Raw genomic sequence first — 61,140 nt, 5'->3', positions numbered from 1 at the left:
AATAACTGAGATCCACGGGGATATCTGGCGCACTCAACTCTTTTGAGGGTGAGTTCCTTGTAGACTTATTTGGAAAAAAATGGAGGTTGCAATCCTTTAGTGTGCTTCAGATGGGAAGTAAGCCCCATCAGGAATATAAAAACCATGAAAGTGGCTTGCTGAAGGAGTGTCTCCATCTCCATTGTTCTGCCCGGACACTGAGGTCCAGCACAGAGGGACTTCTGGCGGTTCCCTCAATGTGAGAAGCCAAGCTACAGGGAACCAGGCAGAGGGCCTTCTCGGTAGTGGCGCCCGCCCTGAGAATCACCAGATGTCAAAGAGAACAACAACTACCAGACTTTTAGAAGACATCTGAAGGCAGCCCTCTTTAGGGAAGCTTTTAATGTTTGATGTATTACAGTATTTTAATATTTTGTTGGAAGCCGCCTAAAGTGGCTGGGGAAACCCAGCCAGATGGGCGGGGTATAAATAATAATAATAATAATAATAATAATTATTCTGGCAAGGGAGCCCCTCCGCTGCGATCCTCTTCAGCTAGAGCCGCCAAGGGACTAAAACCATGAGTCTCCTGCTTGCAGAATGTGTGCTCTGCTTCCGCAGCCCCTCCTTAAAGCAGTGGAGGAAATACCGTATTTTTCGCTCTATAAGATGCACCAGACCACAAGACGCACCTAGTTTTTGGAGGAGGAAAACAAGAAAAAAAAAATTCTGAATCTCAGAAGCCAGAACAGCAAGAGGGATCGCTGCGCAGTGAAAGCAGCAATCCCTCTTGCTGTTCTGGCTTCTGGGATAGCTGCGCAGCCTGCATTCGCTCCATAAGACGCACACACATTTCCCCTTACTTTTTAGGAGGGAAAAAGTGAGCAAAAAATACGGTAATTAGGATTGTGCCCCGCGTTACTCATACACGAAGTGGATTCATCAAAACGAACAGGCACGACTAGCTTAGCTGCACGGGTTTCGTTTGGTCTACTGTAAGCATGACTAACGTTGGATAAATCCCTTCGTGCTTCCGAGTTTCTCGATGTGGCAGCCACAAGCCTGGGCTGTACTGTGCGAGTGTCATTATCCCCATTTTGCAGATCTGGGAGAGGAAGAGACCTGCCTGAAGGGAATTCCAGGCTTTCCAAATCACGGCAGGCTCCTAGCCCCTACACCACACCAGCCTCCTGAATAACTCTGCCAGTTTTTATGGAAAAGGAGAGGGGAGGAGAAGGAGAAGGAGGAAGAAAAAGCCAAGAAGCGAGAGAGTAAAAGAGGTCACCATTAGGGTGAAATAAAAAATGTAAGGTCTTATATATATAATAAATGTTCATAAATGTACCAAGCAAACACGTACATAAATATATAAACCACATGTCTGAAGCAGCACAGGAAAACAGCCCTGAAACCATTTTGACTCCCAAACTGACCAAATGATTTCTCTGCAAGGTCAAGGAAAATGGAAAAGCCTCCCCATTGTCTTTTCATTCACAAATCCTGTCTTAAGGGTATGTCTGTGTATGAACAGGGGGAGCCTGTGACCTGGCTCAGGAACTAAGTATTTATCATTACAAAAAACTGGCCAGGCTCCCCAGGTTATCCAATCAAGTAAGCATTAACAGGTAACCTGCCAGACAGGAGGTAAACAACGCACTCTGTTGTAGACCGCCTTTTCTTTTATGTAGGTATGATGTGTCCGGGGGGTGGTCTTGGACTACACCCCTTCTGTAATGCATGCTTGATGTATCTGGGTGTGGTCTTGGACTTCAGGGCGGGCAATTTAAAATGTCTATATAAGGGCGGACACACCTTGGTTCGGGGTTCTCTTCCTTCTCCTGCGTGTGAAGGGGGCACCCTGTTGCAACAGTTCAATAAAGATCAGGCTTACGAGCTGCTTTGCTTCTCAATATTCTCTGGCTGGCCTCTGTTCTTTTCTCCTACTGATGGAGAACCTGCAAAGGACTCTATAAGGGCTCTTGTGTTCCCCATAAGGGCAGATTTTCGTTTATTACTGGGAAACCCTTTCTCCTGCAGCATCTCCACTGCCAGGAAGTGGAGCGCCAAGACTTCCTCAAACCCTAGGAGAACTCTCCGCTGTGTCTCGCCGCAAAAGGAAGAGTGTGTTGGAAAACAGGAAGCCTTTCTTGGCATAAATGGGCATTGCTACCTGTAAATGACCCGCTGCCAGATCAAGAGGTGGGCATTGCTGCTAGGTATTTGGGACACAGCCCCCCCCCAAATTTGCACATGCCAATTATAAACTTGGGTGGACTTTCAGAGTGGGTGGGGGGAACAAACTCTTAGCCACGAGCAGTGGCGTAGCGTGGGGGGTGCAGGGGGGGCCGGCCGCACCGGGCGCAACATCTGGGGCTTAGGGTTAGGGGGCGCAAATCCATGGGTTAGGGGGCGCAAATTACTTGCCTTGCCCCGGGTGCTGACAACCCACGCTACGCCACTGGCCATGAGTAGGCAAAATAAGGTCCAGGGGCCGAATCCAGCCCAATCACCTTCTAAATCCGGCCTGCAGACAGTCCAGGAATCAGCATGTTTTTACATGAGTAGAATGTGTCCTTTTATTTAAAATGCATCTCTGGGTTATTTGTGGGGCATAGGAATTCGTTCACCACCCAAAAAAATATAGTCCGGCCCCCCACAAGGTCTGAGGGACAGTGGACCGGTCCCCTGCTGAAAAAGTTTGCTGACCCCTGCTCTTAACTATCAAGGCTTGCTTCTGAGCTCTAAGGGGCCAGCAGGATTTCCTGGGCCCAGGACACTGGATATCAACATACGTAATTCAAGTCCTGCTGGGTCACACCAATGGCCCATCAGGATCCTGTTCTCACAGTGGCCAACAGATGCCTGTGAGAACCCTCTCCTTTCCTATGTTGTTGTTGTTTAGTCGCGTCCGACTCTTCGTGACCCCCTGGACCAGAGCACGCCAGGCACTCCTGTCTTCCACTGCCTCCCGCAGTTTGGTCAGACTCATGCTGGTAGCTTCGAGAAAACTGTCCAACCATCTCGTCCTCTGTCGTTCCCTTCTCCTTGTGCTCTCCATCTTTCCCAGCATCAGGGTCTTTTCCAGGGAGTCTTCTCTTCTCATGAGGTGGCCAAAGTCTTGGAGCCTCAGCTTCAGGATCTGTCCTTCCAGTGAGCACTCAGGACTTCCTATAGCTTGCAGCAACTGAGATTCAGAAGTATTGCTGCATCCATCCAGCCATGGAGGCAGCGTTAGCAGCATGTGAGAGCTTTACTGCTCTCCGTGAATTTGACTAATCCTCTTTTGAAGCTACCCAGGTTGGGGGAGCCGTCCGTGCCTCCTGTGGCCGTGAGTTCCATAGTTTAACTACACATTGCATGAATAAGAACTTCCTATCATCTGTCCTGAATCTTCCAAGATTCAATTTTATTGGATGCCTAGAGGTTTATAAAGTGGAGAGAGAAAAGAGGAATACAGTATGCAGCTGCCTCATACGGGGATCGAACCTGCAACCCTGGTGTGATCAGCACTGCACGCTCTAACCACCTGAGCTCCCTTTGCCATTACATCGCCAAGCACTTAGGAACACAGGAATACAGAAAGTTGCCTTAATGAAGGACCAGGTGTGCAGCCTGGGAATCATTCTGGACTCACAGCTGTCCATGGAGGCGCAGGTCAATTCTGTTTCCAGGGCAGCTGTTTACCAGCTCCATCTGGTACGCAGGCTGAGACCCTACCTGCCCGCAGACTGTCCTGCTAGAGTGGTGCATGCTCTAGTTATCTCCCGCTTGGACTACTGCAATGCGCTCCTCGTGGGGCTACCTTTGAAGGTGACCCAGAAACTGCAATTAATCCACAATGCGGCAGCTATACTGGTGACTGGGAGCGGACGCCGAGACCACATAACACCGGTCCTAAAAGACCTTCATTGGCTCCCAGTACATTTCTGAGCACAATTCAAAGTGTTGGTGCTGACCTTTAAAACCCCAAACAGCCTCGGTCTAGTATACCTGAAGGAGCATCTCCACCTCCATCGTTCTGCCCGGACACTGAGGTCCAGCGCCGAGGGCCTTCTCGGTAGTGGCACCCGCCCTGTGGAACACCCTCCCACCAGATGTCAAAGAGAAAAACAACTACCAGACTTTTAGAAGACATCTGAAGGCAGCCCTGTTTAGGGAAGCTTTTAATGTTTAATAGGTTATTGTATTTTAGTGTTTTGTTGGAAGCCGCCCAGAGTGGCTGGGGAAACCCAGCCAGATGGGCGGGGTATAAATAATAAATTATTATTATTATTATTACTATTGGACCATCTTTCTCAGTATTGTCTACATGATTGGCAGCAGCTCTCGAGGGTTTTGGGTGAGGGTTTTGGGCAGGGGGTCTCTCTTAATACCTGCAGATGGCAGGGATTAAACCTGAGCACCATATGATCACAGGCTCTCCATCCCGGTGCAGAATGAGTGCATCAAAGAGAGAGAGTGAGAGTGAGAGAGAGAGAGAGAGAGAGAGAGAGAGAGAGAATATGAATCTTGGCTGCAAAAGTACTGCGGTAGTCATGTAATCTGGGGAACCGGGTTCGCATCTCCGCTCCTCCACATGCAGCTGCTGGGTGACCTTGGGCCAGTCACACTTCTCTGAAGTCTCTCAGCCTCACTCACCTCACAGAGTGTTTGTTGTGGGGGAGGAAGGGAAAGGAGATTGTTAGCCTCTTTGAGACTCCTGAAGGGGAGTGAAAAGCGGGATATCAAATCCAAACTCTTCTTCTCTTCTTCTTCTTCTCCCTCTGATTAACTTGGTGGCAGCACTGTACATTATAATAATAATAATAATAATAATACAACAATCTTTATTATGGTCCACAGACTCAACAAATCATTACAAAGCAATACACAATTCAGACAGCCTACCTCCAGGTTAAACAAGCATTTTGTTCAGAGTATAGGGATCATTGGTTCTTGCTGATAAAAACTTTGCCACTGCTAATGTTCTAGCGTTTGTCCGGTCTTCCAATAGGAACCTGACACAGTGAGCCTCTGATTTTCCCGGGAAAGGTACCATCAGGGGTAGTATCAGTTCAGGCCTGGCTTGCTCGTATTTTGCACAATGCAACAAAATATGCTTTATGGAATCGATGTCTTGAGCGCACGCGCAAAGTCTGTCCTGGTAGGGAACTCCTCTCAACCTGCCATCCAGCACTGCAGAAGGAAAGACGTTTAGTCTGGCTTTGGTGAAAAGCCTTTGATAGTTTGGTACTGTCAGGTAATAATAATAATAATAATACTTTCCCCCCTGCAAACTGCAAGCTTCTAGACCTCTGCGACTTCTTTCTCTAAGGCAGCCTCTACCTTCTTCTGAGACTCTGTCATTATGCAGATTGGCGTAGTGAAAATCTACCTGGAAATTCCTCGCTGGGTGGGGACCAGGTGAGGTTAACTCAGGTGAAATGTGAGCACTTTGTCCAGGCTCAGAGGTTCCCTTGGTTTTTTTTTTTTAATCCCCGCCTTCCCACGCGGGTTGGGTTTTGGCATAAAGAACCGAAACAGGAGAGGCTGGAGGCCGGGGATTGCCAGCAGGGAGCGCTCTTGCACGACGTGCTGATCGAATGAGTGTAGCCGGCGGAGAAAACAGGGAGTCGTCTCCAGCAGCGAGGGAATTTTGGGATTTTCCTCACCCCCGCTGTCGTCGTCTCCCAATTAGGTTTGACACCTGCTGGCACGGTGTCGAAAGACAGGAAGAGGCTTCCACGCCCTTAGCCACAGCTGGAGAGGTTTGTAATGGCTACGGGGCAGAGACTCCGCTCAGCCTTTCCCGAATCCTGGAGAGAGGAGTCCGGATCTTCCTGGAAACCAACTATGAGCAAAGAGGGTCTGCCTCCAGCCCCGATTTCCCACCAGCGCACTGCAATGCAAACTGGAAGGATCTGCAACACCTGCGGGGCAGAGACCGTCATCTTTTCTCTCCAACTTCTTAAACGGCGGACAAAATAAAGGCAGCAGCTAGTCGCCTTTTAAAGAGAGGCGAGCCAGGGGTTCAAACTAACCTGCAAACCAAATCTCCCCCCCCCCCGGAATGAGTTGACTAAGAGACGGCCGACATGCACTCTGCACGCGCTCAGGGGCACTCTTTCTCCCATGCGCCCAAGGCTGGTTTTTCCGGACACCCCCCCTCCCTGCCCCGCAGTGCGCGCTGAGCCCCCGTTTCGCTTGCCAGCGCCGCATCTCGTCTCCTTCCTCTCGGCGCGCTCTCCGGTGCCTCTCCAGCCGTTCCGGATCCACTCCGGAGCGGCGGGGCGGGGTGTCGTGACTTCATCGCCGCCGCCCGCCATTGGCGCCCTGCCTTGTCACTCAAGGCACTTCCTTCTCGGGGTGGAGGGGGGGGGGAAGGCGAGGGGAAAGAAAAGCGAGAGAGGCAGAGAAAAGTTTGTTGGCGCATCAGGAGCGCACGGTTTCGCCGGTGGCCTTTGGAGACGCGCGCGCAAAGCGCACGAAGGCGCACCGTCGGGCAGGCAAGCGGGCGCTCCAGCCTCCATCCATGTGAGACCCTCCCCGTTTTGCGGGGTGGGAGGTGGCGGGGAGACTCCGGCGACCGCCGCCCCGACGCCACCGCCACCACGATGGCCTCTCCTCCCGGCCGCTCCTCGTCCTGCTCTCCAGCCCCAATGTCCCCGGCAGCGGGAGCAGCAACAGCCCCCGAGCCGGCGCCGGCTCCGTCGTGCGCCCTGGCCGGCGCCTCGCCTTGCCACGGCGTCTCCTTCCAGATCCAGATCGGGCTGACCCGCGAGTTCGTCCTGCTACCCGCATCTTCCGATCTCGCCCACGTCAAGCAACTGGCGTGCTCCATCGTGGATCAGAAGGTGCGCAAGGCGGCGGGGGGTTGGCGGCAGGGGGTTCGCCATGGTCGGGGGAGAGCAAGAGACCTCCGCCGGGGGAAGTCTCTAAAGCCTGGCGGGCTGGGATCGTGAATGCGTAACTCGTGTCTTTGTTGTTGTTTTATCTTTACTCCGGGTTAATAACTCCGGATTAACTGGAAAGGCGAGCCTATCGCGGCTGCGTGGATGCTTTGGGTTGCTTTACGTTTTGTATTTGGTCAAAGGCTGTGCGCAGCTCAGTCGGTAGAGCAGGCTTGAGTTCAGGGTTGTGGGTTCTAGCCCCATGTTGGGCGAGAGATTCCTGCAATTCAGGGGCTTAGACTAGATGACCCTGTGGACCCTTCCAACTCAGCAATTCTATGATTCTATTGCAATGGTCTAAGGCAATATTTTGGATAACGCGTTATCCACGTGCTCCCTTGTTGGGTCATGTATGTAAGATAATGGGCTGCTTTGCTTATTATAGTGTAACAAATATTGAAAAAACCTGAAAGAACGCCAGGTTAGCTACTGCAGTTTTCGGCTGCGAATGCCTTCCATTCCTGAAGTTTTGTGCTGGCCATGAGCAGGATGTGGGGACCTTTTATTCCTCTCCGGTCGGTGAGCACTGAAGCGTGGTAAGAATTACGTGGTACTTTGGCATCAAAAGGGAAGCGTGGTACATGCCATGGCATCTGTTTGCAGTCCCTCCCTCGCTGCAGATTCTCCTGGCGCTAGTCGAAGCCAGTTTGCTGGGTGGGAGCTGTCTCCACTTTGAAAAAAAATAAATACAGGGGTACCTCGGGTTACAGACGCTTCGGGTTACAGGCTCCGCTAACCCAGAAATGGTACCTCGGCTTAAGAACTTTGCTTCAGGATGAGAAAAGAAATCGCAGCGGGAGGCCCCATTAGCTAAAGTGGTACCTCAGGTTAAGAACAGTTTCAGGTTAAGAACGGACCTCCAGAACGAATTAAGTTCTTAACCCGAGGTACCACTGTAAATCCATCCCTGCTTTGTTACAGGTGTCACAGAACATCACCACCACCAAACCAGTGGCAAAGTCTCGTGAGACTGGATGAAATCTCACGAGATTTCTTTTTGCGCCTTCTGAAGACTAGGGGGGAGCCTTGCCACTTATGGGGCAGCCCTCCTCTCTCGGTCTGTGAGCGGTTCCTGCCTGGCTTTGGGCTCTGGCCAGCTCAGCCGAGTGCCAGTGGCCAGGGAGTGGCCGGTTGACCGGTAGCCACTGCTCCCTTTCATTTCCATTCAGAGCACAGCCTTAGAAGCCATTGGTGTGCCTTGGTCCAGCTGGCAAAGTGCCAGCCTGGCTGCAGGGCGCCGGGGCGGGCAGAAGCTATAAAGTGCCAAGGTGGAGCTTGTATGGGGGGGGGCACCATTTCTGCTGCCCTTCCCAACCCACCACCAGAGACACACTGAAACTGCATGGCCTCCGCAAGAATCCTGGGAACCGTAGCTCTGCAATTCCAGCAAACTACAGTTTCCAGGGTTCCCTGGGGTAAGCCATGCGCTTTATGCGTTGCGGCTGTGACCCTTCCGGTCATGCTTCGTGTCTTCCCTCTCTTTCGTATTCTTTAGCGGCAAAATAAATTGCAGGCTCCTTGGGGCAGCGACCTTGGGGAGGTGTTTCTTTTTTAAAAAGTGCATTTACTCTGCAAAGGCAGATGTGCTGCGTAAGATGAATAAAAAGGGAGCCTCGCATCTGAAGTGTGGCTTCAGTGTGGGTGCTGTGATTTCATTACTCACACGGCAACTGCGGTGTGGTGATTTGTGTGTGCGTTTTATTGTGTGTGTCGTGGGCCTGCCCAGCCCTTTTGTATATTGGAGGCTGTTTGTGTACGGTTCATATCCAGCTGTGTGTTTATCTGTAGGTAAACACTGCTGTTTGTATGTGTACGACGTTGGAGGCCTTGTGCCACAGACACACTTTATCTGTCCCCGCAAAGGTCTTTTGGGAACAACTGTTGGCATTAGAATCATAGAACCGTAGAGTTGCAAGGGACCCTGAGGGGTCCTGCGATGCAGGAATATGGGCTAAAGCAGCCATGACAGATGGCCGTCCAACATCTGCTTAGAAACTTCCAAGGAAATCCACAACCTTCCCGAGGGAGACTTTTCCACTGTCAAACAGCTCTTACTGTCAGAAAGTTCTTCCTGATGTTGAGTCGGAATCTCCTTTCTTGTAACGTGAAGCCATGGGTTCAAGTCCTACCCTCCAGAGCAGGAGAAAACAAGCCTGTGGCCTCGCAGGTGGCATTGGGCTCCCATCATGACCGGCCATGACTGGGGGGGGGGGTCACCGGTTTCCCCCTGCCTCGTGTACTAATGTCTGTCGATCAGCTGTTTGGCAAGGGCAGGCCGAGTAAAATAATAATAATAATAATAATATAATAAAATTTTATTTATATCCCGCCCTCCCCAGCCGAAGCCGGGCTCAGAGCGGCTAACAACAATAAAGTAACACTTCATTCTAAAATCAATTCAGAATCAAATTAATGGCAACCATTGGGCTACAGTTCTATGAGGATTACCGAAGGAGGCGGGTCAGACTGCGCCTTGGCCAAAGGCCTGGTGGAACAGCTCTGTCTTGCAGGCCCTGCGGAAAGATGTCAAGTCCCGCAGGGCCCTGGTCTCTTGTGACAGAGTGTTCCACCAGATCGGGGCCACGGCCGAAAAAGCCCTGGCTCTGGTTGAGGCCAGCCTAACCTCCCTGTGGTCCAGGACCTCCAAGATGTTTTTGTTTGAAGACCGTAAGGTCCTCCGTGGGACATACCAGGAGAGGCGGTCCATACATTTAAAGCACCCTGATATACCAATTTAAACAGCCCTGGCTTCTCCCAAAGAATCCTGGGAGTTGTAGTTTAAGGGTGCTGAGAGTTGTTAGATCACCCATATTCACAGAGCTGCAGTCTTCAGAATTACCTGAGCAGAGGGAATTATCAATAGACCGCTCTGCGAATTGTAGCTCTGCGAACTCCTGACCCATTTCAGCTCCTTTAACAAACTACACCTCCCAGGATCCTTTGGGGCAAACTGTTTAAACTGGCATCGCAGTGCTTTAAATGCATGTGGCCAGAATCTAGCCCAGTTTTTAAAATGAGAGGTGCTGGGGCTTAAGGCCACGCCTGACAGACCCTCTTTCAAAATTCAGACAGGCAGAGATTGGTGATAGGTCTCTCTGAGGTAGGTGAGAGGGACCTTAATGCATGCTCAGAGACACTCTTGTTTTGCATGCTCTCAAGGCTGGATGAGGCGGAAGTTAGTTCTGAGCTGTGTGGGGAATCCTGGCAAACCCATTACATAAATAAATGTAAAATACAAATTTCTAATCTTCAGGGGGGAGGAACCACTAGTTTCCTAGGCCGAAAGAGCACCACTGTTCCATTCGTACGAGGCTGACACCTGCAAATTTGGGGGAACCCCTGGGGTTTGAGCAATCTTTATCTTGCGGGGGGAACCACCCAAAAGAGAGACAACACCTCAAACTGAGAGGAAGGGAGCAAGCAATGGAGTCACTGGAATCCTGCAGTAACTCAGCACTGTAACATTCTGTCGCAGTTCCTTTTCGTCGCAGCCCTAATATTTACATAGCTCTTTTTGAGTCGCGCTTTGCATAAACGATCTCGATAATCTTTGCAACGGTCTTGCAAGATAGGGTCAGGCGTGCTATCGTTCCCAAAGCGAAGGGGGCGTGAGACTCATACCGAGAATAGCGGTTTCTCCAAAGGCCACGTGCCGCATCTGTGGCTGAGAGATGGGTGATCGCGCCACCGCCGGCCACTGCATTGCCTGGACTTTTCCCCCTCCTCTCCCAGCCGGTCCAGGGCCCCTCGTGCTATATATACAAGTATTTTATGTTTCAGCAAAGGAGCGGAAACAGCAGCCAAGACGCTGGCTGCCTCTCTCCCCTCTGAGCAGGAAAGGGAAGTGTCCCTGGTTCCGAGAGGCCGAGCGATAATCTTTGGGATGTCTCCAGGATGGGAGCGTCCCTCGTCCACATCCTTTAGGAAACTTGGAAACATCCTTGCCAGGGAGAGTTAAGTCAAGCCGGGTATTAAGAAACAGGCAAGCCTCCTTCTCCGAGTCACACGGACCCCTCTGCCATCCCAAACTGCAGATTTGCAGCTGATAAACTGTGGAACTCCCCGCACCAGTTTCTAGAAACTAGAGGGAGTGGAGATTTGCTTGGGCCCTGCAAGCTCTTCTACGTTCTTAATGTCCATTCTGGTCTTTTTGCTCCAAACTATTCCGTAAACTTCATTCCCTAACACTGGGCTTAAAAAAAAATCCATCTCGAATCAATAATATCAAAGTTCCGCCCTTAGGCAATCTGAACTCTGGGTTATGCAGATTGAAAGTCAATTTGCATAATCTTTTCTATTTTGCATGTTAACTTCCCTTTTTCTCGCTCATTCATTCTGATTGTAGTTGTCATGGGGAGAGCAGAAGGCACCTTCTGCTACTACTAAAACTTGCTCAACCGCCTTCCCGGCTTTTGCAATGTCTATCAGCTTTCCGTGAGGACTAGAAACCTGCTTCTTGTTGGCTTGAATTGAGGCTGAGGTTCTTGGGAAGCTGGATCCTGTCTCCGCTGCCACATTCTGGGCTCGTCTAAAGTCCTGCAGACAACTAAACTTTTTCCTTAGTTCATTCTCTGCGTGGTCCATCTCTGCAATTTCTATTTCAGGGAGGCAAGGCATTCTGTAAATGTGAGCCACCCCCAAAAAGGCCCTGTCACCAGACCTGTCAGTCATATCTCCAGCGGAGACGGGGCAGGAAGGAGGGCTTTAGAAGCTCATCTTAACGCCAGGGCAGGTTCACCCGGGCAAAAGCCAGTCCTCTGTTTTTCATTGCTGATCCTTGCTTTGAAGCAAGCAAAGCGGCAACACAGAAGATGGTGCTTTTGAGCATGTGCAGAATTTTGGAGGGCTAGGCTTTGCGGAAATAGCGAGGGGCTTTGGGAAGTGTTTAAAATCAAAGGGAGATGGCGTCTGCCCACAGCGGTCTCGCTGCTTTTAACGCTGACAGCTTGGCTACGCGTTGAACCTCCATGTTGGGAGGCAGTCTATCTCTGAATTCCAGGTGTTGTCTTGGGAGCAAGAATTCCTGGCGCTGTGGACCTGCAGAGCACACCCACACCCCATGTTTCAAAGCATGTAGTCTCCCCTTAGTCCTGGGAACTGTAGCTCACCCATCCCAGAACTACAATCTCCAGTGCCCTTAAGAAACTACAATTCCCAGGATTGGGGTTTTTTTTTGGGGGGGGGAGCTTTAAATGTGTGCTGTAGCTGTGACCCTTTTGCGCCTTTCTTCTCCTCCACTGTCTTCTCTGCTGGCCAACAACAGTTCTCTCGCAGAACTATAATTCCCAGGATTCCTGAGATTGCTGCCTTGCAGCAGGTTGGACCAGATGACCCGTGGGGTCCCATCCAACTCAACAATTCTATGATTTTTTGGGGGGAGAAGCCGGGTGCTTTATAACTGTATGCTGTGGGTGCCGCCTTAGTTTCACCCACCGAGGCAATGTTCCTGTTCCCTTGCCCTTCATTTATTTTGGGATACGGCACCCCTATGACAACAGGACGTCTCCATCCCTTTGTTGTTGTTGTTGTTGTTTAGTCGTTTAGTCGTGTCCGACTCTTCGTGACCCATGGACCAGAGCACTCCAGGCACTCCTGTCTTCCACTGCCTCCCGCAGTTTGGTCACACTCATGCTGGTAGCTTCAAGAACACTGTCCCACCATCTCGTTCTCTGTCGTCCCCTTCTCCTTGTGCCCTCCATCTTTCCCAGCATCAGGGTCTTTTCCAGGGAGTCTTCTCTTCTCATGAGGTGGCCAAAGTATTGGATACTCAGCTTCAGGATCTGTCCTTCCAGTGAGCACTCAGGGCTGATTTCCTTAAGAATGGACAGGTTTGATCTTCTTGCAGTCCATGGGACTCTCAAGAGTCTCCTCCAGCACCAGAATTCAAAAGCATCAATTCTTCGGCGATCAGCCTTCTTTATGGTCCAGCTCTCACTTCCATACATCACTCCTGGAGAAACCATAGCTTTAACTATACGGACCTTTGTTGGCAAGGTGATGTCTCTGCTTTTTAAGATGCTGTCTAGGTTTGTCATTGCTTTTCTCCCAAGAAGCAGGCGTCTTTTAATTTCGTGACTGCTGTCACCGTCTGCAATGATCATGGAGCCCAAGAAAGTAAAATCTTCCACTGCCTCCATTTCTTCCCCTTCTATTTGCCAGGAGGTGATGGGACCAGTGGCCATGATGTTCGCTTTTTTTATGTTGAGCTTCAGACCATATTTTGCGCTCTCCTCTTTCACCCTCATTAAAAGGTTCTTTAATTCCTCCTCACTTTCTGCCATCAAGGCTGAAATAATATGCGTTTTTCACAGCCAGTCTGTTTCCTAATGTTTCTCGTCTTTCTAGAATTTCAGCTTGGACTGAGGACGGGAATGACCAGAATTGACTTATTAGAGTGTTTTCTTCTGTAGAGAAATAGTTGCTGAAATAATAGTGCGTGTGAACTCCTTGGGGCAGAGACCTACCTCTGTCTCTCCCTCTGTTTCCGTTCCTTTGCATTGCTCTGTCAACAATAATGCAGGGTATTTTTAATTTTGGGGGTGGGCGGTGCAGGAATAATATTGTCCCCTGGCTCTGGGTACCTGTTGCTTCGATGCGGGGAAGGCCTTGGCGTTTTTTCTTCCTCCTCCTCCTCCTCCTCCTCCTCGCCCTCCTCGCACCTGGGGCCGCCTTGTCCCACTCCATCTTGGCTCTCGCTCTGAATAGAGGGCTGTTCCCTCTTGCGTGACTCACAAACAGGCAGCTCTTTCTCTTGGGCTCACCCTGGCCTGGCTTGGCTGCCTTTATTGCCTGCTATTATTGAGGCTGTTTCCTGCCCGCCAGGAACACTTTGGGCTGCCGGGAGAGGAGGTTCAGGAGGGAAGTGCGTGACTCAGGCCCTTAACTGCTGCCTCGCTGGGCCCAGGTGCTCCAGGGTGGCGGATTCGAGAGCCGCTTCCTCCCAGTCCGTCCCCCTCACCTGGGAAAGCCCGGGGTGGAGTTTCCCTGCCCCTGCTATACCTGAGCATACTGGGTAGACGAGCTCATGCAGAGTTTCATAAAGGCATAGAATCTTAGAGTTGTTGAGCTGGAAGGGGTACCCAAAGGCCATGTAATCTGACCCCTTGCAGGACCTGAATAATAATAATATAATATAATAATAATAATAATCTATTATTTATACCCTGCCCATCTGGCTGGGTTTCTCCAGCCACTCTCGACGGCTTCCAATGGAATATTAAAATAAAAGAACCTATTAAACATTAAAAGCTTCCCTAAATAGGGCTGCCTTCAGATGTCTTCTAAAAATCTGGTAGTTTTTTCTCTCTTTGACATCTGGTGGGAAGGCATTCCACAGGGAGGGCGCCACTACCGAGAAGGCCCTCTGCCTGGTTCCCTGTAACTTGGCTTCTCGCAGGGAGGGAACCGCCAGAAGGCCCTCGGAGCTGGACCTCATTGTCTGGGCTGAACGATGGAGGTGGAGACGCTCCTTCAGGTATACTGGACCGAGGCTGTATAGGGCTTTAAAGGTCAGCACCAACACTTTGAATTGTGCTCGGAAATGTACTGGGAGCCAATGCACATCTCTCAGGACTGGTGTTATATGGTCCCGGCGGCCACTCCCAGTCCCCAGTCTAGCTGCCGCATTCTGGATTAGTTGTAGTTTCCGGGTCACCTTCAAAGGTAGCCCCACGTAGAGCGCATTGCAGTAGTCCAAGCGGGAGATAACTAGACCATGCACCACTCTGGTGAGACAGTCTGTGGGCAGGGAGGGTCTCAGCCTGCGTACCAGATGGAGTTGGCAGACAGCCGCCCTGGACACAGAATTGACCTGTGCCTCCATGGACAGCTGTGATTCCCAGGTTGCACACCTGGTCCTTCAGGGGCACAGTTACCCCATTCAGGACCAGGGAGTCCCCCACACCCTCCCGCCCCCAGTCTAACCCTTTGCAGCCATGAAAGAGAATTGCAAAATAAGAAGACCCAGCTGCTGGTTCAAGCCAGTCTCCTGTTCTCACAGTGGCCAACCAGGTGCCCGTAATGGGAAGCCACCCAGATTGGTGGTCATCGCTGCCTCAAGTGTGAGTGAGTTCCATAGGTTAACCATGCGCCTTGTGAAAAAGGACTTCTGACCTGAATCTTTCAGCATTCAGTTTCATTGCATGCCCACAGCTTCTAGCGTTAGCAGAGAGGGAGGAAAAACTCTCCTCTGCCCAGTTTCGTCATGCCAGGCATAATTTTATAAACTTCTATCCTGTTGCTTTTTCCTCACCATCTCTCCAAACCACTGGTTCTCAGCTTCGCCACCCCACCTTTGGGCCACACTTTCAGAATATTGTATTTTTCCGTGTACAGTGGTACCTCAGGTTAAGTACTTAATTTTTTCCGGAGGTCAGTTCTTAACCTGAAACTGTTCTTAACCTGAAGCACCACTTTAGTTAATGGGGCCTCCTGCTGCTGCCGCGCCGCCGGAACACAATTTCTGTTCTTATCCTGAAGCAAACTTCTTAACCTGAAGCACTATTTCTGGGTTAGCGGAGTCTGTAACCCGAAGCATATGTAACCCGAGATACCACTGTATAAGACTAGGCTTTCCCCTTAAAAAATAATGTCCAAAATTTGGGGGTGTCTTATACACGGGGGCCATCTCCCCCCATTTTCTTAAATCAGAGTCCCCCAAAATAGGGGACTTCTTATACATGGGGGCATCTTTTTTTTTAATCTAGCCACACCCATTTTCAATAAAAAAATTCCTTCCAGTAGCACCGTAGAGACCAACTAAGTTTGTTATTGGTATGAGCTTTCGTGTGCATGCACACTTCTTCAGATACACTTCTTTTTCAATAGCTGTGCTTGATTTGAACCTAGAGCACAACTGCTTTATAAGAAAACGATACGTGAGCCTATTACATACGTACCTTAAATATCTGTACAACTCAACGTGTGAGCTTGCGGTATCATCCCTTGATGTTCTTGCCCTCATTTTGGAAAGATATTGATCCATTTTTTGCAAATTAAAAACAAAAAAACATTTTGATACTAGACTATACTGAAATGATTAAATGCCACTTTTGCCCGTCGCTGAATCTTCCTGTCACAACTTTTGAGAACTAAAAATAAATAAATCCCAAACTTTGCAACCTTTGTTCATAGGGGAATCGCTCTGCCCCCTCGATCAATCATTTCCTGGAAGCTGCATGCAGCTTTGATCAGAATCAGAACCGGAGGCACTCTAAACACCACCCCAAAGCTTTGTACAGATGTTGTGCCCAACTCGCGGCTGGGCATCCTTTGCCCTGCAACCTGGGCACACGACCCACAGCTGGAGAGCTGGGTGGGAAAGCCCGTCTCAGCGCTCTCCTTGCAGCAGCTACGCCCTCCTGCCTGTCCCTCTTGCCCGGTGTTTGGTGGTAAAGGGACCCCTGACCATTAGGTCCAGTCGTGGCCGACTCTGGGGTTGCGGCGCTCATCTCGCTTTAAAGGCCGAAGGAGCCGGCGTACAGCATCTGGGTCATGTGGCCAGCATGACTAAGCCGCTTCTGGAGAACCAGAGCAGCACACGGAAATGCCGTTTACCCAGTGGCGTAGCGTGGGGGGTGCAGGGGGGGCCGGCCGCACCGGGCGCAACATCTGGGGGTTAGGGTTAGGGGGCGCAAATCCACAGGTTAGGGGGCGCAAATTACTTGCCTTGCCCCGGGTGCTGACAACCCACGCTATGCCACTGCGTTTACCTTCTCGCCGGGGCGGTACCTATTTATCTACTTGCACTCTGACGTGCTTTCAAACTGCTAGGTGGGCAGGAGCAGGGACCGAACAAAGGGAGCTCACCCCGTCGCGGGGATTTGAACCGCCGACCCTCTGATCGGCCAGCCCTATGCTCTGTGGTTTAACCCACAGCGCCACCCGCGTCCCTGTTTGGTGGTAGGGTGCCCCTGTACGGGGCTAGACATCAGCCAGGTGAATTTTGGGGCTAGCACAGGTCCCATTGCGACCACACCAAGATCTCTGGTTGCCGGACTGGCGACTGGGGAAAGCCAAGTGCAGGGGTCAGCAACCTTTTTCAGCAGGGGGCCGGTCCACTGTCCCTCAGACCTTGTGGGGGGGGGCGGACTATATTTTTTAGGGGGAAAGAACGAATTCCTATGCCCCACAAAAAACCCAGAGATGCATTTTAAATAAAAAGCACACATTCTACTCATGTAAAAACATGCTGATTCCCGGACTGTCCGTGGGTCAGATTTAGAAGGAGATTGGGCCGGATCCTGCCTACCCATGGCCTACCCATGGCCAGGTGTGTCACTTAGAGAAGAATCTGAAATATTTCCCTCGAAGCTTGGATTCGTTTTGTTCCGGATGGTTTGAATGTGTTGAGAATCGCTTTGAGATTTGTTCTTTAAAATACACAGCGGTGTAGAAATATTCATAATAAATTCCATTGCAAAAATGCAACAACCCAACAGCGCCTAGGCCAGGCATCCCCAACCTTCGGCCCTCCAGATGTTTTGGACTACAATTCCCATCATTCCTGACCACTGGTCCTGTTAGCTAGGAATCATGGGAGCTGTAGGCCAAAACATCTGGAGGGCCGCAGGTTGAGGACGCTTGGCCCTAGACACTCTGTTGTGGTGACCGCGAAATAGGCCGATTAGATTATGTATCTTGAGGAACTTCCATTCCTAGTGGCATAATGAGACCAGTATCTGAATTTTAGTATATTTGTTTTGCTTCATCCCTTCTCAGTCTGATGAGGATTATGCCGCTGTGGTAGGTTGAGGATTAGATTTTCAATATATATAACTCTGTGGGAAGCCTTGTGTTTTTTTGGAGACAGCATCCAGGGGCCCCATTTCCCGCACCCAGGGCACATTAAATTGTGATTAATTTGAAAGGCTAAAAATAATTAGCTTAATTTAAATGCCTGCTCATCACTAAATTCATTCATATGCATGTAGTTTTCTTTCAGAATCACATTCCTTAAAATTGGAAGTTATCTTTTATAAGGGTTTTTTCCCGGTAACTATTTTTTAAATTGCAGTTTTAGAAAGGATTAGACAAAAGAGAGAGAGAGAAAAATATATATAGGGGGCATTTTAAGCAACAAGAGGCAATGAGTGTTTTGTATTGCTGTCTTGTTCTGCATTATTTTAGAAATCATTCCAGGCTTGCATATTTAGAAGTATTTGAGCTCGATTTGATGCTAAGGCTCAGTTATTTGAATTCTAAATCATTATGTCCCTTCTAGCTGATCAGTCGTGGAACAGCTTTGAATTCATTTGCATAATGGAATATATTAGTGTTTCCTTCATGTCAGTGAAATCATGGCGCCGCCTCACGCATCCCCTTATGTTTTGTTGTGAACCTCCCTGTGATCGTTGGATGAGGGTGGTGTACAAATTTAATAAACCACGGGGGTCATCTAGTCCAGCCCGCTTCAGTGCAGGGACATTTTTGCCCAATGTGGGTCTCAGACCCACGATCCTGAGATTAAGAATCTCATGCTCTACCAACTGAGCTATCCCAGCAGGCTGATGTTAATAATAATGATAATAATAATAATAATGTTTTAATACAACTAGATTTTTAAACTATTATCTTTCATGTGTTTTTAGCTTTTTTTTGCATTTTATCTGTGTTTTAATTTGCGTAAGCCGCCTTGAGTGACTGGGAAAAGGGCAAGATGTTAATAGTAATAGTAGTAAATCAAATTATCATTATCATTATCATTATTATTATATTCATTTTTTAATATATCATTTTCAACAGTCATTCAACATAGGTCACATCTTACACAGTTTTTTTTGGACTTCCATCAACCACATCTGAAAATTTTCCAATTTTTTCACTTCAATTACATTTCTTAGTTTCACTATTGCTTTTAATTATCTTATCTATTGACTCTCTCATCACAGCCTTCCTTACAATATTTCCTATATTCCTCCTTACAAAACTTCTTGCAGTCCTGCTAGCGTCGTCTGTTGATTACAGTTGCTTTTCAAATAGTTCGCATATTTTGTATTCCAGTCCTCTGAGAATCTCTGGTCCCGCAGGTTTCGAATCCTTCCTGTCATCTTACCTAATTCTGCATAGTCCATTAATTTCATCTGTACATTCTCCTTTCGTCGGTAATTCTTCTTGTTTCCATTTCTGTGCCAACAATACTCTTAGTAAATTAAATTATCTTGTGCCTGCTTTGTCAGGGAGAGGTGGGATTTGCTTTCTGGGCAAAGAGTGTTTTTTCTGAGATGCCCCTACCAACCCCTATTTCCTGTAACAAACAGTGCAAGCTGTACTGGGGGATTATTGTGTTCCCTTACTCCACCCTCCGACTGCCTATATGCATTGATTATTATTATTATTATTATTATTATTATTATTATTATTATTATTGGGGATGGAGGATCAATGCTGCTCAACACTCCAACAGATCAAATAATGGCGGGTGTGTGCCAACCCGGGAGCCTTTGAGGAGCACGTACATCCTCTTGGCTTATGGCTTGGAAACTGACTTCTGGGAGAGTTTCTCCCCCCCCCCCCATGCAATTTTTACAATGCGGTCTTAAGTGTGTTTATCTGTGTCGCTTGGGCTTGCCGGTTGAAAGGTTGGCGGTTCGAATCCCCACGACGGGGTGAGCTCCCATTGCTCGGTCCCTGCTCCTGCCAACCTAGCAGTTTGAAAGCACACCTGTGTAAGTAGATAAATAGGTACTGCTCCGGCAGGAAGGTAAACGGCGTTTCCGTGCGCCGCTCTTGTTCTCCAGAAGCGGCTTAGTCATGCTGGCCACATGACCTGGAAAAACTGTCTGTGGACAGAACATTGGCTGCCTCGGCCTTTAAAGCGAGATGAGCGCTGCAACCCCAGAGTCGTCTGTGACTGGACTTAATTGTCAGAGGTCCTTTACCTATACCTAAGTATTTGCTGCTCTTTTAATGACCCCCACGCCAAAGCGGCCGCCTGAGGCAATTGCCTCGCTCTGTCTAATGGCGGGGCTGGCTTAGTGTGGAAGCAAGACATACTGAATTCTGTAGTCAGTCTGTCTAAGGCAGCATGGGACCCTCCAGGCGCCTTGGACTACAACTCCCCATCAGCCTCAGCCAGCGCAATTGGGAGTTTTAGTCTGTGGTGGGTGATGGGAGTTGTAGTTCACAACAGACCGGCAAAAGCCGGAGATCACACAACTGAGAGTGGACCCCGTGGTTCTTTCTGCATTCACAACTGCAATTTCTGGTGGTGGGTTTTTAAGTTTTAACCCTTTTGTTGGTGCGCCTCTAATGAGTGCCATACCAGTGCAATTTCCCTGTGGCTTTCCCCAAAATGCTCTGGGCTCTAAGGACTCCCTGTTTTAGAGGAACTGGATTTTTGAAAAGTAAAGATCTTGCAGCAGTGGATTCCACAGTTTCCCCGGCACAAGACATGGCTTGTTTGCTTACTTGTTTATTGCATTTCTATCCTGCCTTTTCTTCAAGTAGCTCAAAATGGTTCTGCCACTCCTCATTTAACCCTCACAACGACTCTGAGAAGTAGGCTGAGAGGGATGTTGGTCACCCATCGATCTTCATGGCCAAGTGGGGATTTGAACCCTCTAACCACTGAACCACCCTGAGTCTCACTTGCACTGTTTCAGAGGATCCGAAGTGAAAATCTTGTGGCAGTGAATTCCATAGGCTCCCCAGGATAAGGGTCGTTCTTATGCACATGAATTTAAAAAAAAAAAATGGTGGGGGGGGGGAGGGAGCATGGAGAGGAGCCAGTTCCTCTCGCTTGCGATGAAATCATAAAGATCTCTCGGCTTTAAGGAGGAAGGAAGGAGGAGTTCAGAGGTCAACTGAAACGAACAAAGCGTTTCAGATGGGGTACCTTTGAGAGTTGAAAATAGCTGCCAGGATTTGCATAGCGTCTCACTACAACCAGAAAGCTTGAAAGGCTGAACGTTGCTCCTTCCCTGAGCTTGCGCAAAACGTCTCTTCTCCTCGGCTGCCTTCCCTTAAAAAAAAACCACACACACGCCATCCATCTTTGCAAGACAGGTGTTTGTCTGCTGCTGTCTGACAGCCTGGACTCCTCCGTTTGAGATGAGCCACATCTGAAACGTTTTCTTGGTGCCTGAATATATGCATGCGTGCATGTGTATATATTCCTCACCTCTGACAACGAATTACTCCAGGAGAGCAGCAATCTTTTTAGGAAATATGGCTATATTTGGATTTTTGAAGCGAGTGCCAGGAGCATCACCCCCTACCCCAGAAAGAGAGAGGGTTAATTATTAATTGTTCAGCATTACAGTGGCACCTTGGGTTAAGAACTTAATTCGTTCTGGAGGTCTGTTCTTAACCTGAAGCACCACTTTAGCTAATGGGGCCTCCTGTTGCTGCTGCCGCGCCGCTGCTGCGCAATTTCGGTTCTCATCCTGAAGCAAAGTTCTTAATCTGAGGGACTATTTCTGGGTTAGCGGAATCTGTAATCTGAAGTGTATATAACCTGAAGCATCTGTAACCTGAGGTACCACTGTACAATAAACATTGGGAGATCTTAGAAGTTTTCTTATGCCTGCACGGGAGAAGGAAATTAGAACTGCGTCATCCGCATATAAGAGAACTGGGAGGGGTGTACCAGCCAATTTAGGGGGGTGGGCATTTTCTTTCTCCATGTTTCCTAAAGGTAAAGGTAAAGGTAAAGGTAAAGGGACCCCTGACCATTAGGTCTAGTCGTGACCGACTCTAGGGGTGTGGCACTAATCTCGCTTTATTGGCCGAGGGAGCCGGTGTACAGCTTCCAGGTCATGTGGCCAGCATGACAAAGCCGCTTCTAGCGAACCAGAGCAGTGCACGGAAACGCCGTTTACCTTCCCGCCGGAGCGGTACCTACTTATCTACTTGCACTTTGACGTGCTTTTAAACTGCTAGGTTGGCAGTAGCGGGGACAGAGGAACGGGAGCTCACCCCGTCACGGGGATTCGAACCGCCGACCTTCTGATTGGCAAGTCCTAGGCTCTGTGGTTTAACCCACAGCGCCGGGTTATAAAGACTAGGACTAGCCGCCTGAGAAACAGTTTCTATCCAAATGCGATTTTGGTTTTAAACGCAGTGTAAGGTAGTCTCTGTGGGAGTATATTGTATTCAGTTATGGGGTATCAGAGTTTTTAGGGGTCAACCAGGCTGGGATAGCAGGCTTGTTGCTTTTTGAATGTCTCATGTAGATTTTTTCAATTTTGTTGTTCAGTATGGGACAATGACAATAAAGATTATTGTATCGTATCTGCCATGGATGCTTTAGCTGAGATTCCTGCTTTGCAAGGGGTTGGACTAGTTGACCTTTGGAGTTCCCTTCCGACTATATGATTCCATGAGCTGAAAAGCTCTGTTTTAGCAACAGTTTTTCCATGGAAACTGCTTGGTGCCACAGGAGCAGCCCAGCGCCTTGCGCTGCGGTTCCCAGGCGCCCGACAAACCAGCTGGCTGCTGTGCGCTTGGGACGTGCTGCTGGCAGACTTCCACTGCGGGCGGAACGACCCACCAATCAATCAATCAATCAATCACGTGGCCTCATAGTGACTGGTTGCCCCACTCACCTGTCAAAACCAGCCTGCGGGGCGGCAACAGATGAGGATCCGGCCCACTGGCACAAAATAAAGTTTCTCCACCTAACCAAACTGTCATGCTTTCAACCCGTTGCTTCAGCCGAGCCACTGCCCAATTAATGTAGCTGAAATCTCGTCGGCCCGCATTTTTAAGACCTGCCTCGATTCCTGACGCATCAGTGACCCGCCCCAAAGAAAGGACCATCTGTCTTTCGGTTTCTGAAAGTTTCCCCGCCTGGCTGCCCAGAGCACATTGTTACTCACTGGGAAGCAACCCTGTTTGTAGCCAGAATCAGCACAGAGTATTGCTTTGGATTTTAAAAGTTTGCCGCTGCTGCGATTGACCTCCGGGTACACAAAGGGCTCAAACCTGAAACCACCGCCAACTTGCAGAGACTTGTCTCTCTTTCCGTCTCCCTGCAGTGTCCCAGGGATGAACCTGCTACTTTCACCGCAACCCTGTTCAAACAGCATTCTGACTGCGCTGGAGTTAACTGAGCAACGCCCAAGTGCATTGAAGTGCATAGAAAGGGGAGGGGTGTCTTATTACACCAGTGATATTAGCTAAAATAAATGTTGGAAATGTAAAGAAAAAAAGGATCAAGTAATAAATGTTGGAAATGTGAAGAAAAAGAAGGATCTTTTTATCACATGTGGTGGGAATGTAAGAAAGTGAAAAGCTTTTGGGAAATGATATATAATGAGATGAAAAAAATGTTGAAATCCACATTTATTAAAAAAAAAAACAGAAGCATTTTTACTTGGCATTGTAGGGGAGGATGTTAACAGACAGGATAGTAAACTGTTTTTATATGCAATAACAGCAGCAAGAGTGTTATTGGCACAGAAATGGAAACAAGAAGAATTACCGACGAAAGATGAATGGCAGATGAAATTAACGGACTATGCAGAATTGGATAAACTAACAGGAAGGATTCAAAACCTGTGGGACCAGAGATTCTCAGAGGACTGGAGCAATAATCCAGTATGGAGATTTTCATCAAAATCTGAGATGTAGTAGCTTTATTTTTTTAAAAAAAACACAATTGTGATGATCTGGAACAAACCCATTGGAGAAGGTAGCAGTGGTTGCCCAGACCGTGATGCTGGTTGCAAATGGAACCCCAAATCAGTCCAAGCTTTGGGGACCCCAAAATGTAGGTCCGTCACCGCTCCCACCCCTCCTCCCTGAAACCTTTGAAGTCTCTTTTTGCTCACCTGGCGCCCTCCAGATGTTTGGGACTACAACTCCCAGCAGGCTTGGGCTGATGGGAGTTATAGTCCAAATCTTTTGGAAGGTGCACCAGGCCAGCAAAGCATGCTTTGAAAAATCTCCTTCTTTTGATATATATAGATACACAGACACACACGCCCTTAGGGCAGTTCACAAGATGAAAATAGAGGATAAAAACACAAAATAAATAATGAGTGCAAAAACAAAGAGTGCCTTATAATAATAATAATAATAATAATAATAATAATAATAATTTATTATTTGTACCCCGCCCACTCTGGGCGGCTTCCACAGAGACCAAAAATACATTAAAATGTCACACATTAAAAACTTCTCTGAACAGGGCTGCCTTCAGATGTCTTCTAAATGCCAGGTAGTTGTTTATCTCCTTGACAGCTGATGGGAGGGCGTTCCACAGGGACTGCCACTACCAAGAAGGCCCTCTGCCTGGTTCCCTGTAATTTGGCTTCTTGCAATGAGGGAACTGCCAGAAGGCTCTTGTCGCTGGACCTCAGCGTCCGGGCAGAACGATGGGGGTGGAGACGCTCCTTCAGGTATACTGGGCCTTTGAGGCCGATTAGGACTTTAAAGGTCAACACCAACACTTTGAATTGTGCTCGGAAACGTACTGGGAGCCAATGTAGGTCTCGGCAGCCGCCCCCCAGTTACCAGTCTAGCTGCTGCATTCTGGATTCTTAGAGTTGTTTTCCCTGGCTCTCCCTATCCACCTCTGTCTCTTCCTTTTCAGTTCCCCGAGTGCGGATTCTACTGCCTCTACGACAAGATTCTGCTCTTCAAGCACGACCCGTCCTCGGCCAACATCCTGCAGCTGGTCCGGGCCGCCAGCGACATCCAGGAAGGCGACCTGGTGGAGGTGGTGCTCTCAGGTGAGCTGGCTTAGTGGAATCATGAACTGGCTCGGCTGTGGGTTCCGCACGATGGCGGGTTGGGCTAGATGAGCTTTGGGGGTATCCCTTCCCGACTCGAAAATTCTACGATTCTAAGGGAACGTGCATTTACTTCTCCTCTTTCACTCCCCACAACAACCCTGGGAGGTAGGCTAGGCTGAGAGGCAGCGGCTGCCCCCCAAGGCCACCCAGTTTTCATGCCCAAAAAGTTTTTGATTTGAGTTTCTACTGAAATGAGGCTGCATGTTGTATTTTAATCTTGTTTTTAAGTTGTATTTGAATCCATTGTTTTTATACCTGGTTTTTGCCGCCCTGAGCCCTTCTTGGCTGGGGAGGGCGAGGTATAAATAATTTATTATTATTATTATTATTATTATTATTATTATTATTATTATTTAGCTTCATGGCAGGATTTGAACCCTGGTCTCTGCCAAGTCCTTTCCCCCCCCCCCTATTGCTTCCATTGGTTCATGGGACTTTCTTTTTTTTAAAAAAAATAAGTTTTTATTGTTAAAATAATTCAGCATTAATACACACATATTGCGAATATACAAGCATACAAACATACATTTCATACAATCCTTAAATATATACAAACATACCTACATTCAGTCCCACAGATAATTCCTTTTCCCACCACCATCCACCACCCCTCACCCCACCTTTGTGTTAGACTTCCAATCTACTCAATTGCAATTTCTTTCCACTTCTATTGCTTTCTTTCACACACCTTTAACCTAATTTCATGCTTCTTTTTCTATTACACATTGTTATCCATCTTATTTAGTATTTCAGTATTTAAAACGGAACTTGTTTATTCTAATAGGAGTTCTGATTTTTCAGTATGGTTTTGCAAGTATCCTTTAAACACCTTCCAATCCCTGTCTATCTTCTCTTTTGAGATCCTTCCAATTTCTCCCATTGTTTTGGATATATTGTAGTACTCCAATCATTTGGCAAGCCACTCTATTTTTGTCGGTATAATACCGCTTTTCCAATTTTTCGCAATCAATAGCCTTGCGGCTATTGATTAGTATTATTATTATTATTATTAGTTAGCTTCATGGCAGGATTTGAACCCTGGTCTCTGCCAAGTCCTGGTGCAGTGCTCCAACCGTTTCGCTACGCTGGTTCCTTAACAAAGGCTGGCACATTCCTCCATCTCTCTGTCTCTCTGTATTTTTCTCTCTCCTGCCTAGATCTTTCGCTCGCTGAAGGCGGCAGGTGATGTTTTTTGAATCCTACGCCCAGGCAACGGAGCAGGATGTGGGTTTTGGGTACAGACAACCCCTTTCCTCCGCTTGGGGGAAGGGCGGTGGAAGGTGCTTCCTTCCGGATCTCCTCTTGCACCCGAGGGACCCGGGGCACTTCCTGCCTACCTGGGAGGGGCTAGGGAAGCCCCCTAGAAACAGCTGCTTCTGCCTGGGGCGATCAAAATCAGAGGAGCCCAGGGTCATAGCTGTCAATTTACAGATTTGAAAATAAGGGACCAGCAGCCAAAATAAGGGATTTTAGTCAACCAGTTAAAAGGGACCAGATAATTTTGGAGAGCAGCGCCGGTTTTTAGCCCTTCCTTTCCAGAGGTTGCTGCTCAAGACACCAGCTGATGAAACACTGCAATTAAATAACTACAAGCAGCAACCGCTTTTTGCGCAAAACGAAGTCCAAGCTACGAAGATGCTGCTGCAGTTCTGTATCTTTTCTCTCGTGCTCCATCTGCAGCTCTCAGTTCCATCAGGTGTGGTGGGAGGAAGGGGGGGGGGAATAGCGCCCGAAGTAAACCCGCAGATCAGACCATCTATGCTAGTCTACCACTACAAATCTATGGGAGAAGTGCTTGCGGTCCTTCCCTTGTAGTCCTTGGAACACCTGTCCGCGCCTCCGCCTCCTCCTCTCCCTCCTCTCTCTGAACTGCTTTCTCCATGGTTGCCCTCGCTCTCCTCTCAAGGCTCCTCAGCAATTCATAGACCATGCCAGGCTGCCCATCTCATTCGGGTCCTTCGGCGGCACAGCCGCAGTACGGCCTAGCGGGAGCGGGCACGGTGGTGACGGGCAGAGGGGAGGCCCGAGGCAGAGACACACAGGCGGCCACGAGGAGGATGGCGGCGGAAGGGCCTGAGGCTCCCAGGGAGGGGCTCCCGGGGGCCAAGGCTGGTGAGAGGAGGCCGGAGGGGGGCGGGCCAGGCAGCCAAGCAACACAGTTGGAGCCTCCCTGGCCGGCAGAGAGGGAGGGAGAGGAGCTGCTTCCTTTGAAACCAGGGAAATTTAAGGGACATCCATCAATAAGGGACAGCAGCGGGACATGGCGCTGGGATAAGGGACTGTCCCTCCAAATAAGGGACGCTTGACAGCTATGCCTAGGGTGGGTTAGCCTCCAGCTGCTCCCTCATTTCCACTTCACAACAACTCTGCGAGGCAAGCCAGGCTTGAAACATGGCGACTAGGACAAGGTCTCCCAGAGGCCACTCATTTCTAAACTATTTCAGCTGGGGCATGTGGATGGGCTCCTAAACAGGGACAGGCAAGAGTGTCTCTGAGAGAGTACAGAGTGCCTTGTTTCCCTGTCCGCTTTTAAATGTCTGGCCTGGCAGCCCTTGATAAAATTATTTAGAACAGCCACGTGAGATACCAGGTTAGACTGGGAGTGGAGTTCAGTCAGTGGCACCCAGCTAGCATTGTGCCTGGAGGCAGGATTTGAATCCGGGTCTCCCACGACGGATGATTTAATGCAGTGCCGTCAGATAACCTGCACTATTTCAGCCTCTAAATCTAGAATCTCCCCTGTGCCTGTTTTCATGCAATGGTAAGTTCCTAAAGAAGCCTTCGCCGGATGTGTTGGACTACAATTCCCATCAGCCTTAGCCGGTGCAACCGATGGTCAGGGATGATGGGAGTTGTAGTCCAAAAAATCTGGAGGGCATCAGTCTGCTGACCTAAACAAACCACATTCAGCTGAGAACAAAACCTTGGCACTTTTGTAGACTTTTATCTTTTTTTATGTGGCAGATTATCAGAAGACTGATAACTCTGAGGGGAAGAGTCATAGCTCAGCGTTACAGCATCTGCCTTGCGTGCAAAAGCTTTTTCTACCCCGAGGGCCAGATCCCCTCCTGGGGTAGCTCCCAGGGGCCATATGTCAGGTGGGCGGGGCCTGGGACAAAAGTGGGCAGAGCAATTGATGTGACTCCTCCCTTTGCCTCATTCCAAAGCCCTTGCAAAGGGCCGGGGAGAGGTGGCCTGGAGAATGTTCTGGGGGCCAGGCAGTGATCATGGGAGGACTTTTTTCCCCCCCCTCCCTGCTTTGAAATCCCCTAGCTCCACTGTGCTCCGTTAATCCTTGAAATTGAATTGCTGCTTCCCTTTTTTTAAAAAACCCCTCTCACTTTCTGAACATGGCAAGAATCAAAGCAGATAAAAGAAGGGGCTTATTCACATATGAACTACGGAACTCTATCCTGCAGGAGGCTCTGATGGACACCAGCTAAGAAGGCTTTAGAAGATAAATTCATAGCTATCAACTTTCAGATTTGAAAATAAGGGATCAACAGCCTCACCTGCCCCGGGGACAGTCTACGGGATATCTAACAATCCGGGATAGCAGCAGGAAGCAGCGGGAAACGGCGCAGGAATAAGGGAATTTCCCGCAAAAAAGGGGAAGGTTGACAGCTATGGATAAATTCATGGAGAAGAATTTGTGACTACCATGGATCATGGGACGCGGGTGGCGCTGTGGGTTAAACCACAGAGCCTAGGACTTGCCAAGCAGAAGTTTGGCGGTTCGAATCCCCGCGACGGGGTGAGCTCCCGTTGCTCGGTCCCTGCTCCTGCCAACCTAGCAGTTCAAAAGCACATCAAAGCGCAAGTAGATAAATAGGTACCACTCCGGCGGGAAGGTAAACGGCGTTTCCGTGCGCTGCTCTGGTTCGCCAGAAGCGGCTTAGTCATGCTGGCCACATGACCCGGGAGCTGTACGCCGGCTCCCTCAGCCAATAAAGCGAGATGAGCGCCACAACCCCAGAGTCGGCCACAACTGGACCTAATGGTCAGGGGACCCTTGACCTTTACCTATACTGCGTTTAAAACCAGAATCACATTTGGATAGAAACTGTTTCTCAGGCAGCTAGTCCTAGTCTTTATAACCCTGTACCTTCTTCTAGAAGGCAGAAGCTGAAAGAGATCATTTCTGGGGTGCGCACTATCCTGCGCTATCTCTGCTGCTTTCTTATGACACCTGGAAGCATAGATTTGATCCAAGGTGGGAAGAGTGCACCCAATTATTCTATCCGCAGTCTTTACAACCCTGGACAGCATTGTTTTCCCCCTGGCCGTTCAGCTCCCAAACCACACACACAGACCATAAGTTAATACACTTTCCACAGTACAATGGTAAAATGCCATCAACAGGTCCTTTGAGAGATTGTTTTTCCAGAGGATTCTCAGAAAATATAACCTCTGCTGTGCTCTCTTCACCAGGTCTTTGCTGTTTTCTCCCCAGGTTAGGTCGTCTCTCAACTCCGTTCCCAGAAATCGTAACACTGAGACCTGCTCCACACACTTCCTCTCAATAATAAGTGGCTGAATTATTCAATTTACATTTCCTAAAGTCCACAATAATCTCTTTTGTTTTCTTTAAGTGAAGGAGTAAGTTCTTTTTCCTGCACCACTCCCCCAACTGCTCAACTTCCTTCCTCTAGGCTGCCTCCCCCTCTCCAGCCGTGATTAAACCAACCACCGTTGTATAATCCGCAAACTTAATGGTCTTATTACTGGGGTATTTGGGGGCACAGTCAGCTGTATAGAGCATATATATAAAAGCGGGCTCAACACGCACCCCTGCGGGGTCCCCGTATTCATGATGAGATCCGCAGAGACGTGGGAACCCAACCTGACCCTTTGGGAACGGCTTGATAGAAAATCTAATATCCACCTGCACAAACGCAGTGGAAGTCCCAGATCTAATAATTTGGGCACCAATCTATGCGGAAGAATAGTACAGTGGTGCCCTGCAAGATGAACGCCTCGCAAGACGGAAAACCCGCTAGACGAAAGGGTTTTCCGTTTTGGAGGCGGTTCAGAAAACGAATTTCCCTATGGGCTTGCTTCACAAGACGAAATGTCTTGCGAGTTTTTCTGACTTTTTTTTCCTCCCCCCCTCCTTTTTCTAAGCCGCTAAGCCGCTTATCAGCTGATCCGCTAAGCCGCTAAAAGCCGCTAAAAGCTGCTAAGCCAATAATAGCGCTAATCCGCTAAGCCGTCAATGGGCTTGCTTCGCAAGACGAAAAAACCGCTAGACGAAGAGAATCGCGGAACGGATTCTTTTCGTCTTGCGAGGCACCACTGTATTAAATGCAGTACTCTAGTACAGTGGTACCTCAGGTTACATATGCTTCAGGTTACAGACTCCACCAACCCAGAAACAGTGCTTCAGGTTAATAACTTTGCTTCAGGATGAGAACAGAAATTGTGCTCCGGCGGTGCGGCGGCAGCGGGAGGCCCCATTAGCTAAAGTGGAGCTTCAGGTTAAGAACAGTTTCAGGTTAAGAACGGACCTCCGGAATGAATTAAGTACTTAACCTGAGGTACCACTGTACTCTGATCCTGCTCTGCGTATGCCAGTTTACCGGACTGGATGGGCCAGGGGCCTGATCCTGCAAGCCTCTTCCAATGTTATTCTAAGCGCCTTCCTTCTCCTCCTCTCCTAGCTTCCGCCACTTTTGAGGACTTCCGGATCCGACCGCACGCTCTCAACGTGCACTCCTATCGCGCGCCGGCTTTCTGCGACCACTGCGGTGAGATGCTCTTCGGATTGGTACGCCAAGGGCTCAAGTGTGATGGTAAGGCTTCCTCTTTGATTTGATTTTTCTGCGGGAAGGCGGAGGGTTTTTTGTCTGCCAAGACCTGGCTTGGCATTTCCTCCCAAGGCATAAAGACTTATTTGGATCATTTGCCCATTTTGTCCCTGAAGACCTTTCCCCTGGGGGGCTGAGGAACATCTGTGCCCTCCCTAGATGTTGCTGGACTCCAGTTCCCATCAGGCCCAGCCAGTTTGGCTGTTGCCCAGGGGTGATGTCATGGGTGCTGCCAAGGGAGGGGCAGGGGGGACTGCTGCCCCCCTTAGATCAAGCAAAACAATAGAAATACGCACCGGATTTTTCGCTCTATAAGACGCACATTTCTCCTCCTGAAAAGTAAGGGGAAATGTGTGTGCATCTTATGGAGCGAATGCAGGCGGGAAGCTCTGCTCAGAGCTCCCTTTAAAAAGCCGTGTGGAGTGCATGTGGCTTTTTCCCCGAGGAGGGAGAAGGGCAGCTCACCAGTCCCTTCTCCCTCCTCGGGGAAAAGCCCCCAAGAGCCACACACACGCTCCGCACGCTCTTTAAAGGGAGCGCAGCTCTTGGGGGAGCCTTCATTCCGCTGACCAGGAGAGGCTGTGCGCTGCTATCCCAGAAGCCAGGACAGCAAGAGGGATCGCTGCGCAGCAATCCCACTTGCTGTCCTGGCTTCTGGCTTAGTGCGCGGCTCTTGTGGGAGGTGGGGGAAGGGACAGAGCACGTGGCTTTGTCCCCCCACCTCCCGCAAGAGCCCCCAAGAGCCGCACTCCCTTCAAAGAGCCACACGGAGCGTGTGTGCGGCGCTTGGGGGCTTTTCCCCGAGGAGGGGAAGAGCTGCCCTTCTCCCTCCTCGAGAAAAAGCCCACAAGCGCCGCACACACGCTCCACACGGCTCGTGAAAGGGAACGCTGAGCAGAGCCTGGGATGCATTCAGGCTCTGCTCAGCGCTCCCTTTAAAGAATATTTTTTCCCTTGCATTTCCCCCTCTAAAAACTAGATGCGTCTTATGGTCAGGTGCGTCTTATGGAGCGAAAAATACGGTAACTAACGGACCAATCATGTCGGTGTCCCCCCCCCCAACTAAAATCCTGGCTATGTCCTTGGATGATGGGATTTGGAGTCATGGGCTCCCTCAAGAGTAATAGACGTGCTGTTTTTTATTTATTTATTTATTTATTTATTTCACTGCAAGAAAACTTTGCATTAAATTGTGGAAACTGAGCCACAATTTGCTTTCTTACCTCACAAAATATCTGCTTTCTTACCTCACATATTCTACTCTGCTTTTGCTATCTGTTAGAGAGGAAGGTGAGGCAAGAATTTTTCCCCAATGGCCGGGAGCCTTCTCTTATTTGGGTGCCCTGTCAGACGCCCAGCGATTTTCTTGCCGGCACATTTCCAAGGGTATCATGAGGTCTAGAAACATCCCTTAAGAAAAAAGAAAAAAGAAAAAAGGACAGCTGAGAATCTCTACTGCCCAAAGAAAAGGAAATAAAATATTTGGTACCTGTAGAAAAATGACATATCAGGGAGAAGAGGACGGGGGACACCCTCTCCTTGAAACATTAGGTTTGTTTTGCCCCCTGTTAAGTTTACCCCCTCCTGCCATCCCAAGTGGCAGAGTCCGGACGCAGCTTGGCCCCTTCGCCTGCTGTTTGGGAGCAGCGGCCCAGAGCGTTCCAGTCTCCCACGCAGGGGCCGCTGCCCTTGGGCTTTTGGTTTTGACCTCCAAAGCCACGTGAGCCTTTGAGCCACATGCTCTCGCTCTGCACCTGCCCTGGGGCCCCGGCAGGACACAACGCATCGGGCTTTTAGGCCATTACGGTGCTTAATGCTTAATCGAAGGCGGAAAACCTCGCCCTACCACCAGCCCCTTCCACTGCTCGGTTCCCACGCGGTTTGCAGAGCATTTGGAAACGCAGGGAACTGCATTTATACTGAGTCACCTACTTCAGTATTTCCTACACTGGCTGGCAGCAGCTCCCCAGGGATTTCACGCGGGGGGGGGCGGTTTCTCTTCCAGGCCTACCTCTCCGGGGATCAAACCTGCAACGTCCTGTTTGCAAAGGACCAGGTGCGCAGCCTGGAAGTCATTCTGGACTCACAGCTGTCCATGGAGGCACAGGTCAATTTTGTGTCCAGGGCAGCTGTCTCCCAGCTCCATCTGGTGCGCAGGCTGAGACCCTACCTGCCCGCAGACTGTCTCGCCAGAGTGGTGCATGCTCTGGTTATCTCCCGCTTGGACTACTGCATTGCGCTCTACGTGGGGCTACCTTTGAAGGTGACCCAGAAACTACAACTAATCCAGAATGCGGCAGCTAGACTGGTGACTGGGAGTGGCCACCGAGACCATATAACACCGGTCTTGAAAGACATACATAGGCTCCCAGTACGTTTCCGAGCCCAATTCAAAATGTTGGTACTGACCTTTAAAGCCCTAAACAGCCTTGGTCCAGTATACCTGAAGGAGCATCTCCACCCCCATCGTTCTACCCGGACACTGAGGTCCAGCGCCGAGGGCCTTCTGGCGGTTCCCTCGCTGTGAGAAGCCAAGTTACAGGGAACCAGGCAGATGTCAAAGAGATAAACAACTACCAGACATTTAGAAGACATCTGAAGGCAGCCCCGTTAGGGAAGCTTTTAATGTTTGATGTATTACAGTATTTTAATGTTTTTTTTGGAAGCCGCCCAGAGTGGCTGGGGAAGCCCAGCCAGATGGGCGGCATACAAATAATAAATAATAATAATAATAATAATAATAATAATAATAATAATAATTATTATTATTATTATTATTATTAAGCAGATTCTCGTGCCCCGAGCCTTTCCCCGCATCCGAACAGTATCTGGTTCAGTATTCCCTACACTGACTGGCAGCAACTCTCTGGGATTTTCAGGAGCCTGCCCCAGCCCTGGAGGTGCCAGGGTTGGAACCAAGGGCCGCTGCCAGTCAGTGTAGGGAATAGGGAACTAGATAGTCCCCAATTCCTCTTCTCTCGGTTATCAGAATAACTAAATTGTTGGTGTTTGTACCCCACTCATCTGACTGGGGTCTCTCCAGCCACTCTGGGCAGCTTCCAGCATAATATAAAAACACAACAAGACTTCAGACATTAACAACAGATTATGCTAGTAGGATTGCAAGAGGTCTTGTAAGGAGGAAAAATTATGAAATATTATGAAAAGTATGAAGAGTATGAACTATGAAGAGTATGAAGACAACTACAGTGGTACCTCAGGATGCGAACAGGATCTGTTCCGGAGCCCTGTTCTCATCCCGAATGGAACGCAAGACGGGTCGCGTTTCAATGCTTCTGCGCATGCGCGTGACATCATTTTGACAGTCTGCGCATGCGCGCGTGTCGAAACCCGGAAGTAACTCCGTTACTTCTGGGTCACCACGGAGCGCAACCCGAATTTGCCTAGGCCGAAGCGTATTCATCCCAAGGTATGGCTGTATTAGTGAAGGACTATTAAAAGTAATAGTGAAATGTTTTTTTTTTTAATTTCATGTAAAAATTAATAAATATATATTAAAAAAAAGACTTCAAACATTAAAAACCTCCCTACACAGGGTGACCTTCTAAAATTTGTATAGTTATTTATCCCTTTAACATCTGGCGGGAGGGCATTCCACAGGGCGGGTGCTACCACCGAGAAGGCCCTCTGCCTGCTTCCCTGTAACCTCACTTCTCGCAGGGAGGGAACCGCCAGAAGGCCCTCGGAGCTGGACCTCGGTGTCCGGGCAGAACGATGGGGGTGGAGACGCTCCTTCAGGTATACTGGGCAGAGGCGGTTTAGGGCTTTAAAGCTCAGCACCAACACTTGGAATTGTGCTCAGAAACATACTGGGAGCCAAAGTAGGCCTTTCAGGACCGGTGTTATGTGGTCTCTGCGGCCGCTCCCAGTCACCAGTCTAGCTGCCGCATTCTGGATTGGTTGTAGTCTCCGAGTCACCTTCAAAGGTGACCCCACATAGAGCGCATGGCAGTAGTCCAAGCAGGAGTATAAAACTATACTCGGGTTAAGAACTTAATTCATTCCGGAGGTCCAGTCTTAACCTGAAACTGTTCTTAACCTGAAGCACCACTTCTAATGGGTGCTAATGGGGCCTCCTGCTGCTGCTGCGCTGCCGGAGCACAATTTCTGTTCTCATCCTGTTCTTAACCCGAGGTACTATTTCTGGGTTAGCGGAGTCTGTAAGCTGAAGCGTATGTAACCTGAAGCGTATGTAACCCGAGGTACCAGTGTACATAAAATTTCAATTATATCAGCATTTAATTCTTCTTTCATGATTGTCGCTGCGTCCCATGTTTCTAGCTGTTCTTATTTTTTTTTATCTGTAAGCCACCTTGAGTCCCTCGTCAGGGAAAAAGGCAGGGTGTAAACAAATACCTTGATGATAACGGGCTTAAGGCGGCTTCCTCTCTCCTGCCTCCCTGTGCTGTTTCTGCTGCCAACCTCGTGACCCTGCCATTTTTGACGCTCCTAATCTTCCTCCCAGGTTGTGGGCTGAACTACCACAAGCGCTGCGCCTTCAGCATCCCCAACAACTGCAGCGGAGCCCGGAAGCGCCGTCTCTCTTCCACCTCCTTAGCCAACTCTCAGTCCCTGCGCCTCTCCATCACGGACTCCTTGCCCTCCAGCTCCGAAGATCTGGTGAGTGCCCATGCGCCCCCTGCTGGCTGCATAGCTGTCAAGCGTCCCTTATTTGGCGGGACAGTCCCTTATTCCAGCGCCATGTCCCGCTGCTGTCCCTTACTGATGGATGTCCCTTAAATGTCCCTTAAATGATGTCCCTTAAATTTCAGAGGAAGCAGCTCCTCTCCCTCCCTCCCTCCCTCCCTGCCAGCCAGGGAGGAGGGAGGCTCCAACTGTGTTGCTTGGCTGTGTTGCTCACCCAATAAGAAGTCTAAGAACGACTGGGGGGTGGAGCTTGCATGCCTTGTGTGTGGCTAGTTAATGCAAGCTGAGGGGTTTTTTGAATGCTGGACGCCATTTTGTTGCACGTGCTGCAGTGCAAAGCCAGGCCGGGGAGCCATCTTAAGTTGAGGCTGCATAGGCCTTGTGGTGCATGTGATTCAGATTCTATTCAGTTGAACCTCTGGTTACAAAGTTGGTTGGACAGTGTTCTCGGAGCTACCAGCATGAGTTTGACCAGACTGCAGGAAGACTGGAGTGCCTGGAACAGGTGAGGCTGCAGGTCCCTTATTTTCAAATCTGTAAGTTGACAGCTATGTGGCTGGGAGTGGGTCTGCCCTGCCCACCTCCCCACCTGGTTCTGGCGCGAACTTGCCTTGGCATCCCTTTGCCTCCATAGCTGTCAACCGTCCCTTATTCGGCGGGAAAGTCCCTTATCACAGCGCCGTGTCCCGCTGCTGTCCCTTATTGATGATGTCCCTTAAATTTCCCGGGTTTCAAAGGCAGCAGCTCCTCTCCCTCCCTCCCTCCCTGCCAGCCAGGGAGGAGGGAGGCTCCCACTGTGTTGCTTGGCTGTGTTGCTCACCCAATAAGGAGTCTAAGAATGACTGGGGGGTGGAGCTTGCATGCCTTGTGCCGATCAAATCGGCCACGTTGCCTGGGGACTTGCCTTTGCTCAGCGCTTCCCAGCGGAGAGGTGACGGTGGTTTTCCTTGCTGCATCCCCTTTGCCGGGTTGCTGTGCTGTGGGAACCACCGCTTGAGGCTTTGTTTGGCTGCTGGCTGGGCTTTCTGCCTTTGGTTCGGAGGGGCTCAAAAGTTGAACATACCTGTGCTCTGAAAATCCTTTATTTTGGCTGCCGATCCCTTATTTCCGAGGCTGTTGGTCCCTTATTTTCAAATCTGTAAGTTGACAGCTATGTCTGCCTCGAGAGACAATGGAGTGCGCTTCCAGGGTGAAGACATGATTTGCTTTAAACAGTTTTCGACGGTGCGTTTTAAATTGTACAGGGAAGTTTTTGTTGTTTTATGTCGTGTTGTGTTTTAATTTGCTGGAAGCAGCCCAGAGTGACTGGGGTAACCCGTCAGAGGGGCAGCAAAACAAACAAACAAACAAACAAATATTATTACAGTGGTACCTTGGGACGCGGGTGGCGCTGTGGGTTAAACCACAGAGCCTAGGATTTGCCGATCAGAAGGTCAGCGGTTCGAAATCCCCGCGACGGGGTGAGCTCCCGTTGCTCGGTCCCTGCTCCTGCCAACCGAGCAGTTCAAAAGCACATCAAAGTGCAAGTAGATAAATAGGTACTACTCCGGCGGGAAGGTAAATGGTGTTTCTGTGCGCTGCTCTGGTTCGCCAGAAGCGGCTTAGTCATGCTGCCCACATGACCCGGAAGGTTGGTGGTTCGAGCCCACACAAGGATGGCATTGCAGGGGGTTGGACTAGATAACTCTTGGGGGGTACCTTCCCTGAATTATACATGCTTCTTTCTCCTCTCCTTCACTGCTGCTTACTTGCTTAAAACAGAAGCATGGAGCTACTTCAAAGAGCCCTTTTGCAAAGGGCTTAAACATCCATACTCATCAGCTGATGAGTGGGGATTAAATCTTGCCTTGGCTGCACAATCCTATTCCCCACTGAAAACAGGGTACTCAGTGAATCGGGTGGATCCCAAATATAACGCCTCAGGGTAGAGATGGTGTTCTTCTATGCCCTGGTGGTTTGCTCAGAGCTGATCCTTCTCCCTCCGGCTCCCCTTTCTCCCCCTCCCTCCTCGCAGACTCGGAGCCTGATAGAGACCTTCCCCCGCCGGCTGACTTCCTCCACCTACATCGGCCGCCCCATTGAGCTAGACAAGCTCTTCCTCTCCAAGGTCAAAGTGCCCCACACCTTCCTCATTCACTCCTACACCCGGCCCACCGTCTGCCAGTACTGCAAGAAGCTCCTCAAAGGCCTCTTCCGCCAGGGCCTCCAATGCAAAGGTGAGGAGGGGGGGGATGGGACCCCGAGGGAGGGATCTGGGCCTCCCATCTGCCTCGGGTTGGGGATCTTCAGCCGTGGTTCTCCAGGACTTGTTGGACTGCAGCAATAAAACTTCCAGCACGTTTGCAAAGCTAAGCAGGGTCCGGTATAGTTCCAAATTGGGTGGGAGTCTGCCTTGATATTCCTGCATTGCAGGGGGTCAGACTAGATGACCCTCGGGTCCCTTTTATGATTCTTTGACTACAACTCCCACCATCCCCAGCCAGCTTTGCCCCATGTTCAGGGATGATGGGAGTTGTAGTCCAGCAGCACCAAGGCAGGACATTTGCAGGTCCTTTATTCCAAGTCTGGCTATTGGTCCATTTAGACCAGAATCCTTTGCTTGAAACTTTTTAACCTGCTGCTGATCTTCCACCCCGCCTTGCCTCCTTCCCCAACTCCTTCCAGATTGCAAGTTCAACTGCCACAAACGTTGCGCGACTCGGGTGCCCAATGACTGCCTGGGGGAGACGCTGTTTAACGGCGGAGGTGAGTGACGGCCGCTGTTCTCGTTACGTGGAGGTGGCTGGAGGGGAGGGACCTGGTTTTAACTCTTGAGATGGGTGTGATTTAGCTTAGGACCCACCAGTTCAACGTGTGTTGATCATCTGGGTAAGGCTTCTGTTTGAGCCTCCAGAAGCTGAAACAGAAGTGTTGGGTTGGCTCAAAGCTCTTTGCAAAAGTACTCTTTGGAGAAGTTCTTTGTAGCCAAGGAGGCAAAGAGAGGAGAAGGAAACCCTGAATTGTACAAGCTTCTTTCTCCTCTCCTTCACCTCGCGCCACTGCTGCTTACTTGCTTAAAGCAGAAGTGTGGAGCTGCTTCAAAGAGCGCTTTTGCAAAGGGTTTTAACCTCCATGCTCATCTGCTGATGAGTGGGGATTAAATCTTGCCTTGGTTGCACTTTCCTGTTCCCCACTGAAAACAGGATTGCAATTAATTATTATAACCACCACGTGTCTTCCTGCCCATCAGCTGATATCACCAGTGGCTGATTGACAGGTGGGTGTGCATTGAGGGGGAATAGCCTTGTGGGCCAAATTGAACTCCCAGGCATGGCAAGATTTGCCCAATGGCTGGATGATCCCCACCCCTGGTCTACCCTGATTGGCAGCAGCTCTTTAGAGTGTCAGACTGGAGTCTCTCCTATCCCTACCTGGAATTGAACCCGGAACCTTCTGCACGCAAAGCCAGATGCTCTACTGCTGAGCTACAGCCTTGCCCCAACGATTGGAGAAGTCTTGGATATATTTAATTCCTCTCCTATGACCCTCCCAGATGTGCAGATGGAAGAAGCCAGCGACCTCAGTGAGGCCGACAAGAACTCGCTCATGGATGAATCGGACGACTCTGGAATCATCCCTGGGTCCCATTCAGAGAACGAGATGAGGATGGGCGAGGACTCTGACGACAGCAAGTCCCGGGGGTGAGGAAGGGCCGTCCCTGAAACCACAGCTTCGTTTTCTTTCCTTAGGTCCTGTATGGGGTTTCCCTTCACGGCTGGATCCAACCTTTCACTCCCCTTACAGGAGCTGCAGTGTTTGTAAACGTTCCGTTGCTGCTGATCTGGCAGTGGGGAGACACTGACAAAGACAAAATTGATCATTTGGTCAGGGAGAAGACCAAGAATAAAACATAAGGTCTTAATAGATACTAAGGAAAGGGGAGGCTTTGGTCTTGCCAACTTAAAATTATACTATGAGGCTGCTTGCTTATCATGGATGAGGGACTGGTTCCTTTTAAGCAATACGGATGTACTAAATATAGAAGGGCATGACATCCGATACAAGTGGCATGCGTACTTAAATTATGATAAATATAGAGTACATAAGTTTTACATAAGAACGTATATAGAGTACATAAGAGTTGGAAATTATATTATAATATGCCCTGTAATGTAATATGATAATGTATACATATGTGACATAAGAACGTTAATTAAAAAAAAGAAGACAAATTGGGGTTGGGGAAAAATTCACGGTGTGAAGGGCAGGATAAAAAATTAGAGGAACAGTCATTATCTCCCGATCCTCGCCTGCCACCTTCATGGCATAGCTTTAGGCGCCAGGCAAAAAAGTTTCCCTTCACCCAGGCGTGTTTATTTTGTATTTTTATGTTGTGGGCCTCCTTGAGGTTTATGGATGAAGGGCGGTAAACAAATTCAAGTTTTTAAAAAAGTTCTATTGCCTTTTAACTGTGGATGGGAGGGAGGAGTTACTGTTTCGGTTTTGCTTGTATTTTTTATTACAGTGGTGCCCCGCAAGACGAATGCCTCGCAAGACGGAAAACCCGCTAGACTAAAGGGTTTTCCTTTTTGGAGGTGCTTCGCAAAATGAATTTCCTATGGGCTTGCTTCGCAAGACGAAAATGTCTTGCGAGTTCCTGCAGGTTTTTCCCCCTCCCCCCCTTTTTCTAAGCCGCTAAGCCGCTTATCAGCTGATCCGCTAAGCTGCTAAGCCGCTTAACAGCTGATCCGCTAAACCGTTTATCAGCTGATCCACTAAACCGCTTATCAGCTGATCCGCTAAGCCACTAAGCTGCTTATCAGCTGATCCGCTAAGCCGCTAAGCCACTTATCAACTGAGCCGCTAAGCCGCTAATAGCGCTAATCCGCTAAGCCCCTAATAGGGTTGCTTCGCAAAACGAAAAAACCCGCAAGACGAAGAGACTCGCGGAACGGATTCTTTTTGTCTTGCGAGGCACCACTGTATTATGTTTTCATTTTGCATTTTTGCCTTGTGAACTGCCCTGTGATCTTCAGACGAAAGGTGGAACACGAGTTCAATAAATAATTGTTTTAAAAATCCCGAGGGGCTTCCATGAGCACACGTACCCAGTTTTAGTCGCATCTGTTGTGGCTCTCTTTCCCCACCCAGCGCTTTCAGACCCACCAAATTTAAAGCGCAACTCTTGCCTCTTCTTCCAGATCCATGGGTTACATCCCCCTGATGCGAGTGGTCCAGTCGGTCCGGCAAACGACCCGCAAGTCCAGCACGGCTCTAAAGGAAGGCTGGGTGGTTCATTTCAGCAACAAGGACACCCTGGTGAGTTGGAGGTGTGGGGAAAGTGGGGCGAGACTGGGGTGGATGGGCATTGAGGCTGGGCCTCTGGAACAAACCCCAGCCTCTGAGTACTGCACGGAAATAATAATAATAATAATAATAATAATAATAATAATAATAATAATAATAATTTTTTTATTTATATCCTGCCCTCCCCAGCCGAAGCCGGGCTCAGGGTGGCTAACAACAATAAAATAATATAACATTCTAAAATCATTTCATTATAAAATTAATTCAAATCAAATTGATGGCAACCATTGGGCTAGAGTTCTGTGAAGATTGCCAAAGGAGGGAGTCAGGCTGCGCCCTAGCCAAAGGCTTGGTGGAACAGCTCTGTCTTGCAGGCCCTGCGGAAAGATGTGAAGCCCCACAGGGCCCTAGTCTCTTGTGAGAGAGCATTCCACCAGATCGGAGCCACAGCTGAAAAAGCCCTGGCTCTAGTCGAGGCCAGCCTAACATCTCTGTGGCCCGGGACCTTCAAGATATTTTTGTTTGAAGACCGTAAGGTCCTCCGTGGGACATACCAGGAGAGGCGGTCCCGTAGGTACGTGGGTCCTAGGCCGTATAGGGCTTTAAAGGTTAAAACCAGCACCTTAAACCTGATCCTGTACTCCACCGGGAGCCAGTGCAGCTGATATAGCACTGGGTGAACGTGATCGTGCGGCGAGGACCCCATAAGGCGTCTCGGCGCGGCATTCTGCACCCGCTGGAGTTTCTGGATCAGTCTCAAGGGCAGCCCCATGTAGAGCGAGTTACAATAATCCAGTCTGGAGGTGACCGTCGCGTGGATCACAGTGGCTAGGTCAGGGCAAGAGAGGTAAGGGCATTGGATTGATTTTATTTCATAGCACCATCAGTCATACGTTTGCTTGTGCTTACCCTCGCTCCTCCAGCAAAATGCAGGTTTTGTAAGCTCCTTGGGGCATGGGCCTTTCTATTATTCAGAGCTCTCTTGCTCTTTCTCTCTCACTTGCTGCTTCTAGCGATGGAGCGATGCAAGCCAGAAGAGTTGGCGCCTTCCTTTCTTGCTTATTGCTCTGATCTTGATTATTGTTACTTATTTATTTCTTGCCCCCACCTTCATCTGAAAAAGATCCCTCTGTGGCTTACACATAGTCAACCAAGATAAATCCTTAGCTGCAGGCTTACAATCTTAAAAACAACAACAACAAAAAAAAAAAGACACGGCACGCAAGGTAAAAGGGACAGGGAGGGAAGAGGAAGATCAAAATCGAGACTCGGGTAACAATTTCTAAACAGTTGTTCCTATAATCACCAGTTGACCTAGTTCAGGGTAAGGAGGTGACTGATGGAGCTGAGCTAAGATAAAAGATAAAACTTTATTCGCATTAGCCAATGGCCATAGCAACAGTATACGCAGAAAAGGAAGTTTGATATAAGAGCACAATTTAAAGTCCTGAATCAGCCGTCAGTTAGTGGCCCTTATTCTGATTGCCCCCGCTATGAACCTAGCAACCTTTGCTGTTATCTGCTCATTTTGATCTGATAGAAGAAAGGACATTGTGGCAGTGGTTGAGCGCCCTGGGATGGTTAGTATGAGTGGGGTGATGATCTCGTTCCTCAGGTCTTTGTAGAGAGTGCAAGACAGGAGGACGTGTGCCGCTGTTTCGGTGCTGCCGTCTCCACAGGGGCAAAGGCGTTTCTCAGGCGGGATCTTTTGGAATCGACCCTCAAGTACCGCAGGTGGCAAAACATCCAGTCTTGCAAGTGTAAAAACACGTCTGTATTTTGGGATAATACGTTTGTGCAGACATGGGGCCAGAGAATCAAAATGGAAAGGTGGAAAATGAACATACCAAGGGCAGAATTTCCTTATAGTGGCCAGGTTGTTCTGATGTTCGATATCTTTTAGACATTGACCAGTTAGACTGTTTGCTTTAGTGGGGCCCATAGTGAGTAGGTGTTGTGGGGATAGGCCACAAGTTTTTGATAGATGGTTTAAAGCCAGGCACTTTTATGGGAGTCTTGAAGTACTAGGGATAGCTGAGCTTTTGGACGAGCTGATGAAGTAAGCCCTGCTATATAACCCACATTCCCTCTTGGATGCTCTAGGGGGAGGTACCCAGAATTTCATTAAAATGCAATGCAATGAAACCTAAAATAAGAGCCTCATAAAAGAACAGGCATTCTAAAACAGCCGCCTAGCAGCAGAGAAACCAATTATTCACCTCCGTAGGCCCGAGAGGGAAAAGATAACATTGCACCTCGACGTCACAGATCTGTGAACATGGTGGGGGACAACTGTCTCTTGAATGGGAGGGACTCCTATGTCTGGGGTGCCACCTCAGAGAAGGCCCTGCTCCGTGCTGTTCCACAACAGACCTTAGGTACTGATGGAGCTGCAAACAGAGGCCCTCCTGCAGCTTTTAGCATGTAGGGTGGCAGATAACCGGATGGCGCATGTCAATGTATGGAATTAATGCTCTGTGTGTGTAAGTATGCGTGTGGAAGTCTTGCATTGGGTCCTCAAGGTGCTTTTAAGGCCTCGTTCAACCCCTGGAAGGGACACGGGTGGCGCTGTGGGTTAAACCACAGAGCCTAGGACTTGCCGATCAGAAGGTCGGCGGTTCGAATCCCCGCGACGGGGTGAGCTCCCGTTGCTCGGTCCCTGCTCCTGCCCACCTAGCAGTTCGAAAGCACGTCAAAGTGCAAGTAGATAAATAGGTACCGCTCCAGCAGGAAGGTAAACGGCGTTTCTGTGCGCTGCTCTGGTTCGCCAGAAGCGGCTTAGTCCTGCTGGCCACATGACCCGGAAGCTGTATGCCGGCTCCCTCGGCTAATAAAGCGAGATGAGCGCCGCAAGCCCAGAGTCGGCCATGACTGGCCCTAATGGTCAGGGGTCCCTTTACCTTTTACAACCCCTGGAAGGCCACGACCTGTAAAAACACTCCTTTTCTCTCTCCCCATTCTGCAGCGGAAACGCCATTACTGGCGCCTGGACAGCAAATGCCTCACTCTCTTCCAAAACAACACCAGCAGTCGCTACTACAAGGTAAATCGGCCATCCCCTAATATTCAGGGTCCTCAGTGTGGATGAGGATGGGGAAGCTGGAGTGGGGGGTGGGATTTATGGGCTGCAACTGCCCTCTTGCAAATATTTCTGAAGCTGAGCCGAATGTCCTAAGGGGGAAGAAAAAACTCTGCCTGCAAGGAAGGCTCTTGGGGGGGGGCAAAGGTTTGATTGATCCACAGCTGTGGGGCTCTTGGGAGTTGTAGTTCCAAACATCTGGAGGGCACCAGGTTGGCAAAGACTCCCCACCTCTTCTTGGCTCCGCCTTTGCGGTTGGAGACAATACAGTGGTACCTCGGGTTACATAAGCTTCAGGTTACATATGTTTCAGGTTTCAGACTCCGCTAACCCAGAAATAGTACCTTGGGTTAAGAACTTTGCTTCAGGATGAGAACAGAAATCGTGCTCCGGCGGCGCGGCAGCAGTGGGAGGCCCCATTAGCTAAAGTGGTGCTTCAGGTTAAGAACAGTTTCAGGTTAAGAACGGACCTCCGGAATGAATTCAGTTCTTAACCCGAGGTACCACTGTAGTGCAGTTGCAAATTCAGAAATGCAGAGTCCCTGCATGACAGTCGCGCCCTCTCACAGCCATGCCTCTTCTAAGATTATGGGATAATCTTATAATTATGCATTTATAGTGAGGGAGGCATTGCAACGATCGATGCAGCTCTCCCAAGTTGCATCTTTCAACCAGATCTGCTATTTTCTGTGCATTTACATGGGCAGACGATTAGGAGTGCTCCAATATCTTCTTTTGGAGTGGCTCGAGTTGTGTTTTCCATTGCACATTGAATCATAGAATGAAGAGTTGGAAAGGGACCACGAGGGTCATCTAGTCCAACCCCCTGCAATGCAGGGTTTTTTTTGCCCAATGTGGGGCTCAAACCCATAACCCTGAGATTAAGAGTCTCATGCTCTACTGACTGAGCTATCCCAGAGCCACATAACAGAACTTGTGCGCTGTTCTCCTGAAGCCGGAGCGCCTTGTGCTTTCATTGCTCCTAAATGCTTAACTTTGGAGCCCACCGTGGCTAAAAACCTCCCCTTTCACGCTCTAGGGGTGCTGGAGACAGGGACCCCACAGCAGAAATAGTTGTGGGTCTTTGTCCCCCACCTCCGTCACCCTGGACCATGGCACCACTGGTCCTAGATCGCAGCCAAGATGGCGTTCCCTGCCACTGACCAACAGACGCGCTGGAGTGAAGGCAGGAGACTTTGCCCTTGCTCTGGCTTGGCTTAATGACTTTATCACTTAGCGCAGCCTTTCTTCACCTGTGGGTCCCCAGATGTTGTTGAACTACAACTCCCATCACCCCTAGGTAGTAAGGCCAGAGCTCAGGGATGATGGGAGTTGTAGTCCAACAACATATGGGGACCCACAGGTTGAGAACCGCTGACTTAACATCAGATGGGATGCGTGGTGTTCTCATGAAATCAGCTCAGGGCGAGGAAACCATGAAAGAAGATGGCAGTATTTGGGACTTCCTAGTTTAGAGAAAAGGGACGTGGGTGGCGCTGTGGGTTAAACCACAGAGCCTAGGACTTGCCACTCGGAAGGTCGGCGGTTCGAATCCCCGCGACGGGGTGAGCTCCCGTTGCTCGGTCCCTGCTCCTGCCAACCTAGCAGTTCGAAAGCACGTCAAAGTGCAAGTAGATAAATAGGTACCGCTCCAGTGGAAAGGTAAACGGCGTTTCCGTGCGCTGCTCTGGTTCGCCAGAAGCGGCTTAGTCATGCTGGCCACATGACCCAGAAGCTGTACGCCGGCTCCCTCGGCCAGTAAAGAGAGATGAGTGCCGCAACCCCAGAGTCGGCCACGACTGGACCTAATGGTCAGGGCTCCCTTTATCTTTACTTTAGAGAAAAGGCAAGAAAGAGGCAACATGATAGAAGTTCATCACATTATGCCTGGCATGGAGAACGCCATCTGAACACCAGTTGCTGGGAATGCCAAGTGGGGAGAGTTGTTTGTCTTCCCCGATCGCCATGAGATCAGGGGGCTGAGTGAGGAAGGCTGACTGCCATTTCCTTTTCCTGTAGGAGATTCCGCTCTCGGAGATCTTGGCCGTGGGTCCGGCCCAGGACTTCTCCCTGCTGCCTTCGGGCGCTAACCCTCACTGCTTTGAAATCATCACAGCCAAAGCCACCTACTACGTGGGGGAAAGCGGCGCCCCCAGCAACCACCAGCATGCCGGGGACAGCCTGGAGAACGCCAGGACGTGGGAGAACGCCATCCGGCAGGCCCTCATGCCGGTCGTCCTCCAAGGGGCTCCGAGCGCCCAAGGAGAGGCACCCCACAGTGAGTGTCTGTCCTGGACTGGTTGGACGCAGAGGGATGCTGGGATGTGCCACCTGGGGGACCCCCGAGGGAAGAAGGCTCAGCGCCCAGGGAGTGGTGGTGGGGTGACGATGACAGGGAGCAGACTGGGAGGAGGAGGTGTCAGAAGCTGGAGAGGTCACAGGATTTAGTGAGCAGGAAGAGTCGGTGGCAGAGAGCAGTTCAGAAGCAGAAGCAGAAGCAGAAGCTGGAGAGGAGGGAGGACGAAAGGCAGAGATAGGCTGGTGAAGGGGCCAGGGGGTCTCCCCTCCCTGCTGGTCTCCCAGAACCCAAAGAGATATGAAGAGGCAAATCAAAGACAGGCAAGATGATTGTTTGGGAAGCTATCAGGGAAGGAGGAACTTCACTACGGTGAATTACCGTATTTTTCGCTCTATAGGACGCACCCGACCATAAGACACACCTAGTTTTAGAGGGGGAGAACAAGGGGGAAAAAAATCTCTCCCTCTCTGCTCAGCGCCCCTTCAGCGAAGCGGCAGGAGAAGTGGAGCCCCTTCCATTTCTCCTCCCGCTTCGCTGAAGGGGCGCTGTGCAGAGAGGGAAAACTATGCAGTGCCTCTCCAGCGAAGCAAAGCCAGGAGAGCAAGAGGGATCGCTGCGCACTGATCCCTCTTGCTCTCCTGGCTTCAGCAAAAGCAACGCTCCATAACGGAGGCTTCGCGTTGCTTTCGCTGAAGCCATGGAGCCTGCATTCGCTCCATAAAACGCACACACATTTCCCCTTAATTTTTGGAGGGGAAAAAGTGCATCTTATAGAGCGAAAAATACGGTAACTTCACCTACTCCATGTGATTTACTTGCTTCTGACAGTGTCCAACCCATGCCTTCCCCCTCACACGCAGAAGTGGGGATCTTTAAACCCCCCCCCCCCCAGATGTCCGAATGCGCCCTTCCAAGCCTCACTCTCTGGCTCCAGTCCATGATATCTGGAGAGCCCCAGACAGTACTGGCCTAGGTGGGCCTTGTAGGGACGCGGGTGGTGCTGTAGTCTAAACCACTAAGCCTCTTGGGCTTGCCGATCAGAAGGTTGGTGGTTCGAATCCCAGGAACAGGGTGAGCTCATGTTGCTCTGTCCCAGCTCCTGCCAACCTAGCAGTTCGAAAGCACACCAGTGCAAGTAGATAAATAGTTACTGCTGCAGTGGGAAGGTAAACTGCGCTCTGACTTCCATCGTGGTGTCCCGTTGCACCAGAAGCAGTTTAGTCATGCTGGCCACATGACCCAGAAAGCTGTCTGTGGACAAACGCTGGCTCCCTCGGCCTGAAAGCGAGATGAGTGCTGCACCCCATAGTCGCCTTTGACTGGACTTAACCATCCAGGGGTCCATTATCCTTTCACGTTACCCAGGAGGGCCTTGTCCCCTGCACAGCATTGGCATGTGATACATCGGGAGATGGGCTCAGCCCTGACTTCTACCTTCTGCCTTCCTCTTTCCAGGGCAAGCGTCATTACGAATCTCTGTGTCCAACAGCCAGATCCAGGAGAACGTGGTGAGTTCTGGGAGCACTGGGTCTCCGGGTCTCCTTGCCTGCTCCTTCTCCTTGCCTGCTCTTCACCCCTAACGTTGGTTTGGGAGGGGTCCCTCACCCACAAAGGTTACTTTTTAAAAACAAAACACAATTCATTTGTACAACTGCAGGATATCGCCACCGTCTACCAGATCTTCCCGGATGAAGTTTTGGGCTCTGGGCAATTTGGCGTCGTCTATGGAGGTGAGTTAAGAACTTGGCTAGACACTCTTTCCTCAATATGATGCAACCCCAAGTAGTCTACCTGGAGCGGTGATGCCATAATACCTCTCCACCTCTAGAGGGTGCTGGTTGCTGATCTAGCCTGGCCTCTAAAGCAGATTGGAGCAGATCCCACCACTCTGGCCGCCAGTTGTGGCGGATCCGACACTCTATAACCACCGCAGGTTATTTTACTTGTTTTTTGCGTGAGGTAAAACTTTGACACTTGGAGACAGGCAGGTGGACCAATAAGAAAAAAGGCTTATTTGACGGAACAAAGTTGGCAAAACAAATGATGTGTCAGCAAATAAAGTTCTTTTAGGAAAAAGTTAAATAATTTATAATTATACTAAATCTACTGGCTTCTATAGTAAACGCACAGCTTCTTTCAAACTTCGATTGCTTATTTTCAGTTATTACTCTGCAGTTGCATGTTGCAGGTTTCTAGATGGTAAATGCTCTGCTTATTTCGAATTATTTCACCTCAGTTCCTCAACTCATAGGTGTTACAGCTTATTACTTTGGATCTTAAACAAGGTGGTACTTTCTGTCAAGTTCCCAGTCTTCTACCAATCGGATCACCACATCTTTTTTTTCATATATATTCATATATTGTTTTATTTTCCTCTGCAGTTTTGGTGACTTTTTCCTCAGAGCGGATGTTCCATACACAGACCAGAACCAAACTCTCCTCTCCTTCCCACTCTCTCTTAAACCTTCTGAAAACTCCCTCAGAAACGGCTCCTTTTATTTTCCCTCCCAAAGTGCTGGCTCCACCCCCTTCTGACTTGCTGTCTTGGTAGCCAATCAGAGAGAGGCTACAGCCCTCTGGTGGAATTTCAGGGTACTGCCACGACGGCAGCCAGGATTATTTGTGCTCATTAAAATGGAAATAAGATTCTGTACTCACCAAGTACAGAATGGCAGACTAAATTAATGGATGCCGAAATGGCAGAACTTACAGGAGCAATAATGAACCAAGGGCAGGGTGGGGGGAACTTTCATAAAAGATTAGAGAAAAGTCATAGATTATCTGAAATGTTGTATACATAAAAGTTCTTTAGCAGGATGAATTTAAACCAAACGGTTAAAATTAATGTTAAAAGATAACTAAGGAGTAATTATTAATTGGAGTAACAAAGAAGATGCATTATTGTAAATTAAAAAATGTAAGAAACTGCAAAAGGAGGGGGAGAAGTTAAAATACATATATTTGTTGGAAAATACAGTGGTACCTCGGGTTAAGTACTTAATTCGCTCCAGAGTCCGTTCTTAACCTGAAACTGTTCTTAACCTGAGGTAACACTTTAGCTAATGGGGCCTTCCGCTGCCGCCGCGCGATTTCTGTTCTCACCCTGAAGCAAAGTTCTTAACCTGAGGTACTATTTCTGGGTTAGCGGAGTCTGTAACCTGAAGCGTATGTAACCCCAGGTACCACTGTGCTGGACTGTATTTATGTCAAAATATTTCTGAAAAATAAAATTTATATAGAAACAGGGATTTCGAGGGACTCCTTGTATCACCAGACACTGGTCTAGCTCAGCTGTCCGTCACACAGAGACAGCCAGGTGTTATTGGGCTCGGACTCCCAGTGTCGTAGCCCATCGGGATGATGGGAGTTTTAGCCATCATTTTGTTTGAGGGGCGGCTGCTGCTGACCTAAACCCAATGGTTGGGCCGGTACCATCTGCCTTCTGCCAGCCAGCAACAGCCCCTTCCTAAAATGTCGGCTTCCCTTCTTGACACCCCCAGGGAAACACCGGAAGACGGGCCGGGACGTGGCGGTGAAAGTGATTGACAAGCTCCGCTTCCCCACCAAGCAGGAGAGCCAACTGCGCAACGAGGTCGCCATTTTGCAGGTGAGCGAGTGGCGGCGGCCATTTTGTGGGTGTTGTCGCGGAAGGGCTGGTGGGAAAAGGGGTATCTTAAGTCCCTCTGAGCCTCATCCTGACACCTCACCTTGTCTCTCTTCTTCTTCTTCTCCCCCACCCTGCAGAGCCTGAGGCACGCCGGGATCGTGAACCTGGAGTGCATGTTCGAGACGCCGGAGAAGGTCTTTGTGGTGATGGAGAAGCTCCACGGAGACATGCTGGAAATGATCCTGTCTTCGGAAAAGGGCCGGCTGCCCGAGAGACTCACCAAGTTCCTCATCACACAGGTAAGGAACATGCCAGCTAGCCCTGGTGATCATCTAATGGTTATCGGACGGATTTCCCCCCTAAATTGATTTTTGAATTCTAAATATTCACATTTTATACTGTATTTTAAGCTGTTTTTTGTTGTACCAATTAAGTGTTTTAAATTGGCTGTTAGCCGCCCTGAGCCCTGTTTTCTGAACCAGGAAGGGCTGGGTATAAATAAAATTTTATTATTATTATTATTATTAAACATGCACCTTCCAAAGCCAGAGAAGGTGCAAGTCAACCAGCGCCCACCAGGTGGCAGCAGAGACTTGCCTGAGGTTGCGCTTCCCCAACAAATTTCGGGATTCGGGAAATCTTAATATTTGCAAGCGATGCCTAAAGGGCAAAAGAGGAGCTTTCGCCTGGGTCTCTGAAAGCAGAAGGTATGACCAGCCAGCAGCAAACAGAGAGCAAATTTCGGCAAACTGGCCTTTGTCGGAAATTTCAGACTACAACTCCCATCCGCGTCAGAGCGGATGGGAGTTGTAGTCCCAAAACATCTGGCAGGCACCAGCGTCGGGAAGGCTGTTGTAACACGTTGCAGTGGGCAAGAGGCCCCCGGGACCTCTGTGATAATTCATGTAATGCGATCTGTGGGAGGCTGATGTGGGTAGAATCCTGACCGGCCAGGATTTGGTGGCTTTCTGCTCCTTGCCACCTTTTGCCACTCCTGTTTATGTCTTTTCCGCTCAGATCCTGGTGGCTTTGCGTCATCTGCATTTCAAGAACATCGTGCATTGCGACCTGAAACCCGAGAACGTCCTTTTGGCTTCGGCTGAGCCGTTCCCTCAGGTAAGGCTTCCTGTTCTGCATCTGAGAAAGAGCTGGATGCATCCCAAATGGCGTTTGGGATTTTAGAACGGAACCGCTCAAAACTGAGAGACCCAGGCAGTGTCCCTTGGTGGTTTTCTTAAAGATTCGTTTAGGGCAGGGGTGGGTTGCCCATGGACCTCCAGATTTTTTTGCTGGATTGCAACACCCATTATTATTATTATTATTATTATTATTATTATTATTATTATTATTATGTGTAATAGTTAATAGGGACGTGGGTGGCGCTGTGGGTTAAACCACTGAGCCTAGGGCTTGCCGATCAGAAGGTCGGCAGTTCAAATCCCCACGACGGGGTGAGCTCCCGTTGCTCGGTCCCTGCTCCTGCCAACCTAGCAGTTCAAAAGCACATCAAAGTGCAAGTAGATAAATAGGTACCACTCCGGTGGGAAGGTAAATGGCGTTTCCGTGCGCTGCTCTGGTTCGCCAGAAGCGGCTTAGTCAGCTGGCCACATGACCCGGAAGCTGTACGCCGGCTTACTCAGCCAGTAAAGCGAGATGAGTACCGCAACCCCAGAGTCAGCCACGAATGGACCTAATAGTCAGGGATCCCTTTACCTTTAACTAATAGTTATTTTTACCCTGGCTTTTTTCCTGGCAGAGACTCAAGGTTGCTTACAGATAAAATAAAACGATAAATGGACCCCTGCCAGTTAATTCTCCCCTGGCCTCCTCGCTGGCCGAAGCAGGACCAATTCAGCCAGCTAGCCCTGGGGATTATCTAATTTTTGATTTTTGGATTTCTTGTTATTCATGTTTTTATACTGTATTTTATGCTGCTTTTATAATTAAGTGTTTGAAAGTCTTTTAAATTTGTTGTTAGCCACCCTGAGCCCGGTTTTTGAACCGGGAAGGGCGGGGTATAAATAAAAATGTATTATTATTGTTATTATTATTATTATTAAGTCCAGTCAAGATCGACTCTGGGGTTGCAGTGCTCATCTCGCTTTACAGGCAGAGGGAGCCGGCGTTTGTCCACAGACCACTTCCGGGTCATGTGGCCAGCATGACTAAGCCGCTTCTGGCGAACCAGAGCAGTGCACGTAAACGCCGTTTATCTTCCTGCCAGAGTGGTACCTATTTATCTACTTGCACTTTGACGTGCTTTCGAACTGCTAGGTGGGCAGGAGCAGGAACCGAGCAACGGGAGCTCACCCCGTCGCGGGGATTCGAACCGCCAACCTTCCGATCAGCAAGCCCTTGGCTCTGTGGTTTAGAGTCGCCCGCGTCCCAAGACAGATAAAATAGGTACAGCTAAAAACATAGAAAAGACACCAACAATTCTTTTGTAAAAAAATAGCACATGAATAGAGTTAAAACTACATATAAATCAATGAAAATGATTCACAGATGGCATTTAACTCCGAGTAGGCTAGCTAAGATGTATAAGACTAAATCAGATATGTGCTGGATATGCAACGAAGTAGAGGGAACGTACTTTCATATATGGTGAACTTGTAAAAGCCTAAAAGAGTATTGGGAAATGATCCATAATGAACTGAAAAATCTGTTTAAAAGTACTCCCCCCCCTCCCCCAAGCCAGAGTCCTTTCTGTTGGGGATAATTCAGACTGAAATTCCTAGGTGTCAAAAAAAAGTTATTTATGTATGCTAATATTGCGGCCCGTGTTTGTTACCCAAAATTAGAAAATAATGGCAACTTAAGTGGACAGAACATGTACAACTCGCAGACTTAATGTATAGAATAAGAGAACAAGAAGAACATACGTTTAAAGAAGACTGGAAAACATTTATTGAATATATGGGAAATAATTATGTATAGCTGAAAACCCTGGGAGCGTTAAGATAAATTCGACTGTGTAAACAGGTATTGGTGGATGCAATAATGGAATACTGAATGGTATCGTTTTTGTAAAATCTGCAAGGATTTATGATATGTAAAATGAACCGTGGAAAGAGAAGAAGGGAAGTCATTTCTATATTAAGGATGTAAAATGAGTATTGTAAAACAGAAAAACTTAGAAGACAGGAGTGCCTGGCGTGCTCTGGTCCATGGGGTCACAAAGAGTCGGACATGACTAAACGACTAAACCACAACAACACACACATATTTATAATGTGAGCCACCCAAAAAACCACTACATATAAATATAAGAGCTATTAAAAACATGCAGACAATAGAAACAGCACCACACCAGCCCGTTCATTAAAAGCAGTTAGTTCCCAAAAGCCTGTTGTGATAAGAAAGTCTTCACCTGCTGAGAAAAGGACAACAAGGAGGGAGCCAGTCTAACTCCTCTAGGGAAGGAGTTCCAAAGTCTGGGAGCAGACACCGAGAAGGCCCTGCCATTATCCCATTGTTGCTGGTGATGATGATGATGTTGATTAAATTTGCATACTGTCCTTCATCCAAAGATCGCAGGGCGGTTCACAGCATAAAAATATACAGTGGTACCTCGGGTTACATACGCTTCAGGTTACAGACTCCGCTAACCCAGAAATAGTGCTTCAGATTAAGAATTAGCTTCAGAATAAGAACAGAAATTGGGCTCCGGCAGCGCGGCGGCAGGAGGAGGCCCCATTAGCTAAAGCGGTGCTTCAGGTTAAGAACAGTTTCAGGTTAAGAACGGACCTCCGGAATGAATTAAGTACTTAACCTGAGGTACCACTGTACATTGGAATGTGTTTTGCCGCGTCGAATGGCGGCCTGTGGATCGTAAGGTTCCTTGCTTTAAATCCTGTAGGTGAAGCTGTGCGACTTTGGCTTTGCCCGCATCATTGGCGAGAAGTCCTTCCGCCGCTCGGTCGTGGGCACCCCGGCCTACCTGGCGCCCGAGGTCCTGCTGAACCAGGGCTACAACCGCTCTCTGGACATGTGGTCGGTGGGAGTCATCATGTACGTCAGCCTCAGCGGCACCTTCCCCTTCAACGAAGATGAGGACATCAACGACCAGATCCAGAACGCCGCCTTTATGTACCCGGCGAACCCCTGGCGCCAGATCTCAGTTGGCGGTAACTATCCAAAGGAGCTTGGTAGGATGGGGAGAGTCTGCCCTCGGAAATTGGCTGGCTTTCTGCTACAGCCATACCTCATGTTACGGACGCTTCAGGTTATGTGTTTTCGGGTTGCGGACCGCGGGAAACCCGGAAGTACTGGAACGGGTTACATCCGGGTTTCACCGCTTGCGCATGCACAGAATAATAATAATAATTTATTATTTATACCCCGCCCATCTGGCTGGGCTTCCCCAGCCACTCTGGGCGGCTTCCAAAAAAAATTAAAATACTGTAATACATCAAACATTAAAAGCTTCCCTAAACAAGGCTGCCTTCAGATGTCTTCTAAAAGTCTGGTAGTTGTTGTTCTCTTTGACATCTGATGGGAGGGCGTTCCACAGGGCGGGTGCCACCATCAAGAAGGCCCTCTGCCTGGTTCCCTGTAGCTTTGCTTCTCGCAATGAGGGAACCGCCAGAAGGCCCTTGGTGCTGGACCTCAGCGTCCGGGCAGAACGATGGGGGTGGAGACGCTCCTTCAGATATACTGGACTGAGGCCGTTTAGGGCTTTAAAGGTCAACACCAGCACTTTGAATTGTGCTCGGAAACGTACTGGGAGCCAATGTAGGTCTTTCAAGACCGGTGTTATGTGGTCTCGGCGGCCGCTCCCAGTCACCAGTCTAGCTGCTGCGTTCTGGATTAGTTGTAGTTTCCGGGTCACCTTCAAAAGTAGCCCCACGTAGAGTGCATGGCAATAGTCCATGCTGGAGATAACCAGAGCATGTACCACTCTGGCGAGACAGTCTGCGGGCTGATAGGGTCTCATCCTGTGTACCAGATGGAGCTGATAAACAGCTGCCCTGGACACAGAATTGACCTGCGCCTCCATGGACAGCTGAGAGTCCAGAATGACTCCCATGCTGCGCACCTGGTCCTTCAGGGGCACAGTTACCCCATTCAGAAGCGCTAAATCGTGCCAGCGCAGACACGGCGCTTCAGGATGCGAATGCTGCGGGTTGCGGACGTGCCTCCGTCACGGATTATGTCCGCAACCCGAGGTTCCACTGTACTTGGATTCCCGGCTGGATCCAGCAGGGTCTACTCAGGTTCTTATATCGTTTCCTTTCTCCCTTTCCTCCTGCCTAGCTATTGATCTGATCAACAACCTCCTCCAGGTGAAGATGAGGAAACGTTACAGTGTTGATAAATCGCTCAGCCACTCTTGGCTACAGGTATGCAGAGATGGCGACTGGGGTCAAACTCACCGTGGGCCCTGCTGGCTGGGGATGATGGGCTTTGTAGTCCTAGACATCTGCAGGGCGCCATGGTAGCTGCAGTATTTGATTTCAGGGCCACCTGGTCTGACATTCCTGCTGCTGCCATTGCTCTGGTTCCTTGTGGTCCCAGTTGCGGGTTTCCCTTTAGGGAATCTGCTTGGCCGCTGTGAAAACGGGATGCTGAACTTAGATGGTCCATTTTCCTGATACAGCAGCCTCTCCTTACGTTCTACGTCCTTCTTACCTTCTTAATGTGAATTTATCCCAATATGTTTTCCCAAAGCAATTTTGTGCTAACAGGAAGCAATTTTGTCCGTTGCATTTTTTCAGCGCACCTGTTATACCAGGCTTCCTCAACCTCGGCCCTCCAGATGTTTTGAGACTACAATTCCCATCATCCCTGACCACTCTTCCTGCTAGCTAAGTACCATGGGAGTTGTAGGCCAAAAACATCGGGAGGGCCGAGGTTGAGGAGGCCTGTTATGCAATCAAACCTCGGTTGTTGAACATCTTGGCTGCTGAATGTTTCGGAAGCCGAATGCCGACAACCTGGAAGTAACTGCTTTGGTTTTCAAACGTTCCTCGGAACCCAAACAGCTTCCGAGGCGCACCAAACCTATTGGTGTTTTGCAACTTTTTGACTAGTTGCAGGACCTTAGTCAGACGTAGCAGTGTAAACGCAAAGTTCACGAAAGCAATTGGCAACTTGGTTGCAGGCAGGATGGACGAAGCAGGAACCAGGAACACCAGTTGGGAGTTTATTATATACAGTGGACTATTTACAGGAACAAAACAGAACACGGATCTTTGACTAGCTCTCTCTTACGTGACTCACAACTCTCAACTCCTACACTGACTCGTACTAACACAGTTAGTAGGCCATTAATCATTCCCGTGAGAATCATAGAATCATAGAATCATAGAGTTGGAAGAGACCACAAGGGCCATCGAGTCCAACCCCCTGCCAAGCAGGAAACACCATCAGAGCACTCCTGACATATGGTTGTCAAGCCTCTGCTTAAAGACCTCCAAAGAAGGAGACTCCACCACACTCCTTGGCAGCAAATTCCACTGTCGAACAGCTCTTACTGTCAGGAAGTTCTTCCTAATGTTTAGGTGGAATCTTCTTTCTTGTAGTTTGGAACCATTGCTCCGTGTCCGCTTCTCTGGAGCAGCAGAAAACAACCTTTCTCCCTCCTCTATGTGACATCCTTTTATATATTTGAACATGGCTATCATATCACCCCTTAACCTCCTCTTCTCCAGGCTAAACATGCCCAGCTCCCTTAGCCGTTCCTCATAAGGCATCGTTTCCAGGCCTTTGATCATTTTGGTTGCCCTCCTCTGGACACGTTCCAGTTTCTCAGTGTCCTTCTTGAACTGTGGTGCCCAGAACTGGACACAGTACTCCAGGTGAGGTCTGACCAGAGAGCTTGACCAATCAGTACTCCAGGTGAGGTCTGACCAGAGAGCTTCACCAATCAGGGAGCTGTCTCCATGCCTCTGTATCACCAGGCAGACTTACTCCTTCACATTGCCTTGGCTGTCGGCCAAACCCTAAGTGACTCTGTGTGTGTAGCTGCACGTATGCAGATTCCCAACACATTTCTCTCTTTTTTTCCAATTAGATTTGCTGCCCTCCCTTTGATCCTCCCTTTTTTCAAACGTTTCAGAAGTCAAACGGACTTCCGGAACGGATTACATTCGAAAACCAAGGTTCTACTATTGTAACCCTGACTCGGTTGGAGTGCTGCATTGCAAAATTCAGAGCGGTGCAGATTTCAACAGGTGGTTGCAATATTGCAGTTCCCGTCTCGTTTCAGGAAGCACAGATTGAGCAGTTTGTCTTTGAATATCTCCCCATCCTTCGGTGTAACCCATGGAAGAGCACAGAGAAGGGGTGGTAGGAGTTTTTGGCCCTCCGGGCGTTGCTGAACTACAACTCCCAACACCCAGCAAACGTGGCCAACAGTCAAGGGTGTCGTGAGTCACAGTTCAGCAACATCTGGATGTTCGCTATTTGCAGTTTAGTAGCGCTGCAGAGAGCTTGCTGGGGAGACCATGCATTAAAAAGGGACTCAAAAATAACTTAAACAAGGTTTTAATTACAAAAACAAAAACTCCTTTTACACTAAATACATCAACAAACAAACATGACCCAACCGCCAACCCATCCCCCAGGGGAATGGGAGAGCTAGGTGCTGCTCCTTATATACTACACCCAGTTGCTGACACAGCTTAGTCAATACAACTCAGCAGCACCTGCTCTGTTTCACAGCTGTAAAGCTGGGTCTTGTTATTTTGCTCTGGCCCTTGCTCTGGCCCCTTAAAAACATACACATCGGGTGGAACAATGATGAACCTTTACATTTAAAGAAACCATTCAACATTTCCCCTGTGGTTCATCATTGTGGAACAAAAACATAAAGCATATTTTGTAGATGTATTTCATGTGTAACCTTTGGAAGTGCTTTTGTAAAAATGTCCGCAATTTGATTGTCACCTGGAACATATTGAAATACAATCATTTCGTCAGCAATTAGTTTCTTTACAAACTGTAAACGTAACCTTAAGACTCTAGTGCGCTGCGTATTGGTCTCTGAACACAGGATAGCAAGTCCGCTCTGGGAATAACAGAATGTCCACGTTGTGATGCATCTTTTAACAAAAGCTTAACTGTTTCATATTTTACACTTGGTGAATAACACAAATCATAATCTTTGCCTGGAATTTGTTGAAAACCCCTAGCAACTAATCTTGCCTTGTACCTTACAACTTCATTTTTGTCATTCATTTTAACTCTATAAACCCATTTTGAATCAATAAGTCTCATATCTGGGGTTTGTGGTACAAGAGACCAAGTGTTATGCTCTTTTAAAGAAGCTATCTCAGTATCCACAGGCATAGAGAGCAACCAACAAGCATCCCCTTCAATTTACAGATTTACATTTTAGCTTCTCCTCTTCCTTCCCCTCCCAGGATTATCAAACATGGCTGGACCTGCGGGAGCTGGAGAGCAGGATGGGCGAGCGCTACATCACCCACGAGAGTGACGACGCCCGGTGGGAACAGTTTGCGGCCGAGCACAGCGTGCCATATCCTGACCACTTGCGGGTCCGGCGGCTGCACGAGGAGGAGGAGGAGGACGAACAACAGCGGGAGGTGGACATGAAGGGCTTGACCGAGAGGGTCAGCGTGCTCTGAGCGCCTCCTGCTTACCGGAATCTCAATGAAGGATGGACAGGCACACAGAACTTTGTACATGGCGTCGGCTCCGCCCCTGGGGGCGGGGCCTTGTTCTGAAGGAGGCGGCAGCTCCCCCTGCTTGCAGTGCCAGGGAAGACGCTCTCAGAACTTTGCTCCACTTCACACCCAGAGTTCTCCGATTCTCTCCAATTCACTTATTTCAGGGGGGCCTCATTGTGAGAGATCAGAAGCTGCTGAAGTAGAGGGAATGAACGTTGGGCGTCTTGGAACAGGCGGGGCGGGGGAATGAGCCGGGCATTGTTCAGGTGCCTAAGGAGGGTGTTGCAATTCTTGACGCAGGAAAAAATGTTGGGGACCCCCGTCAATAGAGGTTATGGGGGGTGTTTAGGTTCTGAAATCATCTTGTTCTCCTGCTGTCAGGGGACTGGTTTCCACTTTGGAACAGGATTATGTCTCTTGGGTCAGCTGCAAAACTGACTTTGAATATTCCAGTGGAGCAAAAAGACTACCTCCATCCTCAGCTTTCAAAAGAGGTGGGCTCTGGAAAACCTCTCTCCAGCGACTTGCTCCCAAAACCTTGTTCGGCTCGGCAAACCTGGAATATTTTCTCTCTCCGCCCCCAACCCCCCTCCCCGCCTCCCAAACGTCCCGCCCGCTCCATTCCTGTTTAAAAAGTTGCCGCCTGAAGCAACCCAGAAGGAAACAAGACTAGTCCCTTGTGAACGAGAGAGAGACAAAGCCGACTTTTCTTCTTCCAGCCCAGAGTTAACGGCCAGCCTTCAGCACGGACATCTTGGCACCCGAGACCTTTGCAGCGGCCAGAGGCGATTCATTGAAAGGGGGGAAATCGCAAGAGGTGGTTAAGTTTCCTGCCTCTCACTCACTTCTTAAAGGGGTGTGTGTGTTTGTGTAGCCCTGATGTCTGCCTCTTCAGAAATGACAGCTGTCTTTTGCAAGGCTCAAGTGAAGCCAAGGATTAAAAAACTGATTTAGTTTTTGGGGGTTTTGAAAGAGGGGAGGGAGACATCTACAGAGCAGCAGCGATTGAAGTTTCCGCCTTCAGATGACCCTGTCCACATGTTGTGTGTCTTTGCTGCAGACAAAAGTCAGCCTAGATTATTGTGGTGTCTTCACAAACACATACACACTTCCCTACTGGGACAAAGTCCTTGCCTGCCCAATATTGACCGGAGCCACATCCGATGCCCCAGCCCCGTGCGATCGACTGCCTTCCTCCCCCTGGCAGAGGACATCGTGTGTCTCCTGGACTATGCTCCTGGGTTTTCCGGCAAAAGCGAGATGTCTCGTTCTAGATATGCAAGGATGTCAGTCCTGCCTTAGCTCTGGACTCCCTTAACCTGGGCAGCTGCAACGCCTTGAATGTCTCGTTTGGAGGAAAACGGGGTGGGAACCACCTAATGTTGTATTGTAAATAAAAATGCACCTGAAGCACAGCTTAAAACCAAATGCACAGAGTGAGGCTCTTGAAATGCGCAAATGGGTTTGCGTAGTCCAATTACAGTGGTGGCTCGCAAGACGAAATTAATCCGTTCCGTGAGGCTCTTTGTCTAGCGGTTTTTTCATCTTGCGAAGCAAGCCCATTGACAGCTTAGCGGATTAGCGCTATTAGCGGTTTAGCGGCTTTTAGCGGATCAGCTGATAAGCGGCTTATCAGCGGATCAGCTGATAAGCGGCTTAGGGCTTAGGAAAGGGGGGGGGGAGGGGGAAAAACCCGCAGGAACTCGCAAGACATTTCGTCTTGCGAAGCAAGCCCATAGGGAAATTCGTTTTGCGAAGCGCCTCCAAAACAGAAAACCCTTTCGTCTAGCGGGTTTTCCGTCTTGCGAGGCGTTCGTCTTGCGGGGCACCACTGTATATCCATGTACTGACGAATCTACTAGATCAGAGGGGGGGGGGAGTTGCCTAGCCTGGGGCACATTTCTGGGTAGGTAGCACATGGCATGGGAAAAGTGGGTCAAGATTTTTCTCCCTCTCACAACATTATTATTATTATTGCTATACCTCCTTATAGCTGGAGGTCTCAGGGCGGTTCACAGAACAAAATCAAAATATAAAACCACAAAATATATAATCAAAGTAAAAACAACAACCTAATAACAAGCCCTCCCCAAAAAACCCACACACATATTAAAAGGGCATAGGATGTCAATCAGGACAACCAAAGGCCTGGTTAAAAAGGAACCTTTTGCCTGGCGCCTAAAGGTGTATAATGAAGGCGCCAGGCGAACTTCCCTGGGGAGAGCATTCTACAGACGGGGAGCCACTGCAGAGAAGGCCCCGTTCTCGTGTGGCCACCCTCTGGATGTCTCGAGGAGGAGGCACACGAAGGAGGGCCTCAGAAGATGGTCTCAGGGTCCGGGTAGGTTCATATGGAAAGAGGTATTGTGGTATTGTGGTCCTGAGCCATTTAAGGCTTTATAGGCCAAAACCAGTTATAACTCAAGGACATTCCAAGAAGCTGAATGTTGGACAACTGAGAAAAGATGGAAGGAAGTCCTTCACACAGCGTATAGTTAAACTGTGGGACTCCCACCCATAGGGGACGGTGATGGCCGCCATTTTAGGTGGCTTTAATAATACAGTGGTTTCTCAGGTTACATACGCTTCAGGTTACACACTCCGCTAACCCAGAAATAGTGCTTCAGGTTAAGAACTTTGCTTCAGGATGAGAACAGAAATCGTGCTCTGGCGGCGCAGCGGCAGCAGGAGGCCCCATTAGCTAAAGTGGTGCTTCAGGTTAAGAACAGTTTCAGGTTAAGAATGGATCTCCAGAACGAATTAAATACTAAACCTGAGGTACCACTGTAATAATAAATGATAAATTTTTATTTATACCCCGCCCTCCCCAGCCAAGACCAGGCTCAGGGCAGCTAACACTAGGTATAAAACAACTGATTAAAATATAACTTAAAAACAAGATTAAAATACAACTTTAAAATGCAGCTTCATTTCAGCAGAAACTCAAAAACTTTTTGGGGATGAAAACGTCAAATCTTCCCCAAGGCCAACTATCCAGACTGGTCCTACGTGGGCCAGAAAAAACGCCAGGGAAGTCCCCAAATAGGAGTTCCATCACAGAAGGAGAAAGGAATCAAGTTGATTCCAAGCCAGAGGCCAGGCGGAACAACTCTGT

At 49.1% G+C, this 61,140-nt stretch overlaps 1 protein-coding gene across 2 annotated transcripts; it reads left to right on the top strand.

Annotated features, from left to right (window-relative positions):
- Positions 1 to 6,343: 6,343 nt before the first annotated feature.
- On the top strand, positions 6,344 to 59,453 carry PRKD2 (protein kinase D2). 2 transcript variants are annotated; one of them, XM_079985357.1, is made up of 18 exons: positions 6,344 to 6,812; positions 24,445 to 24,583; positions 30,307 to 30,438; positions 34,940 to 35,094; positions 37,136 to 37,337; positions 37,786 to 37,866; positions 38,654 to 38,801; positions 40,302 to 40,419; positions 43,373 to 43,450; positions 45,506 to 45,764; positions 47,241 to 47,293; positions 47,443 to 47,515; positions 49,286 to 49,392; positions 49,530 to 49,691; positions 50,410 to 50,508; positions 53,252 to 53,519; positions 54,649 to 54,734; positions 57,759 to 59,453. In XM_079985357.1, the coding sequence occupies exons 1-18, from the start codon at positions 6,573 to 6,575 to the stop codon at positions 57,981 to 57,983; spliced, it is 2,625 nt and encodes an 874-aa protein (XP_079841483.1). In that variant the 5' UTR covers positions 6,344 to 6,572; the 3' UTR covers positions 57,984 to 59,453. The 2 variants fall into 2 exon arrangements, with proteins under 2 accessions (XP_079841483.1, XP_079841484.1); XM_079985358.1 differs by lacking the exon at positions 6,344 to 6,812 and adding an exon at positions 9,847 to 10,008.
- Positions 59,454 to 61,140: the final 1,687 nt, after the last annotated feature.

The sequence above is a fragment of the Podarcis cretensis genome, assembly GCF_951804945.1.
Source record: "Podarcis cretensis genome assembly, chromosome: 8".
In the NCBI taxonomy this organism is placed as follows: Eukaryota; Metazoa; Chordata; class Lepidosauria; order Squamata; family Lacertidae; genus Podarcis; species Podarcis cretensis.
This window is presented reverse-complemented; position numbering and strand designations above follow the sequence as displayed.

Bases quoted from the DNA above. Each gene is read 5' to 3' on its own strand.
- PRKD2 (XM_079985357.1), top strand. From the start codon at position 6,573: ATGGCCTCTCCTCCCGGCCGCTCCTCGTCCTGCTCTCCAGCCCCAATG. The intron at 35,095-37,135 runs GTGAGTGCCCAT...CCCTCCTCGCAG, and splicing joins CCTCCAGCTCCGAAGATCTG to ACTCGGAGCCTGATAGAGAC. The intron at 49,393-49,529 runs GTGAGCGAGTGG...CCCACCCTGCAG, and splicing joins ACGAGGTCGCCATTTTGCAG to AGCCTGAGGCACGCCGGGAT.